At 45.3% G+C, this 72,089-nt stretch overlaps 1 protein-coding gene and 1 long non-coding RNA gene across 3 annotated transcripts; one reads left to right on the top strand and one right to left on the bottom strand.

Moving 5' to 3' along the window:
* Nucleotides 1-11,720: 11,720 nt before the first annotated feature.
* On the bottom strand, nt 11,721-63,676 carry chaf1b (chromatin assembly factor 1, subunit B). 2 transcript variants are annotated; one of them, XM_086007141.1, is made up of 14 exons: nt 63,403-63,676; nt 60,185-60,320; nt 50,833-50,965; nt 49,983-50,103; nt 48,007-48,110; nt 46,601-46,697; nt 37,666-37,744; nt 32,307-32,400; nt 24,279-24,348; nt 24,093-24,184; nt 19,964-20,120; nt 17,158-17,595; nt 13,716-13,801; nt 11,721-12,158 (listed from the first exon to the last, which is right to left on the bottom strand). In XM_086007141.1, the coding sequence occupies exons 2-14, from the start codon at nt 60,308-60,310 to the stop codon at nt 12,004-12,006; spliced, it is 1,752 nt and encodes a 583-aa protein (XP_085863267.1). In that variant the 5' UTR covers nt 60,311-60,320; nt 63,403-63,676; the 3' UTR covers nt 11,721-12,003. The 2 variants fall into 2 exon arrangements, with proteins under 2 accessions (XP_085863267.1, XP_085863266.1); XM_086007140.1 differs by having other exon boundaries at nt 63,396-63,675.
* Nucleotides 28,564-30,809, top strand: LOC147107811 (uncharacterized). Its single transcript, XR_015080889.1, has 2 exons — nt 28,564-28,837; nt 29,691-30,809. It is a non-coding gene; the product is annotated as an uncharacterized LOC147107811 (long non-coding RNA).
* Nucleotides 63,677-72,089: the final 8,413 nt, after the last annotated feature.

Raw genomic sequence — 72,089 nt, 5'->3', positions numbered from 1 at the left:
GCGGCAGTGAGGTTTAGGGAGGGAATTCCAGAGCTTAGGGCCCTGGCAGCTGAAGGCACGGCCACCAACAGTTGAGCGATGAAAATCAGGGATGCTTAAGAGGGCAGAATTGGAGGAGCAAAGATATCTCGGGGGGTTGTGGGGCTGAAGGAGATTACAAAGATAGGGAGGGGCGAGGCCATGGAGGGATTTGAAAACAAGGATGAGAATTTTGAAATCGAGGCATTGCTTAACCGGGAGCCAATGTAGCTCTGCGTGCACAGGGGCAATGGGCAAACGGGACTTGGTGCGAGTTAGGAGACAGGCAGCAGAGTTTTGGATGACCTCAAGTTTACAGAGGGTAGAATGTGGAAGGCCGGCCAGAGGTGCGTTGAAATAGTCAAGTTAGCAGGTAACAAAGGGTTGAGGGTTTCAGCAGCAGATGAGCTGAGGCAGGGGTGGAGTCAGGCGATCTTCAGGAGGGGGAAGTAGGCAGTCTTAGTGATGGTGCAGATATGTGGTCGGAAGCTCATTTCGGGGTCAACTATGACACCAAGGTTGCGAACAGTCTGGTTCAGCATCAGACAGTTGGCGGGAGAGAGATGGAGTCGGTGGCTAGGGAATGGAGTTTGTGGCAGGAACCAAAGACAATGGGCTGGATTTTGTCAATGAGGAGCTTTTGGAGGCGGGACTTCCACTTTTTGGGTTGTAGTCCCGCCTCCATCGACTTGTGGCCAACCCACGCTATTTTCCCTTGATTGACCTTGTTAAGCCCACCCAGCGAGCTCAGCAGGCCAATTAAGAGACACCTGGTTACTGGTGACGTCAGCGATTGACATTTCATCTGTCAAGAGCTTTTGACAGATTAAAAATCAGCGTTTGACAGCTCTGTGAAGCTGTCAAACACGGACAATCTGTCATCTAACTTGAGTCCTTCTACTCAGATTCAGTTAGAGAGCTCTCCAGATCAGAAAGCATTGGCTGCAGCTTTTGACAGTTCAACGGCCATTCTGCTTTCTGTGCCGGTGAGCTGGGGGACTCCCGAGAACTGAAGGGAGGAAGCCTGCAGGAGAAAGTAAAGGTAAATAAAACTTATTAAAACACTTTACACTTACCTCACACACTTACCTCTGCACACATGCACCCATCACTCACCTGTACAACGGACATCTCAACCCCTCCAACCCCTTCAGACCGACGGTCCACCTCGCTAACTTGGCATGGTTTGGAGCCATCGGGAAGCCCACACTTCAGGGCTAAAAATAGGGATTAGGCAAAAAACTGCCTGTTAGCTACCTGTTAACAGGCAGTTAATTGGCACTAATCCCCTTCTCGCCTCAGGGAGGTGGCTCCCAGCTCAAGTCGGATACCCGCCTCCTGGGACATTGGCACAGAGGCGGGTTGGGGGCGGGATGGTTTCCTGCCCCCCGATTGTGCAATTTTCCCACCACTCCCGCCTCCAAACCCGCCTCCACGGGGCTTGGAAATTCGAGCCCAATGGCTTCGGTCTTCCCAATATTTAATTGGAGGAGATTTCTGCTCATCCAGTACTCTATGTCGGACAAGCAGTCTGACAATTTAGAGACCGTGGAGGGGTCGAGAAACACACACAAAGATCGACCAGTTGGGTGAAGTACCAGAGAATTACCTGTGGAAACTGTACCATAGCCTAAGGCACCACTTTTTTGACAGAAAAAACTGGTGGGCTAAAACAGTATATTGGATCATTTTTGTAAAGGAGTGCTTAGGAGATCAAAACTAAAAACTTTCATGTTATTCTTATTTAGATAGTTAACACAACTCATTAATCATTCATTGCCTCCTCTAGAATTGTCTTCTGATTTTGGGGTTATAGTTTTTATTCAATTCGGGTCAAACAAATCTGCTGAAATGAACAGGGAGCTTAAAAATAAAATGATGTGCATAGTCAGAAAACTTCAGATTTAATCAGGAAAACAAATTCGTAAGGAACATATATACTTTAAGCAAATAATAAATACTTTGGACTGTCTCCATAAACTGTAATGCTAAGAGGAGATGACAGGCACAATTAACTGTCTACTCTGTGCCTCGTCCTTAGAATTTCATTCAACTATCTGGGCTTAATTTTAACTTTCATTGGTGACATTAAATAGCGATATTTGGATTGGCCAGCCATTATTTCCTGATTTTCCTTTCCATTGACTTCAATAAGAATTGCATTTATATAGCGCCTTTCGTGACCTCAGGATGTCCCAAAGTGCTTTACAGCCAATGAAGTACTTTTTGAAGTGTAGTCACTGTTGTGATGTAGGAAATGCAGCAGCCACTCTGCACGAAGCAAGCTCCCACAAACAGCAATGTGATAACGACCAGATCATTTGTTTTTAGTGATGTTGAGGGATACATATTGTCCAGGACACCGGGGATAACTCCCCTGCTCTTCTTCGAAATAGAATGTAAAGGAAAATAAAGCAGGGTGTGTAACGGGCAGCCGATCAGATATCACCCGCTTGATGCCACCAGCAAAAGATAAAACATAGCCTTCAGTGTGTGATAAAGGCAACTGAAAGGATACTTCCTATCGTTACAGGGATAAGATGAAGTCCTCCTTGCACAGAACAGGGAACGCATCTGTACACTTCACGCCGGAACTGCAGTAAGTGTTTTAAAGAGTTTAAAGAGCTTTCAGAGGATGGTTTTTGGGTTTAATCAGATATAACTTTTTTCTATTGTAAGTGTTGGTTAGTTACAACATGGTGGCATATATCACAAGCAGGATATATTGTGCACATGGTATAATACGTTGATTGTGAAGCACTTTGTGACATCTGAAAAGGTGCTGTATAAATTGCATTTCTATCTTACTGGACACATAGTACACAATAAGTGAGCTTTGCTGTTATTGACAATACTATAAGCTGATTAGCAAGTGGTGGTAGTGACGCTACTATGTACTGCTGTGCTTGCCCAGTGTTAGAACCTAGCGAGTTTTGGTTATGCCAAAGCTTTGACAGTTAACCTATTCAGGTGGGTTGAAGTACACTCCAAGCGCCTGGTATGCACTGGTATGATTGTGTGGGGTTACTGCTGACGTACCAGCCAATCACTGGAAGTAGGCTATTAGCAAGGAGCAGATTTTGTGCATAGTGAAGCCTATAGGGATGTATTTTTGAGTAGATGTTTGTTTGGGCTGGGGACAGCAATTCGTAGAGTTAAGGCTGAGATCTGGATGAGACCGTTCAGGTCGTTCTGTTAGAGCACTGGCTCTAATGTGAACCTTTGGAGTATCTGGTTTCCCTCTCTTTACACTTTGCCAGAAAATTTGGTTCTGTCCTGCTAGGATGGGGAGCATTGGGCACAAGTCCTTTGGTTTGGAGCAAGTGGTCAGTGTCCTGATACGATGTGAAGGATTCAGTGGCACCTTCTATGAGGCTGCAGAGCCAGGTTGGGTAATGCATGGAATACCTAATGTCTTTCTGCAGTCCAATAAATTCCTTCAATTTCCTTAAGAACGGGGAGATAGCTCTTCATATATCGATATGTGGCTGCCCTGCCAGGTAAACTAGCCTTTGATGCTGGCCCTTTGCAGGACAGTTTTTTTTCCATATCTTGCATAAAGGAAGATGGTTGTGGTTGTTGGAGGCCAATCATCTCAGCCCCAGGACATCACTACAGGAGTTCCTCAGGGCAGTGTCCTAGGCCCAACCATCTTCAGCTGTTTCATCAATGACCTTCCCTCCGTCATAAAGTCAGACGTGGAGATGTTTGCTGATGATTGCACAGTGTTCAGTTCCATTCGCAACTTCTTAGATAATGAAGAAGTCCGTGCCCACATGCAGCAAGACCTGGACAACATTCAGGCTTCAGCTGATAAGTGGCAAGTAACATTCGTGCCCCACAAGTGCCAGGCAATGACCATCTTCAACAAGAGAGAGTCCAGCCACCTCCCCTTGACATTCAACAGAATTACCATTGCCAAATCCACCACCATCAACATCCTGGGGGTCACCGTTGACCAGAAACTTAACTGGACCAGCCACATAAATACTGTGGCTACAAGAGCAGGTCAGAGGCTGGGTATTCTGCGGTGAGCAACTCACCTTCCGACTCCACAAAGCTTTTTCACCATCTACATGCCACACGTCAGGAGTGTGTTGGAATACTCTCCACTTGCCTGGATGAGTGCAGCTCCAACAACACTCAAGAAGCTCGACACCATCCAGGACAAAGCAGCCCGCTTTATTGGCACCCCATCCATCACCTTAAAAATTAATTCCCTCCACCAACAGCGCACTGTGGCTGCTGTGTGTATCATCTACAAGATACACTGCAGCAACTCGCCAAGGCTTCTTTGACAGCACCTCCCAAACCCGCGACCTCTATCACCTAGAAGGACAAGGGCAGCAGGCACTTAGGAACACCATTACCTACAAGTTCCCCTCCAAGTCACACACCATCCTGACTTGCAAATATATCGCCGTTCCTTCATCATCACTGGGTCAAAATCCTGGAACATTCTCCCTAGGAGCACTGTGGGAGTACCTGCACCTCATGGACTGCAGCGGTTCAAAGCGGCGGCTGACCACCAGCTTCTCAAGGTCAATTAGGGATGGACAATAAATGTTGGCTTTGCCAGCAACGCCCATGAACGAATAAAAAAAAATTCTCGGGATGTGGGCATCACTGGCAAGGCCAGTTTTATTGCCCATCCCTAGTTGCCGAGAAGGTGTTGATGGGCCTTCTTCTTGGACCACGTGTAGCCATTTGATACAACCGAGTGGTTTCCCAGGTCACTTCAGAGAGCAGTTAAGAATCAACCACATTGCTGTGGGACTGAAGTCACACTATTGGCAGACTGGGTAAGGATGGCAGGTTTCTTAACCATTCAAGTATTTTGCCATGGTTGGTTTCGGATGGGGGTGGGAGGTTAAATGTCCGGCACCCTCACATGACTGCTAGGTCTACTAGGTTAGTCTAGTAGTGTACTGAGAATTCTTTGAGTAAAGTTGACTGTCTCAACCCCTGCAGGTTTCCTGACCTGGTTTTTTCTTTCATAGCGGTCATGGTTATCCAGTTTGTGTGTGATGACTTAGTTATTGCAGCCCATGTACAGTTCCAGTGAGGAAACAGTCCTCAATTGCACTGATTCACACCTGCTAACTACATTTTCCCACAGGGAGCTGCCACTTCCATATATATAGCAATCAAGCTGTTATTTATCTCGATCACAAATTCTCTGAACACAGCATTGTTGCATGGGGTCCAGTGGGTTGGGGGTCTAGATGTAGTGTGCCAGCAGCTGGGGTTAACCTGTAGCTGTGGTGTTGTCTGCGAGGCTTTGTAACCCTTCACACACATTTACAGGCCTTCCACAGCTTTGCATGGTAACATCTTGGGCGTACTTTTGACTTTGGGCGATTGCGTAAAACAGGCGATATTGATTCCATCGCCCATTCCAAATTTCTCCTGATTTTCATTCCATTTGGAAATGTAAATTGGGAGAATGTATAGTGGGCGATATCGATCACCCAATGTCAAAATTACCCCGGTGGTGTGTGTAAAGTCTGTAAGTTGTGCAGTAAATAACTTCAGAGACTTTAGAAGTACAAACAAAACAGGTCTTTACTATTCAGAGGTCTGGGCGATTTCTGCCCTAGTTAACGTATCACAACCCTTATATACTGGTGTGGTCACTATCGGTATTACAGTATACATGAGCCAATAAATAGTGCCACCCTGAAGTAGTGCTCTTAAAGGCGAACGGTCACATTCTATAGTTCCCTTAAAGGTAAACGGTTACATACACAACACTCCTCCCTTCCTAGCTTATTACTTACAGAATCCCGTTAAACATACAATCTTCAATTTTATATAAACAGGTTGCAGATATACTCTCGATGGAGTCAACGTCATATAACAATTTACAGATATACTCTCGATGGAGTCAACGTCATATAACTTCATGTTTAACATAACATAATAACATATATATCTTCATGTCAAAACAGATCACAGATTCAGTCTCTGTGGAAAACAGTTCATAGATTCAGTCTGTGGTGTAGTCGGTTCACATTGCTGGAGTGACTCATTCAATAGTCCTTCCATGGGTTTAACAGTTTGAACTTCCGAACTGAATTGGCTCCGTTCGGAGGGACCACGTGTGTGATCTGGTAGAGGTAATCATGGTTCAGATGGGTCATCTTCTGTTTCGACTTTTCCTTTTCTGCTTCTTGGAGACTCTCTGGGCTCCACTGTCAGCTGCCAGCTGCATGCGCAGTTCCTCCTTCTCTTCCTCCTTTTCCCGTAGTAGAGCCACCTTCTCCCGATGTTCCGTAGACTTTCGGTGCTCCTCCATGATTTCTGTATGGTGGGAGTCGAAGTTACAAGTTGGGCAGGACAGGACATAGTAATATTCGGAGTCGTCCTGAGCTAGGCCAGCGAGAGGGTCTTCTATGTCCTCCCTACCCAGCTGGACGTCAGCCAGCTTTTGTTCCAAATCCAGACATCTTTCCTGAAGAGACTTCTTCACGTGTTCCGCTTCCTCTAACTCTTTCTGGGCTTTCAGCAAGTTGTTTACTAATGACCTCATTTGTGATTTTAATACTTCAACTTCCTTTGGAAATTGATTGATCGGACTATGCAATCCCTCTACCGGAGCAGTTGTTTCAGCGTTCTGTTGTTCAACCTTGACATGAGTCAGCGTACTTTTGGTATCTAAGGGTTGCTCTGCTGCCATCTTCTCAGTCTGTGTTGCAACCTCGGCTATTTCAATAACTTTTGAGAGCTCCAAACCCTTCTCCTCTGACGATTTAAGCTCATGTTCATGGCCCATTCTTATGGTCTCTGTGTTTCTTACAGTTCCCTTTTCTTCCACTGAAAAGATTTCCAGTTGCATCTGTTCTTCAAGTCGTTGGACCTCGGCCATTGCCGCTTCATATTTATTTTGTGTTTCCTTTAATAATTTAACGAGTTCTTGGACATCCTGTATTCCCTGTTCTGGTATGTCTTCCACCACTAATTTTTTTCCCATGGATTGAATCCCTAACGATGAGTCAGCCTTGGCCTGAAGCTCATCAAACATTTCCTGCAGACTTTGTAATTCTTGCTTATGGTCAACCTTTAGTCGTTCATGTTCTTTCACTAACACGAGCTTTTCGGAAGTTGCCAAGTTAACCCCTTCCAGGATTGTAGTCCGAGCCTGTTCATACTGTTCTTTCAACTCGTTACACTCTGCTTGCAACAAGTCGTAGAGGTGAACTGGAATACCATCCTTACTTCCTGAAGATTCCTCTTCCTTTGGATCGTTCTGTGTATATTCTAGTTCCTGAACAGCCTCAGGGAGATGTGATTGGTACTTGGCCACGATGGCTCTATGGTCGCTCTCTGCTTGAGCGAGCTGTCTCTGTTGTCTTTCCAGGGACTCCCATTCGGTGTCCCAGAACTTTTTCACCTTTCCCATCTCTTGTAGGAGACGGGCACTCAACTGTTCTAATTGTCGTTGTACTTTGACATAACGTTGAGTTCTAGCCCAGTGTTCCTCCGTAATGCATCTGTCTGTAGCTTGAACAGACTCAGAATTCTCTGTCTTTATGCACGCCATCGATTTCCCAACCTTAGTCCGTGAGTTCATGTTAATCTTGTTTTTCATACATAAGCTGGACTTATCGTCTTCCGGCTCGGAGTCTGAGCTGCTTGTCTGCACCGAGTCCTCACTCATCATTGCTTGTCGGTAGTGCCATTCCATGTCTATTTTCTTGATCCACTCCCGTCCCAGAAGTGGTGGTCCTCCCTCAGGTAGTACGTACAGATACATTCGTGGGTGTTCTTTACCCCTATCTCTCACCTTGACTCGTATTTTTCCCAGGGGGTATACATGATGCCCCGTGTATGTCTGTAATACGAATTTGGTATTTCTTAAGGGTATGTGAGAGAATAGCCGGTGATAGTCCTTTTGGTTGATGACGGATACAGCTGATCCCGTGTCCAGCTCCATTCGTACTTGGACTCCCGCTATTTTTAGTGTGACCCAGATCAACTGTAGATCAGTTACTTTACCCACATGGTGGATTCTCAGACTATCCAGCTCCTGGCTGTTTGGGTCTGAGTCTGAATTTTGTTCGTCTGAACTCTTTTCAGCCACCTGATGCACCTTGTTGTACTTTCCTTGTGGTGGTGGCTTCCTTTGCTTGTTGGTCTTCTTTCCGGACCTGCATACCTTCGCGATGTGACCCAGTTTGCCACATTTCCTGCACTCTTGGTTCTTAAACCAGCACTGATTCTGGTCGTGCGTTGTCTTTCCACAACGGTAGCATTTGGGAGTGCTTGTTGTAATTTGGTCCACCCCGAGTGCCGCCGCCTTTAGCTGCATTTCCGCCGTCCCTTTCGCTGCGGCTTCGTGCGATGAAGCTATGAGGACAGCCCTGTCCAGTGTGAGGTCGTTTTCTTCCAGAAGTCGCTTCTGCGTTCCTTCTTTGGCCAAGCCGCATACGAACTTGTCCCGCAGCGCCTCTGTCAAATTCCCTCCAAACTGGCAGTATTTCGCTAGCTTACGCAGTTCGACTAAGTATTCCGCATTGCTTTCATCTTGCCTCTGGGTTCTGGCGTAAAATTTAAATCGTTCAGCCAGCATCAACGGTGTGGGGTTCAAGTGATCCTTCAACACTGTTACGATCTCTTCGAAGGTCTGGTCCACTGGTTTAACTGGTGCTATTAGATGTTTCAAAAGCCCGTATGTTTTTGCTCCCATCGAATTTAACAAAGTTATTGCCTTGTTGTCATCCTCAATTTCGTTGGCTACGCAATATATTTCTATGCGTTCCACATACGTGGCCCAGTCTTCTATTTCTGCATTAAAGTCATTAATATTTCCTCGCTTAGGCATCTTCTCTTTTTGAGAACAGTACAAGTATTACTTTACTTATTATTAATTTTCTTCTCTCTTCTTGAGAACACACCAGCCTTTCTGAAAAATCTTATTACTTTTCTGAAATTCTTAATAATTTCCAAGATGGCGGTTTCCCGCTTCTTCCTTCTTCTTCGGCGGTTTTCCCGCGAAAAATGGCGGCTTTCCCGCGCTTCTCGGCTCTCCCCGCCCACGGCAATGGCGGTTTCCCGCTTCTTCCCCTGGCGGGAGGGGTACACTTTCCCCCGCGGGCGACGGCCGCTGGCTACCGGTCCCCAGCCTGTGCGTCGGCTTCAGCGCTCTCCGCTGGCTTTCAGACCCCCAGCCCGCGCGTCGGCTTCAGCGCTCTCCGCTGGTTTTCAGATCCCCAGCCCGCGCGTCGGCTTCAGCGCTCTCCGCTGGCTTTCAGATCCCCAGCCCGCACGTCGGCTTCAGCGCTCTCCTTCCCGCGGCAGGCAACCGGCTCCGGGTACCCCCGATGACGGCGGACAGTTACAGCCTCTGAACTGGCTCTCGGCCAATTCCCGATTTCTCGGCTCTGTCTCACCCGGCCTGCTCCCGGTCTCAGCGCCTCTGGACCCGACTTTGTCTGGCTCCTTTCCCCCTTGACCGTGGTCGAGTGTACCGCCCTTATCCTCTGGTTTTACTCCTTCCTTATTTTCATTTACTGTTCCCTTACTCACAGTCCGTGGCAGCCTTGCCTCTCTTGTCGATCGGCTCGCTCCTCACTGTGGCAGAAGGGACCGTCAGTGCCTGTTGCAGATGGAAGTTTTCAATGCCAAAATCTTCCTCTTTGCTATCGCTGCAGCCTCGAGTTTTCACCCAGCAGAACGACGAGGGCGGGTGCCTCACTTCGACGCTCCTTAGTTGCTTAGGAACTACTGTTGCCGCAGGGTACGATCGGCCTCGTCGCCATTGTAAAGTCTGTAAGTTGTGCAGTAAATAACTTCAGAGACTTTAGAAGTACAAACAAAACAGGTCTTTACTATTCAGAGGTCTGGGCGATTTCTGCCCTAGTTAACGTATCACAACCCTTATATACTGGTGTGGTCACTATCGGTATTACAGTATACATGAGCCAATAAATAGTGCCACCCTGAAGTAGTGCTCTTAAAGGCAAACGGTCACATTCTATAGTTCCCTTAAAGGTAAACGGTTACATACACAACAGTGTGGATGCTTGCAGGACGAGGGAAAGGAAAGTGAACCTAACACACCTAGCCGCTCTCGGTATACGTGAATCTAGCTTGCATTGTGGACGCCGACATCCTGAAAACATGATTTTTTTTAAAACTTTTTGTTTGCGACATTTATAGTGAGCAGCTGCTCTGCCGCACCTTTAATTTGCAGCTTTCTTGGCTACAGACGTTCCTGCCTGCCTCTGGCCTCCTCGAGACCAGGCGCCCAACTTCCTGCAGTTCAGGGTTCAGTGGTCCTGCGTGGCTGTTGCTGGCCCCCAACCCCTCCCCCTCCCCCTCAGGCTTCACAGCACTGGAGTCCAATTACTGAGAAGGGGATGCACATCTTCTTTGATGTGGTGAGGTGTAGTGGTCTTCGGAGAGGGTTGGGATGCAGCAGCAAAGAGTATCCGGGTCAGCCTGGGATCACCATTGCTTGCACTGCACCAGAAGTTCCCAGTCAGATTTAACCCCATCAGGCAGCTCATCGATAATAAACAATTGTAATACCCCAATAAATTAAATAACCCCATATTGTTGCCCTTAAATTTGTATCTTGTCTCTCAGTTACTTTTTTAACCCATTCTTGTTCCCCAATTGTCTCATCCTTCTGGCTCTTGTTGGAATTGGCATATTGTGCAGCACCTTTAGCTTGCTGCTGATTCATTTTCTCTTTCACAAGTTATTACTGTAGCCCTCAAAAGGTTACCCAGCATTATTGCAGCTTTATTTATACCTCAATGATTTTTATCCCCTTGTCCAAACCCACACCCCAAAAAAAGGGGGAACAATACATGCAAATCTGCTCCTCCACTTACATGTCAGCTACTGCTAGTTCTGAAAGTGGCCTGGAACAATTTGCTGGTGGGAGATGGGGGTGAAGAACAGTCACTGGCCTCCACTTTGCACCACCCTCAGTTGCAGCTCACCCCGCTGGGAATTGCAGATATAAACTCACGCTCAAAAAATGTACAGCAAAGCACACAGGAATATCAAAACTAGTACCACTCAGTTTCATTTTAAAACATTTTTGAAGTGTAGCTACTGTTGTAATGTAGGAAACACAGCAGCCAATTTGCGCACAGCAAGATCCCACAAACAGCAATGCGATAATGACTAGATAATCTATTTTAGCGACGTTGAGGGGTAAATATTGGGCAGGACACCGGGGATAACTCGCCTGCTCTTCAAAATAGTGCCATGGGATCTTTTACATCCACCTGAGAGCAGACGGGGCCTCGGTTTAACGTCTCATCCGAAAGACGGCACCTCCAACAGTGCAGCACTCCCTCAGTACTGCTCTGGAGCGTCAGCCTAGATTTTTGTGCTCGAGTCTCTGGAGTGGGACTTGAACCCACAACCTTCTGACTCAGAGGCAAGGGTGCTACGAACGGAGCCACAGCTGACACTATTGCTTTGGAATGGGAATGGGGTTCAGCTTTGAGTTCATTCATTAATTGACATTACTGGGCAGGCTAACTGGTCATACATCTTATTGCTATTTGTGGGATCTTACTGTGCACAAAATGGCTGCCGCATTTTCCGAAGTCACTGCCCTTCAAAGTATATGTGAACCATGGAAGATATTTCTGAGATGTGATTAAGGCACTACATCAAGTCAAATCTTTTTTTTTATATAAAAGAGAATTGGAATATCAAATGCACATTTCTACCAGCACTTAAACAGATAAAGTTTTTTATTTTTTAATGGCATAATTGCTACTTTGTACAGAGATTAACAACTAAAACAGGACTATTCACATTCAGAAACAGCCTAATACCAACAATACTGAGAGGACGTTATGACATATTTAATCCTGCAACAAAAAAAACCCAGAAAATTAAAGGTCCTTTACATGACCTGCACTGTAATTTCCAGCTCGCATATGCATCCAAGCAACGCAGCAAAACAGGACAGAATTTTATACAAAGTACATGTTTTAAAAAGGTTCCGAGCAATGTTCATTTGTTATCAGATTGCACACTGTTCTTCTCGTGATCATCATCCGTTTTCACATTAGCCAAAGCAGTGGGACTGAGGCTCTGTTCATCATCAGTTCTGGAGCGTTTAGCATCTGGTGACTTGCATGAAGGATCATTTGCCGGAGAAGGTCTCTCTAAAACATTTTAAAAAACATTCTTTTTTGTTGTAATTGTGAAGCGTAGCTTTGGCCAACAAAGAAATGCACACGTGCGGATGTCTGATAAAGGACAGAACTCTGCTTGGCTACAATGCCTCCCTGGTCCAACAGCCTGGCGACACACCATCAAGGTCGAAATGCGAATTGCAGCCATTTTGGCAAACAACTGGAGAGTATTCGGCACCAATGGAACCATATCCCCCATATCCCAGCAAAGAGACAATGCCCTCGGGGGGTTGTGGAGGAACCTCAATGACAGCGCTGCCCAAGGAGCTTTGCCCAAGGATAACGTTTATTCACACAGGATTTCTTTATTCACATGTCTTGTTTGGAGAGGCCTTTTGTTGAAACATCCAGCTCGTTCTAGCAGCTGCACAAAGTGTTTCAGCAGAAGGGCTCCCAACAGCAACTAGCATTTACAGAACGCCTTTAACATTGTGAAACGGGGCGAGCGCGGGAATATGGTATTGAGATAGAGGATCGGCCATGATCATATTGAATGGCGGAGCAGGCTCGAAGAGCTGAATGGCTTACTCCTGCTCTTATTTTTCTATGTTTCCTATGAAACGTCCCAGGGCGGCCCCCCCAAAACAAGGTATGTGATTAAAGGATGCCTGGATGGGTTCAGGTAGCGCTATTGCAGCCACATCTAATTATTCAAATAACTAACTTCCAACAACTCCCTCGCCCCACTACCACAGTTTCTCCCTACTGACTTTCTCTGCCCCCTCCCACCACTACCAGCGACTCACAGTAGCATACGTCACCAACTGCGCTCCTGTATCTCATCGTCGCCGCCACTTTTCACACATGAACCTCGACAGTGAACGTCGACGGCCATCACAGCCTGAGCCCAATCCTGTCCTCAATTGAAATACACACAAGCCTGTTCCAGTATGCTCAGGAGGAGCAATCCCTTTCATAGCTCAGGGCAATGTGGCCAGTCATACTGGCCCCAGCACTACCTTGCTGAGAGCAGCTAACACAGTAAATACACCAGGGATTGAACCTGGAAATAGTTGATGTGTTTTTCATTCCAAGTATTATTTGATTATTCATGATTCCTACTCTTTGACATCACCCTTAATTTCATTAACTATACCCTAGTGATCATATACCAGCAAGCCAAGTCATGATTGGTGCCCATCATTGTGATTAACAGAATTAGCATCTGATTAGACTGGCTATATTTTTTTAAATATAGAAAATAGCAATTGATGGAATAAAGAGAAGAACAGTCACATAACTTGGGATGTGAGCGATATCAGAAACTGCACACAGTCCACTATCTGTCCTCGGACGCCAACGGCAATGGAGATTAGAGTGAGCTCCATACCCAGCAGCCGTTGTGTCCAACAGAAACCAGCCCCTATTGGTATTCACTCGCACACCTTTACCTACTGGTGTCTTATGGTCACCTCTGGCTTTCTTATTTTGTGTTAATGTTTTTTAGGAATGCAAATGAGAGTTTAATTGCTAAAGACCATGCTTCAAGTTCAGTTGGTTGATGGCCAACGGGAATCACATACTCACCGTGTACTACTTTTTCTGCTTGGGTTACTGGTGGTGTAGATGTCACCTGGGAGGAACTTGGGTTCACAGGAATCAGTGAGATTCGCCTAGAAAAGAGCCGTAAAGCTTTTTACTGAAAGTACCCAGGATTACAAAGCACAGGAGACCCAGCTGACCATCACAAAATACACACAATAACTTCAAGACCGAATAACTAGGGTGGTAGATAGGGCTTTAAACTAATGGGGGGAGTGCGAGAGAATTCAGGAAAGGGTAAATTTAAAAAATACGAGAAATGTCAAGACTGTAGAACAGAGTAGCGATTTGGGTAAAAATAAGCAGAGTAGGTCAGGACAAAGGTAATAGGGCATCAGTGACTAAGGTGACATCAGGTAAAAATAGAAAAAAAAGTTAGAGCTAAAAGCACTATATCTGAATGCGCGAAGCATTCGAAAAAAAATAGATTAATAGCACAGATAGAAATAAACGTGTTTGTCGCGGAACCAACTAGAGAACAGGCTAGTTTAGATCTAGTATTGTGCAAGGAGACAGGGTTAATTAATAACCTTGTAGTAAAGGAGCCTATGGGGGAAGAGTGATTATAATATGATTGAATCACTCTCAAATTCCATATAAAATTCTGTTAAGTATGAAACTAGGGCCTTAAATCTGAAAAAAGCAAACTACGTAGGTATGAGGGGCAAGTTGCCAAAGGCAGATTGGGAAACTAGATTAAGAGATGACGGTAGAGAAGCAATAGAAACAATTCATAATTCGCAATGAATATACATTCCCTTGAGGAATAAAAACCCCACAGGAAAAATGGTCCAACTGTGGCTAACAAGAGAAGTTAAAGATAGTATTAGTTTGAAGGAAGAGGCTTATAATGTTGTCAAAAATAGTAAGCCTGAGGATTTTAGAATTCAGCAAAGGATGACCAAGAAACTGATAGATAAAATAGAATGAGTAAACTAGCAAGAGATATATAAAAAAATAAAGCTTCTATAGCTATGTAAAAAGGAAGAGATTAGCGAAAGTAAACGTGGGTCCCTTACAGGCAGAGACACAAGAAATTATAATGGGGAATAAGGAAATGGCAGAGACATTAAACAAATACTTTGTATCTTTGTCTTCACAAAAGGCACAAAAACATTCTGGAAATAGCAGGGAACCAAGGGTCTAGTGAGAATGAGGAGCTTAAAGAAATTAGTATTAGTAAAGAAATAGTATTGGAGAAATTAGTGGGACTAAAAGCCACAAATCCCCTGGACTTGATGGCCTACATCTGAGGGTTTTAAAAGAGGTGGCTACATAGATAGTGGATGCATTGGTTTTGATCTTCAAGACTTCCCTAGATTCTAGAATGGTCCCCGGGATTGGAAGGTAGCAAACATAACACCGCTATTCAAGAAAGGAGGGAGAGAGAAAACAGAACTACAGACCAGTTAGCCCGACATCAGTAGTCGGGAAAATGCTAGAATCTATTAATAGGGATGTGGTAACAGGGCACTTAGAAAATCATAATATGATTGGGCAGAGTCAACACGGTTTATGAATGGGAAATTGTGTTTAACAAAACTGTTAAGAGTTTTTTTGAGGTTGTAACTAGCAGGGTAGATAAAGGGGAACCAGTAGATGTAGTGTATTTGGATTTTCAAAAAGAATTTAATAAGGTGCCACACAAGAGGTTATTATGCAAAATTAGGGCTCATGGGATATGGGATAATATATTAGCATGGATTGAAGATTGGTTAACAGACAGAACACAGAGTAGGAATAAACAGGTCATTTTCGGATTGGCAGACTGTAACTAGTGGGGTATCGCAAGGGTCAGTGCTTGGGCCTCAGCTATTTACAATCTCTATTAATGACTTAGATGAGAGGACCAAGTGTAATGTATCCAAGTTTGTTGATGATACAAAGCTAGGTGGGAATGCAAGTTGTGAGGAGGACACAAAGACACTGCAAAGGATATAGACAGGTTAAGTGTGTGGGCAAAAACATGGCAGGTTGACTATAATATGGAGAAATGTGAAGTTAGCCACTTTGGTAGGAAAAATAGAAAAGCAGAGTATTTTTTAAATGGTGAGAGATTGGAAAATGTTGGCATTCAGAGAGACCTGGGTGTCCTTGTACACAAATCACAGAAAGTTAACATGCAGGTACAGCAAGCAACTTAGAAAGCAAATAGTATGTTAGTCTTTATTACAAAAAGATTGGAGTATAAGAGTAAAGAAGTCTTACTGCAATTATATAGGGCCTTGGTGAGTGCGTATCTGGTGTAGTGTACAGTTTTGATCTTACCTAAAGAAGGATATTCTTGCCTTAGAGAGAGTGCAACAAAGGTTCACTACACTGATTCCTGGGATATGGAGGGGGGGTGGGGGGTTGTCCTCTGAGGAGAGGTTGAGTAGGCTAGGCCTATATTCCCTAGAGTTTAGAAGAATGAGAGGTGATCTCATTGAAACGTATACAATTCTTAAGGAGTTTGACAAGGTAGAAGCTGGGAGGAGGTTTCTCTTAGCTGGAGAGTCAAGAACTAGGGGTCACAGTCTCAGAATAAGGTGTTGGCCATTTAGGACTGAGATGAGGAGAAATTTCTTCACTCCAAGGGTTGAGTATATTCAAGGCTGAGATCAATAGATTTTGAGACTCATGGGGCAATCAAGGGAAAAGGCGGGAAAGTGGAGTAGAGGTAGAAGATCAGCCATGATCTTATTGAATGGCGGAGCAGGCTCGAGGGGCCGTATGGCCTAGTCCTGCTTCCATTTCTTATTTCTGCACTGGGCGCGGGGCCCGGCGCTCCGTCTGCACTGGGCGCGGGGCTCCGTCTGCACTGGGCGCGGGGTCCAGCGCTCCGTCTGCACTGGGCGCGGGGCTGATGAAAAAGTGTCAGTGAGCATAACAATCCATTTCAAAGCTCGATGGTGGTGGGTGGAGTGCGCTCTTGGTCTCTGGTGGATCGTACACGCCCAGGCCGTCTTCTCCCATCAGCAGAAACACCAAGTTCGGAGAACAGGAGTGTGTAGCGGGTATAGTACCAGCCAATTGTGAAACTAAATTCAAGAGCGATCTGGTAATATTTTTTTTTCTCCTATTCACTCACATTTTCAATAGTTTCCCCTCCCTAGGCTATAGGAAGCAGGCAAGAAACCTCGATTCCTCACATGCTATTCTACCAGCAGCTGTCCTGCATCGTATCATGAGCAGCAGGGCTGGACTGCACCCTCTCTCGATCTGCATCTTGCCTTCACCCCCTCCAGCCAAGATCAGGGTTGGACATAAATGGCAGTCTAACACTTCGATTTATATTTCGCCTTTCACATAACAGAAATTTCCCGAGGCTCTTTTGAGCAGTTGACCCCCAACGGGGAGTAAAGAAGAAGCTGAGGGAAGTAATCATTAAGAACAGTGAAGTGTTACGATTAATGGTTTTGTCAATTGAGTCGAGGTTCAACTTTACCTGGGCACCGGGGCGTTGCTGGGTTTGCTCCAGGCCTCCAGCGTGTTCAAAGTGATCCTCCTGAACGGGGGGGCTTTGTAGCCCTGAGCGGCAGCCTGGAGGGGTTTCGTGTCCGACGAGGTTGGCGATACTTTGGTGGTGAGAGGCGTACTGGGGGACTCTTTAGCCGCTGCACTGGGTGCTTTCAGCCGAGATGGGGTAGCAGAGTCATTCTGATCCACATTCCTGTTGGGAGTGCTGCACTCTGTCTGTTTTGGGGTTACAGGAGTCATCCGGTTTGCTTGGCCCTTCTTCGTTTTTTTCTCGGAGATGCTGGGGATCTGCATGGAGAGCACCGGCTTTTCTTTCAGAGGTACACCCAATTCAGCTATCTCGAACGTGATAAAGGAGCAGTATCCGTCTGTGGACGATATAGTGAGGAAGGTCCCATCTTTAGACCTAGTCAAAAGGATTTGAATGGCACACGTCAGCAAGAATTTCAGCAACTTTCCTCAGAAACTGTCCGTTTGAAATGTATATAATTCAACAAAGGGGAGAGGGGAGGGAACAGGAAATTTCTCAGTTAAAAGCCACTGTAACTGCTTAGAGGCTCAAATGAAAATTCCACAGGAACTTCCCGAAAAAGTACATATTCAACTGTCAGTTAAGTAAAACATTCTCACAAATAACCCTGGACAAGTTAATTATTTAAGAGTTCATTTTAAGAACAATTCCCCTTTGATCCGAAAATTCATCATTCAATTTCACTCCAAACTCTCAGCCTCAATAGCCAAGGATGCATACTCCCATGGGAAGCTCAGGCGGATGGTGGGTCAGGCTGACGTGCTAACACAGCGGTAGGGCACAGGGTTTGCGCTCACCACACCCCACATGGCAAGTTCCCAACCTTGGCTGCAACTTCAGGGGGCACCACATCCCTTAAGGAACGGAAACATGGTAACTAAAAACCTACAGACAGACGAATCATCCGAGACCAACGATTACTTCGAAAGTGACAAATGAGAGAGAGAGTCCTTTTTTTATTCTTTTATGGGATCTGGGTGTCGCTGGCAAGGCCAGCATTTATTGCCCATCCCTAGTTGGCCTCGAGAAGGTGGTGGTGAGCCGCCTTCTTGAACCGCTGCAGTCCGTGTGGTGATGGTACTCCCACAGTGTTGTTAGGGAGGGAGTTCCAGGATTTTGACCCAGTGACGATGAAGGATCGGCAATATACTTCTAAGTCAGGATGGTGTGTGACTTGGAGGTGGTGGTGTTCCCATGCGCCTGCTGCCCTTGTCCTTCTAGGTGGAAAAGGTCATGGGTTTGGGAGGTGCTGCCAAAGAAGTCTTGACGAGTTGCTGCAGTGCATCTTGTAGATGGTACACACTGCAGCCACGGTGCGCCGGTGGTGGAGGGAGTGAATGTTTAAGGTGGGGGATGGGGTTCCAATCAAGCGGGCTCCTTTGTCCTGGATGGTGTCGAGCTTGAGTGTTGTTGGAGCTGCACTCATCCAGGTAGGTGGAGAGCATTCCATCACACTCCTTACTTGCGCCTTGTAGATGGTGGAAAGGCTTTGGGGAGTCAGGAGGTGAGACACTCGCCGCAGAATACCCAGCCTCTGACCTGCTCTTGTTGCCACAGTATTTATGTGGCTGGTCCAATTAAGTTTCTGGTTAATGGTGACCCCCCCCCCCCCCAGGATGTTGATGGTGGGGGATTCGGTGATGGTAATGCCGTTGAATGTCAAGGGGAGGTGGTTAGACTCTCGCTTGTTGGAGATAGTCTGGAAGTAGGTTACCTGCACCTTCACAGTGGAGATTGGATGGCTTGCCTGATGTAGATTGGAAAATGAAAGGCTCGCAAAACAAGTTGGGGGAGGTGGGGGGGGGGGGCGGAATATTCGAACTTGAATGAAAGTAATTTGGACTACTTCCAGGCAACATACAATTTTAAACTAGGATTCTGAAAAAAAAATCTCAAACGTTTCCAGTGGGTAGGATGTGCATTCCAAATTGTAGCCATTTGTTTGCCCAAGTGGCATTTTTTTTAAAAACAGTAGTTTCCTTTATTATTTAATGACATTAGACATGCATGATTGGCAAAATAATCAGCACGAGAGTGATAGGATCCACAAAAACAATTCACCTCAATATCAGGAAATACACAACCAGCTCATTCTTTAACCATTTTCCATTATCAGACCACTTCCTTTCATCTCTTCTCACAACACAAAGCAACATCGAAGAGGAGATCTTAAAGACAGATGACATTTATCGAGATAAAAGCCTAAACAATATTTTCAGATTTTCAAGGCGAGGGGTCACAAGTTCACAGTTGTGAAAGGTAAGTCTAGGACAGGTTTTACCACTGAGCTACAAAGAGAGAGTTAGACACAGGTTTACGCCCAAGTAAGCGACAGGTCATTAAGCTTCAAAAGGAGACACTGCAGAGGGGCCTCATAGGAGGTATATAATGCTTAAAGTGATCCCATAATAATAAAGATGATACAGCGGAACAAAAGGGCACAAGTTCAGAGTTGTGAAGGGCACAGTTGAACAGACAACAGGAAATAGATCTTTACAACGGGCGAACTACTGCTGGCTGAGAAGGCTGGTTGAGGCCCTCATTTAAGAAAGCTGTAATGGGAAGATGGAAGGTTTGGTGTTGCAAAAGGGTAAGATTAAATGGTCTGAAAATCCTTATTAATGCAAATCACATCTTGTGACCTCGTGAAGCGCAGTCGGCTGGGATTCAAGAGCAATATAAACGAAATGGAAAATTCTATGCAGTTGCACACAGAGAGCCTCCGTTGTAAGCCTTTCCTTACCATGTTATATCACTCAGGGTGTGATAATGGATGTTTGAGATGTAACCAAAGGGTACCATTTGTTGTGTGTCATACAAGAGTATGGAATCTTCAGAAGCTACAGCAAACACCAGTCGATATGGCAAATTCAACATGTTTATTTTCTTAGGTGACTCACCTAAACACAAAAACTTGTTATAATTTTGTCAGAGGGAGAAGAATATTAATTGTTCTAGTAGATAAAAGTAAAAAGGTAGGATTGAAAAAATACTTTGCATAAATAAAACAAGCACTAGCTATCTCAAATACAAGAGATACTGAAAATGCACAAGTCAGTCAAACATCAGTTCTGACGAAGGTACGAACCAGAAATATTAACAAATCTCTCTTTCTGACCAATGTCCAGCTTCTACTATAGCAAAATACCGTGGATGCTGGAAATCTGAAATAACAGAAAATGCTGGAAGCACTCAGCAGGCCAGGCAGCATCCGTGGAGAGAGAAACAGAGTCAATGTTTCAGGTCTGGGATCCTTCATCAGTTCTGGTGAAGGCGGTTAAGAAGGCAAATGGTATGTTGGCCTTCGTAGCGAGAGGGTTTGAGTACAGGAACAAGGATGTCTTGCTGCAGTTGTACAGGGCCTTGGTGAGACCACATCTTGAGTACTGTGTGCAGCTTTGGTCACCTTATCTGAGGAAGGACGTTCTTGCCATGGAAGGAATTCAGCGAAGATTCACCAGGCTGATACCTGGGATGGCAGGAATGACGTATGAGGAGAGATTGGGACGATTGGGCTTGTACTCGCTGGAGTTTAGAAGAATGAGAGGGGATCTCATTGAAACTTATAAAATTCTAACTGGACTGGACAGACTGGATGCAGGAAGGATGTTCCCGATGGTCGGGGAGTCCAGAACCAGGGGTCACAGTCTAAGGATAAGGGGTAGGCCATTTAGGACAGAAATGAGGAGGAATTTCTTCACCCAGAGAGTGGTGAACCTGTGGAATTCTCTACCACAGAGGGCGGTGGAGGCCAATTCATTAAATATATTCAAGAAGGAGTTGGATATATTTCTTACGGCTAAAGGGATCAAGGGGTATGGGGAGAAAGCAGGGGCCGGGTACTGAAATTGGATGATCAGCCATGATCGCATTGAATGGCGGAACAGGCTCGAAGGGCCGAATGGCCTACTCCTATCTTCTATGTTTCTCTCTCCACGGATGCTGCCTGGCCTGCTGAGTGCTTCCAGCAGTTTCAGTTGTTATTCCAGCTTCTACTATTTTACTTCATACTTTCCAGGAATGTTGCTTGCTGATTAGTGCCTATACACTTTCTGTACACATTATTGTAACAATAATAATTACATGAAAAGGCTTCCATGATTTTAAACGAATAATTTTTTTTATTTCAGTATGCCCTAGTTCTTTCTAATTTTCTCCCCTCAAAGCGTTAACTCCTTGCTGGGGTGCACAGGCCCAAGGCATCCCCTGGCATATCAGCCAAATGATCATTGCTCACGTGAGCACTTTGGCAGTGTCAACTAGCTCTTTAACCACAGGGGTGCCAATTCTGGTCCTGTCCTCTCCCTGGGTCCACGCATGCAAGCTTCCAGCAGAGAGTCATTAAATAGCCATGAAGACTGGGTGCACTGGCTCATTTTGTAGTGGTTTGATTTTTTTTTTTTTAAATAAAGCGAGCATGCAACTCCAAATCATGTGACTGGAATATTTCCCTCAAACTCTGCATTATCAACCAGTATTGAACTTTTGAAATCGCTTTGGAGCTTCACATCTGGCCTATCAATTATTTTCTAACGAGGGCCACTTGTTGAAGGGTCCACCACATTAATCCATAAAGTGTCTCTCTGTTCCAGATGCAAGACCCATGACAGGAGGTCTCCTGTAGGCTGTCAGCACTAAAAAATAATGTGCAATTTCTGCTCACATTTATGAGAATAAATCAAGATCTTTCCAGTTCTCTTTCTCCTTGTGACTCATGAGCTCCTCACAGCCACATATTCGACATCAGAAACTTGGCATGAGGCTACCAGTCATCTCTGCCTCGTCAGCAGTGACAGATAATTAGCCACAACTTCATCTTAGCTGTGAAGCGCTTTGGGACATCCTGAGCTCATGAAAAGTGTTATAAAAAAGCAAGTTCTTTCTTTACAACATCCTTGAGATTTTTTTTTTTTTTTTAGGGGCAGGGGGCAAAGAGGAAGAAAATTGGTCAGGGTTCCTGCCCCAATCACTAGCCAATGACCCCCCTCCCTCTGTTGCAAAGTACACATGTGGACATCAGCTGTGGGCGGGATATGGCTCCGCTGTCACATTCTGCTTCCCACCTGGCGGAGAAGTGGCCCAAGAATTGCCTTCAATGTGTCCTCAAAATGGAATTGGTTAGACTGAATGCCAGGAATGTAAAGGGTTAATGCTAATTGAAACCATAACGGCTTATACATTCCTCAACGGTGATGGACGACAAGCCATCAAGACCACAGGCCCGGAGTCAGCTCGTTAAGGGGACATAAAGATGTCCTGACTTATCTGGACATGTGCGAGACCCTTTGGTAGCAAAGACCAAAGAAACTAGGGAGTGAACAAGTGACCTGGCACATCTAGGAGCCGATGCTTCATTGATTTGGAGGTCCTCAGGGGTACAAGCATGGCTGTGTGAGGTGATTTACAACAAAAGAGCTGAACTGTTCTAACATGTGTCACTCAGATTGGTCAATAGAATTGAGGAGGTTTCTTTGGAAGTTATGGATTTATAAGAAGACGTTTTTGAAAATAAAGACTTCAGCCTTGAGTCCTTAGTTTAGGTTTAGTTAGTTTAGTAGTCTTTGTAATAGAAAGCGTAAGTATTCTGTATCCCTAGTATATGTAGAAGGAATCTCTGTAAAATTAGAAAGTGCATCTGGAGGGAGGGAGAGAGAGAGAGAGAGAGTGTACAGAAGTTAAGATTTGCAGCTATATCAATCATATAGAGGCAGGTGTAAGTATTCACTTATATGTGCAAATTTCTCCGAGACGAGATTTAAGCCAGCTAGTACAGATGGTGAATTTACTCTGGAGTAGAGGATTCCTGAAGAACAGACAGCACCTCTACAGACCATCAATTGGACCTCTCAGAAGACTAACACCATTCTCCCAGAGGAAGGCAAGGCAACCAGTTCATAAGGATGAGTATATACAAGTTCGGGAAACATTGCTACACAAGCACATGGGGTGAAATTCGTCTTGGGTAGTTGCACAAAACGGACAAGTGCACCGGCAGTCATTTTACACTCCGCCCAATTTTCCTTTTCATTGACTTCAAGTGAAAAGAAAATTTGCAGAGTGCAAGACAAGCTGCCAATGCGCAACTGACTGTTTTGCACTACCCGAGATGAATTTCACTCCCATAGACTTTAACCTATTCAGTAGACTGGCTAGCTAATGCTGTCAACTTGTCAGCTATCTGAAGAGGCTAATCCTAAATTAATCTCACCAATTTATATCAATCTCAGACACCAATCTCAACTGTAACTTTAAAATCAGCAAGCAGTTAATGCTGAATTACGGTGTCATAACTGAACTGCCTTTGTAACCTCTTATTTTGTTAATTAACCATATCAGCTAATTTTTTTGCATATTCAGTGTGTAAATGCTGCTGATTATGATTCTGAAGTTAATAAACAATTGCTAGTTCATGATTTTGTTGTCAGACTTCTTTGATAATTGGCACATTCACTCAGTAGCTTGTGCGGATCCTGATGGGAAATCGGTAGTGTAAATGCTTATATAATCCAAACTGGTATTGATGCAAGACAGTTCAAGCGAGCCAAACTTTGGCATCATTAACTCCTGGGCAGAAACCCCCCCCCCCCCCCCAAAGACGGTTCCTTGACGAGAAGTTATGGTGAAGGGCTTAAGGATTTGCCTGGCGCCCTTGATGATTAGTCTCAATCCCAGTGTTCTTATAAAAATGAATAGCCTGGCAATGCCCCTTGTCTAGGCTTACACCTGAGTAACAGACAGCCGATGAAAAGTATCTGGGACTGCATGACAGGAGGGAGAAAATTGTCGAGGGAGGCAATAAAGGAAAAGAAATTAAACACATTACAATCATACCTGACCAATTAGTGCTCAGGCTGCTTTAAAATCGGACTCACCTTCTATTTTATGTTGCCTTAGCTCAAAAAATATCGGGCAGCAACGAACAGCCAGAGTGGCCTTAGCGGGACAAGGCAGGTGGGCGACCGGCCTTCAAGTAAAAGAGATGCGTTTATGAAGTTACCTCACAAATTTCAAGCAAACGCTCAACATTGTAATAATAAAGCAAGCAAGCTCCTTCCTACCTTTTCAAATTTTTTCTGGAAAATACGTATGTTGTGTTAGTAACATTTTCTCCTGCCTCCACGCAGCCAGCTGAAAGAGGTACAAAACCAGTGAGAAGGTTCCGCGGGGCAAGTTAAAAATAAAATGCAAAAAAAGCTGAACAGAGAATGTTGGAAATGCACAGATCACGGGCATCTTTTCAGGTAGGTCTATTCCTCAGGACCAGGTCCCACCAGAAGAGTTAACCCATCTTTTCTCTGTATTTCCAGCACTTTCTGTTTCTACTTCTGCTGTTAATTTAACTCCCAACAGTAAATACAAATGTGAAATTGCCTCCAGAAATGATCGGTTCCGGAATCATTCTAAATGAATGGACAAATTTGCGCAAAATTGCCAGCGTGTTTAGAAATGCTGGATAATGTTAAAGTGGAGGCAGAAAGCTAACAAGTACAACTACACAGAACAAATCCATTAAGGTAGATTTATGAATAGGTACTTAACGTTGAAAGAAACAAACTGCAGCATAGTTTTAATTTTGCATTCCCCTCTCTTCTACCCGCTCCCAATCTTTAATATTGTCCTTCAAAAAAGCAACAGGTAGCGATATCAAAAGGTACCAAATTCTTTGTAATTTTAATTACAACGGCATTACTCAGTTACACTCCTGATTAGACCAGCTGCTGCCTAAATATTTATTCTGTAACAGAGATTTCACCGTTCTGGGGCACCAGCAAGTTAAGCAAAGCAGAAAATAAAGAGTTTTTGTTCCTTGACTGATGCAAAATGACTGTTATACAAGTGGCCATACCATAACTATTACCAAAGTATATCATGGGGACATTGGGGGAAGGGGGTGGGAAAATCAGGGGAAGGAGGGGATTACGGTCCCATATGCACAAACTATTTTTATGGCTTAAAATTAAAGCTTAAGAATTACTAGGCAGCAGGAACAGCAGCAGACATTAGTTCCCCTATAAGCAGGACAAAGAAGCCCGCGTGATTGGCACTTCATCCACCACCTTAAGCATTCACTCCCTCCACCACCGGTGCACTGTGGCTGCAGTGTGTACCATCTGCAAGATGCACTCCAGCAACTTGCCACGGTTTTTTCGACAGCACCTCCCAAACCCGTGACCTCTACCACCTAGAAGGACAAGGGCAGCAGGTGCATGGGAACACCATCACCTGCAAGTTCCCCTCCAAGTTACACACCATCCTGACTTGGAAATATATCGCCGATCCTTCATCGTCGCTGGGTCAAAATCCTGGAACTCCCTCCCTAATAGCACTGTGGGAGTACCCTCACCACACAGACTGCAGCGGTACACCACCACCTTCTCGAGGGCAATTAGGGATGGACAATAAATGCTGGCCTTGCCAGAGGCGCCCACATCCCAGGAACAAATGTTTTTAAAAAGCTAAGTGTTGCCAACAAGATCTAAACATACAGAATTAAATGTACTGGTGTTGGGGTCTGGTTGGAGCAGTAGGTTGTGGTAGAACAGGGTTCTTTCAGCTCAATTCTCACTCCAGACGTACATGAAGAATTCAACATCTCTACCCAGGAAATCGCCCAGTAAGTGGTGCATTTCTGCACTACAGGCTGAATTAAGATACATTTTACTGGCAGAGTGGAAGCAGTTTTGCACTCTGCATCTAACCTGCACTTTACCCAAATGTTCCTAGAATTTGAGCATCTCAAAGCCAATTTCCACGATAAGCCAAACCAAATTCTGTGGCACGAGAGTGTAAATTTCTGTGGTACACTGCCGGGTATTCGAAACATATTTACACAAAGTGTAACAGCAATTTTTATTAAAAATAATTTCAACTATCAACACCATCAAGCATTAACTCAACCATTACTGTAATCAAATTTTTTAAAAAGTGCAAGTTGTAATGATTTCAATTGAAACGCGCAGCCACAGCTTTCTGGGCTCCGTCCAAGAGCACATTCCTATTCCCACAAAAGGCCAGCTTATTTCTGTTCGACGTTGAAACAAAGGAACACGAACATTCCAGCGCTGTCCTTGGAGAGGGTGCTTCTCCTGAGTGCAGTGCTTTTTTTTTTGCGCGCTGAAGCTCTACTCTGCATCAGCCGAATTGGTAATACTTGGCAGCGCAAACAACTTACAAACATTTTCAGGTTACCTGGACAGATTTCTCAAGAGCAGCAACAAGGTCCATGACATGTGCATGACTAATTACATAGGATTACAGAGGATATACGGCACACAAACAGGCCATTCGGCCCAACCTGTCCATGCCGGCGTTTATGCTCCACTCGAGCCTCCTCCCGTCTTTCCTCATCTAAATCTATCAGCATAACCCTCTAATCCCTTCTCCCTCATGTGCTTGTCTAGCCTCCCCTTAAATGAATCTATACTATTCGCTTCAACCACTCCTTGTGGTAGCGAGTTCCACATTCTCACCACTCTCTGGGTAAAGAAGTTTCTTCTGAATTCCCTATTAGATTTCTTGGTGACTATCTTACATTGATGGCCTCTAGTTATGCTGTTCCCCACAAGTGGAAACATTCTCTCTGTATCCACTCTATCAAAACCTTTCATAATTTTAAAAGACCTCCATTAGGTCACCCCTCAGCCTTCCTTTTTCAAGAGAAAAGAGACCCAGCCTGTTCATCCTTTCCTGATATGTATACCCTCGCATTTCTGGTATCATCCTTGTAAATCTTCTCTGCACCCTCTCCAGCGCCTCTATATCCTTTTTATAATAGTGACCAGAACTGTACACAAGTGTGGTCTAACCAAGGTTCGATACAGGTTTAGCATAACTTCCCCACTTTTCAATTCTATCCCTCTAGAAATAAACCCTAGTGCTTGGTTTGCTTTTTTTTTTTAAATGGCCTTGCTAACCTGCGTCGCAACTTTGAGTGATTTGTGTATTTGTACTCCTAGATCCCTTTGTTCCTCTACCCCACCCAGACTCGCACCCTCCACGTGCTAAGTGACCTCCCTATTCTTCCTACCAAAATGTAATACCTCACATTTATCTGTGTTGAACTTCATTTGCCAATTATATGCCCATTCTGCAAGTTTATTATTGTCCTCCTGTAACTTGTTGCAGTCCTCCGCAGTATTGACTATCCTCCCAATTTGGTGTCAGCCGCAAATTTAGAAATTGTGTTTTTGATTCCCAAGTCTAAATAGTTAATGTAAATTGTGATGATATAGATACAACTTAGGCTGTAAACCCTACACAGATTCGCGATTTGTTTTCTCATGTATGAAGCATTATAGGTATAATAAATCATTCCATATTTTATACTGCATTAAAACATGAATGATCTGTGCAACAGCATTGTACAGAATAGTCAATAAAAGCTCCTTTCCTAGCAGGGATGGACCTACCCATCCAGTGTTGTCCATCTCTGCAGCTGCAGTGATGGACAATAATATTTCTATGACCCATTGTCACTTGTTTCATTAATAATGACATGGCCTTTTTGGACTGCAAGCTTCCCTTGCACCTCCTCTTCCTCTGCCAAATGCACATCAGGAGTTTCTCAATGGCTGCGCAGGAGGTACAGCCCCAACATTTTTGATACGGGTTTGTAGAAATGTTTGCCCGGGAGTCTCTGCCATTTCTGGCGGGAGGCTCGCCTCCTCCAGCAACATTCTCGCAGAATCGCGTGCAAGGTTTCACCGCTCCACTTGTGGCATGGTGGCTGCCTGAAGAGATGGCACCGTGGCACGTCGCTTCCTCCTACTGCCGTACTCCAGACTCCCAGCTGCCTTCCTCTGGTGTGTTGGAGGATGAATGGTCTGTGAATGATTTGCGAACGTGACCCACTTGGATGATGCGCAGCAGAGTTTTGCTGTAGTTTGACGCTAAACTCTTGCAAACGGTGGGTGGGCGCAGTAATGTACAGCGCAGTCTTGGATCAACGGTGATTAGAATGCCGCAGACTTTTGAACAAGCCTAACCATAAATCGCAAGCTTCTAAAACTAAATTCTGTTCGTAACACAAAAATAAGCTAAACTTTGTTTTGAACAACAGGACCCAAGAAAATTTGCATATATTCAAAATAGTTCCCACCTCTGAGCAAAAAATGGAACACCAAAAGCTTTCCAATTTAAACGTGCACAGAGAAAAAAAAACATGCTAATTTAATTAGCAATAAAACAGTAAATCCTCTTACAACATTGTAAGAAACGTTATTCAAACACATACAAGAGCTGATTTTGCAAGGCTTCAATCCCTGCACTGAGCCTCACGCTATGACCAAACGGCTCAGAGAATCAGACACGGAGATCAGACCAACCCGATTTGTGAAACTCATTTTCCCAGGAATCATGAGGGCCGCCGGGCGCGCCAGATTCTCCAATGCCTGCTCAGGAGAAGCAAGCCTCGCAGGCCCCTCCCCCAGGCAGCTCAACAGCAGCTCGATGTTGGGATGCTGCGACTCAGAGGCCCTCGGGGAAATCCCGCAAGAGGAGGGGGTTTGGGAAACGGCAACAGGGGGAGGCCGACTGCAACGCCTGTGGAGTCGGGGGGTGTCCAATGCCTGCCCCGCTCATTGCTGACTAATTTTGAAAAGTGATTCTTTAACAGGCGGTAAGTCCCTAATTTACATATTTAAGGGATTGAACGCTGGTATTAGGCGTCTGCCTAGGACACCTAAAAAGATGGGCCTCGTGAATTTGTCAGTGGAACCAACGCCCGCGCAGATTAGGCGTAGGCCATTCCACTGCCTAACTGCTGTTTTGCTCCCATTTTACGCCCGAAAGTCGGCAACAATACATACCACTTTCTACCCCTTAGTGTTCTATTCCCCAGCTGAGACTAAGGTTTTTGTCTCCATTACCCTCCTCTGATCAATAAGAACCTATCCCTGGCATCATTCCTTTCAATAGCTTTAACTCATGACCCTTTGTCCTAGTATCCTGGCATACCTTGAAGTATTGCTCCAGATTCAGTTATCTGTACCAGTTAATATCTTCTATAAGGTCTTTTCTCAGTCAATGTTTTTCAAGGCTGAAGAGGCCCCAGTTTCCCCACTCTTTGCTCATAGTGATTCAATTGTTTTGACACCAGCATCAGCTTTATGGCTCTGCTCTGTTCTGCCTCCATGGCTTGAATGTTTCCGACATGTTGAGTGTTGGCCAAAACTAAAGGTAGTACTCAAGGTGACCGTGATGGCTTCTAACTTATCCTCTAGTGACCAAACAACAAGATTCAACAATCTATTAAGTTTGCTTAATGTTGCTCCACTGTGATTTAACATGTTAAGTGCCAAAGCTAACACACTCAGATCCCTTTCTGTTTCAACTATGGCTATTTCTACACCATCCCTAGTGTACACGCAGTATCTAGTTTTCCTGTCAATGTGTTGTACTTCACACTGATCTGCACTGACTTTCATCTGTCACTGATTTACCCAATTGCTATTATCTTATTTCTTTTGTAGGTTCCTGGTTGCTTCATCCTTCAACGACACCTGGTCATCTGTGAACTTGACCAGTTTACATTGGGTTCCTAAGTCTAAATCAGTATTATAGATTAGGAACAGTAGGGGCCTCAGCACCAGACCATGGGCACTCCACTCAGTACTTCTCCCTACTCAGACACCGCTTCCTTATCAAGTATCCACTTCTTTCTTTCCTTCAGCTAATTCCATCTCCACGCCCAGTGTTTTACCTCGAATTCTCACTGCTTTCACTTTCAGTAAGAACTTTATCAATTACTTTTTGTTTCCCCCCCTCGAAATCTGAAAATGCCACGCCGTATAGCTTCCAATGCCCACTTAGGATATCACGTCCACAAAAATAAATTCAAGGTCAGTTAAGGAAGATCTTCCCTTCTAAAGCCATGTCGGCTTGCATTTATCAGATTATTCTCAGGAGGTACTCCTTACATTTGTTCCCGATAATCGATTCCATCGTTTTACCATATGCAGATTTTAAAATGATGAGTCTGCAGTTGCCAGGATTAGATTTATCTGCCTTCTTGAATTTGGGGACTCTAGCTGGTTTCTAATCTGGTGGTACCTTCACCAACATTCATCAACTCTCTCAAGATGCTTACTAGCACTTCATCCCTAGTCTCCTGAAAGGAAATGTATCCTCCATCACCGAAGCATTGTGATTCCAGTGATGAGCAGCATACAATGCTCTGCTGGCACCTTTTTAAGCCATGCCTGTTATCTCAGAACTTTGAATTACAAATCTTATTTGGTTGTGTATAACATTGTCATCAGCCCTCATTGCCATGACAAGCCAAGAGAAGAATGCTACCATCTGCTGGTTGCTAAAAGTTCTGCAACATATGCTGCAGACCTTCTATAAAAGGAACTTAGTTTGCATCATGGCAGTCATGTGACTGAGACATCAGGCTGTAGAAATGGTGTCGGGAAGGCTGGGCGTGTAAGGCAGTACTGGGTGAGGCAGCAGCTTTAGGGGAGCCCGAGTCACTGTACCTGCCTTTTGAGAGTTCGATAGTTGCTGAATGCTGCTTATGGTTTAGAAAATGATTTGTGTACACTTTTCTAGGGCACCTGTAAATAAAACTGCATTATAATTCAAAAGAAGTCTTTTAATGTTCCAATCTGGCATTTGAAGTTTTGTGAACCGGTGCTTATTGGTGATTAAGCACGCTACAAGACCCTCAACACCATTCGGTTGTTGTTTAGGAATAACTTTGTTCAAAGTTGTTTCCCCTTTAAATAACTGCAGGATGACGCTCCAGCAGCTTGCAATTCCTACTATGCAGATTTTTTTTTTTTTTTAAATTTGTTCCTGGGAAGGCCAGCATTTATTGCCCATCCCTAATTGCCCTCGAGACGGTGGTGCTGAGCCACCTTCTTGAACAGCTGCAGTCTGTGTGGTGAAGGTACTCCCACAGTGTTGTTAGGGAGGGACCAGGATTTTGAACCAGCGACAATGAAGGATCGGCGATATATTTCCAAGTCAGGATGGTGTGTGACTTGGAGGGGAACTTGCAGGTGGTGGTCTTCCCATGCACCTGCTGCCCTTGTCCTTCTGGTGGCAGAGGTCGCGGGTTTGGGAGGTGCTGCTGAAGAAGCCTTGGCAAGTTGCTGCAGTGCATCTTGTAGATGGTACACACTGCAGCCACGGTACGCCAGTGGTAGGAGTGAATGTTTAAGGTGCCAATCAAGCGGGCTGCTTTGTCCTGGTTGGTGTCGAGCTTCTTGAGTGTTGTTGGAGCTGCACTCATCCAGGCAAATGGAGAGTATTCCATCACACTCCTGACTTGTGCCTTGTAAATGGTGGAAAGGCTTTAGGGAGTCAGGAGGTGAGACACTCACCGCAGAATACCTAGCGTCTGACCTGCTCTTGTTGCCACAGTATTTATGTGGCTGGTCCAGTTACGTTTCTGGCACTGGCAAGTCAGCCAAACGCCGTTTTGAGCAAGATAGCTCTCCAAAGCAGGATCAGCTGCGACACCCACTACAGATTCCCTTTAACCTCCCGAAGTGTTTTTCTTCCCCCGCCCCCAAATTTCTTCCCTCCTCTCTGGAAGGCATTGATTTACACTGGGGTACAGTTCCACAGCTGCAAGCAGCCCTCCCATACCATGCCCAAGTGCACAATCTTCATGTGTGACTCTAAGTAGTGAATGTCTCCAGGCTAGTTGACTGCGTGGGGGGTGGGGGGGGGAACTGCACCTGACATCACATCCGCAAACGTGCAGTCTACAACACACGTCATTATAGAGCTGTTAGGAACAGAAGTCCTGGCTTATTTTTCTCCTCTCGTCCTCAAATGCAATTGTACCCTCACTACTGCCGCCTTGGCGATCAGGTACTTCCGCACTGGCCAGGGAGGGACTGAAACCAGGACTTTCCTAGTCTGTATGGTTCAATATCACACCAACTGTTGCATCTGATCACTGACCCATCAAGGAAAGTTCTTCAACTCCATGATGTAACAAGGAACATAAGGACACTGGATATAAAAGACCTACAAGTACTGAAACAGTTGCGTGGACATTTCTCGTGCATTCTAGAAGTAACCGCTCTTCCATCACTCTACAAAGCATGAACAAGCGTCGCAGAACTGCTTACCTGGAGTGAGAAGCAAAGAGCCATCTGGTGTGAAGGTGAGTCGGCGGAAGAACGATTTCATGCCATCATCATGAAACATTCGATAGCTCTTGGTCTGCGATTAGTTCAAAACAACAAAATATGAATGAACGAACTCCAATTCTAGCAATTGAACAATCCTGAAGTAACTGCTTTCTAACAACCAACATCTTACATTTGTATAGCACTCCTCATTTGTAAAGATTCACGTAAAACATAGTGGATAACGAGTGGACACCAAGCAGGACAGAGCGAGAGGGATAAGGAGGGGGCAAGGACATAGGAACAGGAGTAGGCCATTCAGCCCCTCGAGCCTGTTCCACCATTCAATGAGATCATGGTTGATCTGTGACCTAACTCCATATACCCGCCTTTGGCCCACGTCCCTTAAGTTAACAAGAAGCTATCAATCTCAGACACGGTCAAAAGGGAGGTTTTTTTAGGATTCTTTTGAAGCCAGGGAGGAAGGTGGCAAGTCAGAGATAATGGTTCGGCAATTACTGGAAAAATAATGGCGAGTTCAAGGCGCCCGCCATTATTAATGGGTAAAGAACCAAGCAATTTGTGGCGAGTTGCACCATGAGTTGCGGATCACCACAAATTGCGGGACAGGTTGCACCGCTCCGCCGTGAGCCTCGCACAAACTGTAGCTCACCGTCAACCTCCCCACGAGTGTCAAATAATTGCTGCGTTTGCACTGTAAACACGAATGAATCGCGTTGCAGCCACTTAGGGCTGGGGTTTCACGTCGCAGGGACCCAGTTAGTGACATGACTTGAAAATCAGCCTTGGAGGCCCTGAAAGGGAACAACTGAAACCGTGAAGTCTCACTCCTGCAGGTAGTAAATTGTTTCTAGGAAGTTTTAAAAAAAAGATTTCGTACTTTTCCTGTCTCTATTTTCTCTTTCTCTCTTAATCCAACCTTTCGTTCCCTCTTTATTTCTCTTATTGCATCTAACTTGACTCTATTTCACTCGATCATCGTTCCTGTTTCTTTCTCCATCCTTAAATGTCATTCTTTAACAAGATAAACCCTGTGTCAGGAGGTCCCAGATACCCCTGTTGCAGTTCCAGCAATTTGCGGTGCAAAAATACGACCTGAAAGGCGAGGCAAAAAAATCCAATTCAGGGCGCTCGCCACAAGATGCGCCGTTCCAGCTAGTTCTGGACCATTGAGAGAGGGCTTCGAGAGGGTGGGGACGCAGTAGCTGAAGAAGCAGCTATCAATGGTGGAGCCAAAGGAGCAGGAAACAAGAAATGAACAAGTATAGGAGAAGATCACAAAGATAGGGAGGGACGCAGAGGGAGTTGAAAATGAGCACAAGGCTCTTGAAGTCAGTTCTCTGGGGCATGAGGAGTTAGTGGAGCCTACCTCGGGCTGGAGTGATGGGTGTTTTGGTGTAACAACTGCACAAAACAAAAATCTCCAACACGGCCTTTAATCCCTAACCATCTTGATTTGAGGGGTCAGCCGTGGCTCAGTGGGTAGCACTCTCGCCTCTGAGTCAGAAGGTTGTGGGTTCAAGTCCTGCTCCAGGGACTCGAGCACAAAAATCTAGTTTGATACTCCAGTGCAGTATTGAGGGAGTGTCGTCTTTCGGATGAGACGTTAAACTGAGGCCCCGTCTGTTCTCTCAGGTGGACATAAAAGATCCCCGGTGTCCTGGCCAATATTTATCCCTCAATCAGCAGAACAACAGATTATCTGATCATCACATTGCTGTTTGTGGGAGCTTGCTGTGCACAAATTCACTGCTGCATTTCCTACATTACAACAGTGACTACAATTCAAAAGTACTTAATTGGCTATAAAGCACTTTGAGATGTCCTGTGATAAAGGCGCTATAGAAATGCAAGTCTTTTTCTTTTTGATTTCAATAAATGGTAAAAACAAGAATACAACAGAAACGTGCATTTACATAGCATCTTCAATGTAGAAAGATGCCCAAGATGCTTCACAAGAGGTTTGCAACATATCCAGAGCCACTGGTATTTCTAGTTTACCGGGTGATCCTATTCGCAGAGAACAGCATTGCAGTGGTGCACATTTATGTAATCTCAAACAGAAGGAAAGATACGTAGTTAATACAAACGTAGGTCCATGGTTATGTAAGTAAATACACATAACATGCCGTGACAACTGAACAAAACGGACGGGAAAGGCCCCGGTTCAACCTCTGGACTGTACCGAGTAAGTCAATTTCGCCTGAGGTGGCTGTGGAGGAAATAAGGCAGCGAAGAAGAATTTTTTTTTTTTTTTTTTTTAATTAAAAACAACACCTTGAGTTCGTGGTCCCTATCGAATGATCTCTGCTGGAGAAGCTGCGAGACAATAAGCCGTGCGGTTTGAGTCACCTGCTGACACTCAGTGCTCATGTCCTCGCGCAAGTAATGGCCACTGAGGCACTGTACCAGAGGGGCTGCCACTAGCCTAGACACAAAGCTCTGCTATGGTCTTCCCTTCAAGGGAGCAGGCCAAAGGCAAGCACATCAAAACAAAAAAAATCCCATTTAAAAAAAAGTGCCTCGGCACTTAAAATTGTTAAAACGATATCGCAACACAGTCACAGCACAAAGTAGTCGTGTACTTTAGACAGATGGCAACACATGATTTGTACCGTTGATGGGAAAGAGAAACATGCTCCACAATGACTGGCCAGAACCTGAAATCATTATTTTTAAGCCCTCATTTATTTACAATATGCATAATAAGGGAAGGATTTAAGCAATTTAAGTAATCTCCTTCAGTCACACAACCCTCAGAGAGATCGATGCTCCTCTAATTCTGGCCTCTTGAGCATCGCCGATTTTAATCACTTCCACCATTGGCGGCCGTGCCTCCAGCTGCCTAGGCCCCAAGCTCTGGAACTCCCTCCCTAAACCTCTTCACCTCCTTTCAGGTGCTCCTTAAAACCTACCTCTTTGACCAAGCTTTTGGTCATCTGCCCTAATATCTACTTATGTGGCTCGGTGTCAAATTTTGTTTGGATAACGCTTCTGTGAAACGCCATGGGACATTTTAAAGCCGCTATATAAACAAAAAAGAAACATAGAAGATAGGAGCAGGAGTAGGCCATTCGGCCCCTCGAGCCTGCTCCGCCATTCAATGCGATCATGGCTGATCATCCAAATTCAGTACCCTGTCCCTGCCTTCTCCAATAAATACAAGTTGTTGTTGTTGTTGAGCGAATGATCAAAGACTGAAGAATGCAAATTTAGTATCCCAGTGTGGAGGTGGCAGGACAACAAGCCATGTTAAGAAAGACTTGCATTTATACAGCGCCTTTCACAACCTCAGGACGTCCCAAAGCGCTTTACAGCCAATGAAGTACTTTTAAAGTGTAGTCACTGTTGAAATGCAGGAAACACGGCAGCCAATTTGCACACAGCAAGCTCCCACAAACAGCAATGTGATAAAGACCAGATAATCTGATTCAATTTTTTTTTTTTTTTTTTTTTTTTTTTGAGGGATATATATTGGCCAGGACACCGGGGAGAGCTCCCCTGCTGTTCTTCGAAATGGCGTCATGGGATCTTTTACGTCCACCCGAGGGGGCAGACGTCTCATCCGAATGACGGCACTTCCGACAGTGCGGCACTCCCTCAGTACAACAAAGGGAGTCCCAGGACCAGATTATATCAATTTGTTCAGGCCCTGAAACTCACCAGAAGGCTCCATTCGATATTATAGTGCTCCAGTGCTAGTTTACTGCCACAAGAGACACACACACACACACACACACACACACACGTCAGCAGTGACTCTAGTGGTAAAAAGCAGGTCGTGCAGCATTCAAATAGCCCCAGAATTACAAAAGCAAAGTACTGCAGATGCTGGGAATCTGAAATAAGAGCAGAAAATGCTGGAAATGCTCAACAGGTCAGGCAGCATCCGTGGAGAGAGAAATCGAGTTAACGTTTCAGGTCGATGACCTTTTGTCAGAACCGGAAAAAGTTGGAGATGTTAACAGGTTTTAAGCAAGTGCGGGGGCAGGGAAAGGGAGGGGGGTGAAGAGGCAAAGGGAAGGTCTGTGATTAGGATGGAGGGCAGGAGAGATTAAATGACAAAAGGTATGATGGTGCGAGGCGCAACGAGATGATAATGGGACAAGTAAAGAAGCAAAAGATGGGTCTAGAGGAGGTAGGCGTAAAAAGGAATATCAGAATCATCAGCAACAGCAGCTGTCCGAACAAAATGGGGGCAGAGGTTATGATGTGAAATTGTTGAGCTTTAGTGTCGAGTCTGGAAGGCTGTACAGTGCCTAATCGAAAGACGAAACCCCAGAATTAACAGGCTTTTCAGTCAGCTTCATTAGTTACGGGTAACATAATCGCAGACTCGTTCACTTTCGCACCTCCCAGCTCCTCAGCCCCTACTGCTGAGAAACACCTAGGAGGTAGAATTTCCACAGGGGTTCCCCGATTTCCCGGCACAACCTCCGGAGAAATGGCCGTCAACACCAAATCCTCTGGGATTTCTGCCGAAGTTACGGTGGGAGATTGGAAAAAACCACCCACGGAAACTCCAGGCACTAAACTCCCAACACTAAGGACAGAATGTAGGACTTTACAATATGACTGAATTATATCTGCACAACCTGCTCCAATTCTCCACCCCGCCCCCCCCCCCCCCGACCACCCTCTAATCCTGCTTCACCTGAAGACCACACTTACTCTCGACTCCCCGTGTGCAGTGCCACAGGACATTAACTAGTTCTATTATTAAAAAGACACAGGAAGGGGCAGGAAAACAGATGCAGTATACAGTAGGTAGACACAGTTGAAGAATTAGCATGGCACAGGCACAATGAACCAAATGCTGTAATGTCTATGAAATGCAGCATCTTGGGTTGGGGGTGCGGGGGGGGGATGTTAGTGTGGAGGAAAAAGAAAGCCCCTTGAAACTGTCAGCTTGTCAGCCTTCTCCCCGCTGGATCAGAGGATCGAGAGTTTGAGGCCTGTACCAGCAGCTGCACCTTGCTTTCACCAAGCAGAATGCAGCAACACGATGAGAGAGATGGTTGGAGGGCAGTAGGCAAAGGACAGAAATAAAAGGCAATGTCTCAGGTTTGGCAAGATGAGTGGGGCTCAAATCCTTGCTGTCTAGCGCCGCGAGAGCAGGAAATAAAACAGGTGGCTCACTCGCCCTGCCACAACGCACCGCCAGTCAGCTGACTGCCAGCCACCTCACCTGGAGCCACAGAGGAGAGAGAAAGAGTAACACTGGCCTATGTGCCACGCGTGTGGTTAAAGAATTAGCCATCATGAACAGGACTCTACATGACGAATTTATGGAAAGAGAACCTCCCTGATCAAATACCTCTCTTACAATATGACTTACATCCCCTTCACAAGCAGATGACATCTTGCTGACATTAAAGGCTACCCGCCTGGTCTGTGTGCTGTACACGCGCATAACCCTGTTAAACAAAAGAAACCAAGGTTATGCTTTAAATACCTTGCATTTATTCAGAAATTTGAACTGTAATACTGTTGCATATAAAATCATTAATATAATTGATGCCCAAACACCAACAAATAAAAATGAATATATTCAAACTGCTGCTATTTCCCACAGCAAAAATAAAAGGCACTCACGAGCTGTTTCTGAAAAAAATCACAAAGATTATGCTGACGTTAACATGGCTTTGAAATTGATTTTGCGTGGATATCAGGGTGTTAATTATGGAACTACTCGGGCATTGAAAGTGAAAGAAAATTAATCTTATATACACTAAGCCAAAGCTGACCAGGTAATGGGAATCTTGGAAAAACTGTGATAAATTATCGACATTACTGATTAAGACGCCAGTTGGATATAATACACTAGCGTTAACAAATTAGAAAAGTACAAGTTCACATTATGGACCATTAGAACACAATCAAAGCAGGGTCTTTTCTTGGTATACAAGACACATTTTCAAACCTTTGTGGTTCAGAAACCCTAGGCTTGCAATAGTGCAAGACTCGGGGCCAAACTACAAGGTGGATTTGAGGCAAAAGGGGGAAACAGATACAGGAAGGGAGAACTCCAGCACACACCGACCCGTCAGAGTACCCTGGAGGGGGGACATCAGCCGCACAGCGAGCGCGTCTCTTTGTCAAACCGCCTTACTAGATTAAGCAGCCTGGGAGTGGAACAGCGAGCGCAGCAAATTTAAAAGGAGCAGCGAGGCGAGGCCCGACCAGAGCGGACCTGGGAGTGGAACAGCGAGCGCGGCGAATTTAAAAGGAGCAGCGAGGCGAGGCTTACCAATTCAGCAGCGGGGGAAGAGAGGTAAAAAGTAATCAAAGTGTGACGTCACCAGGAAGCGGGTAAGTGATTGGTTGGTGAGTATTTCTCTCTTTTTTTAAACTTTAACTCCGTGGTTTATAGGTACTAAGGTCTCTCTGGTGTAGCGGGGACTGTTGGTAAACCATTTAACTGTAGTGTAATTTAAATTCAATTAATTAAAGGGTAAATCATGGCAGGACAGCCTGGCCACGTGGTATGCTCCTCCTGCGATATGTGGGAACTCAGGGACACTTCCTGTGTCCCTGACAACTACATGTGCAGGAAGTGCATCCAGCTGCAGCTACTGACAGACCGCATTGTGGTACTGGAGCTGCGATTGGATGCCTAGTGGAGCGTTCACAATGCTCAGGACATCGTGAATAGCACGTTTACGGAGTTGGACACACCGCAGGTAGAGGTTGGACAGGAAGAAAGGGAATGGGTGACCAACAGGCGGAGTACTAGGCGCAGGCAGGTAGTGCAGGGGTCCCCTGTGGACATCCCCCTCTCAAACAGATATACCACTGAGTACTGTTGGGGGGGATGGCTTATCAGAGGAAAGCAGCAGCAGCCAACTTCCTGGCACCAGTGGTGGCTCTGCTGCACAGCACAGGAGGAAAAAGAGGGGTAGAGCTATAGTAATAGGGGATTCTATTGTAAGGGGAATAGATAGGCGTTTCTACGGCCGCAAACGAGACTCCAGGATGGTGTGTTGCCTCCCTGGTGCAAGGGTCAAGGATGTCTCAGAGCGGCTGCAGAACATCTTGGAAGGGGAGGGTGAACAGCCAGTTGTCGTGGTGCATATAGGCACCAACGATACAGGTAAAAAGCGGGATGAGGTCCTAAAAGCGGAATATAGGGAGTTAGGAGGTAAATTAAAAAATAGGACCTCAAAAGGTAGTAATCTCAGGATTGCTACCAGTGCCACGTGCTAGTCAGAGTAGAAATAGAAGGATATTTCAGATGAATACGTGGCTAGAGGGATGGTGCAAGGGGGAGGGATTCAAGTTCCTGGGGCATTAGAACCGGTTCTGGGGGAGGTGGGACCCGTTCAAACCGGACGGTTTGCACCTGGGCAGGGCTGGAACCGATGTCCTAGGAGGAGTGTTTGCTAGTGCTCTGGGGGAGGGTTTAAACTAAAATGGAAGGGGGTTGGGAACCTGAGCAGGGAGACAGAGGAAAGGGAAACAAGGATAAAAGCAAAAGATAGGAAGGAGAAAAACCAAAAGTGGCAGTCAGAGAAATCAACGGTTTAAATCAAACGTGGCACAAGTAAATAATAATTCTAAATGGTCTAAGAGCGTTAAAAAAACAAACCTGAAGGCTTTATGTCTTAATGCGAGGAGCATTCGTAATAAGGTGGATGAATTGGCTGCGCAAATAGAGGTAAATGAATATGATTTGGTTGGGATTACGGAAACGTGGCTCAAGGATGGTCAAGGCTGGGAACTCAACATCCAGGGGTATTCGATATTCAGGAAAGATAGGCAAAAAGGAAAGGGAGGTGGGGTAGCATTACTGGTTAAAGAAGGGATTAACACAATTGTAATGAAGGATATTAGCTCTGATGATGTGGAATCTGTATGGGTAGAATTGAGAAATACTACGGGGAAGAAAACGTTAGTGGGAGTGGTATATAGACCTCCAAACAGTAAGGCGGAGGTTGGGGATGGCATTAAAAGGGAAATTAAAGAAGCGTGCAATAAGGGCACAGCAGTCATCATGGGTGACTTTAATCTACATATAGATTGGGCCAACCAAATTAGTAACAACACTGTGGAGGAGGAATTCCTGGAGTGTTTACGGGATGGTTTCCTGGACCAATATGTCGAGGAACCAACCAGAGATCAGGCCATCTTAGACTGGGTATTATGTAACGAGAAAGGATTAATTAGCAATCTTGCTGTACGAGGCCCCTTGGGTCTGAGCGATCACAATATGATCGAATTCTTCATTAAGATGGAGAATGAAGTAGTTGACTCAGAGACTAGGGTCCTCAATTTAAATAAAGGAAACTACGATGGTCTGAGGAGCGAGTTGGGTAGGATTGATTGGGGAATGTCACTCAAAGGGTTGACGGTGGATAGGCAATGGCAAACATTCAAAGACCGAATGGATGAACTACAGAATTTGTTCATCCCAGTTTGGCATAAAAATAAAACAAAAAAGGTGACTCAACCATGGCTAACAAGGGAAATTAGGGATAAGATCATAAGAAGTAGGAGCAGGAGTAGGCCATACGGCTCCTCGGGCCTGCTCCGCCATTCAATAGAATCATGGCTGATCCGAACCTAGACTCACGTCCACTTCCCTGCCCTCTCCCTGTAACCCCTAATTCCCTTATCTGCTAGGAAACTGTCTATCTCCGTTTTAAAGCAATTTAATGTTGCAGTTTCCCAGCTCTCTGGGGTAGCAAATTCCATAGATTTACCACCCTCTGAGTAAAGAAGTTTCTCATCTCAGTTTTGAAAGGGCAGCCCCTTATTCTAAGATTGTGCCCCCTAGTTCTAGTCTCACCCATCAGTGGAAACATCCTCACCGCATCCACCCGATCAATCCCCCTCACAATCTTATATGTTTTGATAAGATCGCCTCTCATTCTTCTGAACTCCAATGAGTAGAGGCCCAACCTACTCAACCTTTCCTCATATGTCAACCCCCTCATCTCCGGAATCAACCGAGTGAACCTTCTGAACCGCCTCGAGAGCAAGTATATCTTTTCTTAAATATGGAAACCAAAACTGCACGCAGTATTCCAGGTGTGGCCTCGCCAATACCCTGTATAACTGCAGCAAGACTTCCCTGTTTTTATACTCCATCCCCCTTGCAATAAAAGCCAAGATTCCATTGGCCTTCCTGATCACCTGCTGTACCTGCATACTAACCTTCTGTTTTCATGCACCAGGACCCCCAGATCCCTTTGTACTGTAGCACTTTGCAGTTTCTCTCCATTTAGATAATAATAACTTGCTCTTTGATTTTTTCTGCCAAAGTGCATAACCTCACACATTCCAAAATTATATTCCATCTGCCAAATCTCTGCCCACTCACTTAGCCTGTCTATGTCCTTTTGCAGGCTTTTTATGTCCTCCTCACTCACTGCTTTCCCTCCCATCTTTGTATCGTCGGCAAACTTGGATATGTTGCACTCGGCCCCTTCCTCCAAATCATTAATATAGATTGTAAAGAGTTGGGGTCCCAGCATTGACCCCTGCGGAACACCACTAGTTACTGATTGCCAGCCTGAGAACGAACCATTTATCCCAACTCTTTGTTTTCTGTTAGATAGCCAATCTTCCACCCATGCCAGTATATTACCCCCAATCCCGTGAGTTTTTATCTTGATCAGTAATCTTTTGTGTGGCACCTTGTCAAATGCCTTTTGGAAGTCCAAATACACTACATCCACTGGTTCCCCTTTATCCACCCTGTATGTTACATCCTCAAAGAATTCGAGCAAATTTCTCAAACATGACTTCCCCTTCATAAAACCATGCTGACTCTGTCCTATTAAATTATGTTTATCCAAATGCTCTGTTACTGTTTCCTTAATAATGGACTCCAACATTTTACCAACCACAGAGGTTAGGCAAACTGGTCTATAGTTTCCAGCTTTTTGTCTACTTCCCTTCTTAAATAAGGGTGTTACATTAGCAGTTTTCCAATCTGCCGGGGCCTTTCCCGAGTCCAGGGAGTTTTGGAAAATAATCACCAATGCATCCACAATCCCTACCGCTACTTCTCTCAAGACCCGAGGATGTAGGCCATCAGGTCCGGGGGATTTATCCGCCTTAAGTCCCATTATTTTACCGAGTACCACCTCCTTAGTGATTTTAATTGTGTTTAGCTCCTCCCCCCCACCCCCCATTGCCCCGTTTGTCCAGTGTTGGGATATTTTTAGTGTCCTCTACTGTAAAGACTGATACAAAATATTTGTTCAGCGTCTTTGCCATCTCCATGTTCCCCACCACTAGTTTCCCGGTCTCATCCTCTAAGGGACCAACGTTCACTTTAGCCACCCTTTTTCTTTTTATACAGCTGTAGAAACTCTTGCTATCTGTTTTTATATTTTTTGCTAGTTTATCTTCCCTTTCTTAATTAATCTTTTAGTTATTCTTTGCTGGCTTTTAAATGCTTCCCAATCCTCTATCCTCCCACTAGATTTGGCTACTTTATATGCCCTTGTTTTCAGTCGGATACTATCCTTTATTGCTTTATGCGAAGCCACGGATGGCTGTCTTTTCTTTTACTCCCCTTTTTCCTCAGTGGAATATATTTTTCTTGAAAGATGTGAAATATCTCCTTGAATGTAGACCACTGCTCTTGTACCGTCTTAACACTTTAATCTGTTTTCCCAGTCCACTTTAGTCAATTCTACTCTCATACCTTCATAGTCTCTTTTATTTAAGCTCAGTAAGCTGGTTTGAGATCCAACTCTCTCACCCTCAAACTGAATTTGGAATTCAACCATATTATGGTCACTCATTCCAAGGGGATCCTTTACTAGGACATTTTTTATTAATCCTGTCTCATTACACAGGACCAGATCTAAGATTGCCTGCCCCCTGGTTAGTTCATAGCATAAGATCCAAGGAGAGGACATATAAATTGGCCAGAAAAAGCAATAATCCTGAGGATTGGGAGCAGTTTAGGATTCAACAAAGGAGGACAAAGAGATTAATTAAGAAAGGGAAAATAGAATATGAGAGTAAGCTTGCAGGGAACATAAAAACTGACTGTAAAAGCTTTTATAGATATGTGAAGAGAAAAAGATTGGTGAAGTCAAGCGTAGGTCCCTTGCAGTCAGAATCAGGGGAATTTATAATGGGGAACAAAGAAATGGCAGACCAACTAAATACATATTTTGGTTCTGTCTTCACAAAGGAGGACACAAATAACCTCCCAGAGATGCCAGGGAACATAGGGTCTGATGAAAGGGTGGAACTGAAAGAAATCAGTATTTGTAGGGAAATGGCGTTAGGAAAATTGATGGGACTGAAGGCCGATAAATCCCCAGGGCCTGATAATCTACATCCTAGGGTACTTAAGGAAGTGGCCCTAGAAATAGTAGATGCATTGCTGGTCATCTTCCAGAACTTGATAGACTCTGGAACAGTACCCATGGATTGGAGGGTAGCTAATGTTACCCCACTATTCAAAAAAGGTGGTAGAGAAAAAGCGGGGAATTATAGACCGGTAAGTCTGACATCGGTAGTGGGGGAAATGCTAGAGTCCAATATAAAAGATGTAATAGCAGAGCACTTGGAAAGCAGTGACAGGATCAGACAAAGTCAACATGGATTTACAAAAGGTAAATCGTGTTTGACTAATCTACTGGAATTTTTTGTGGATGTAACTGGTAAAATAGATAAGGGAGAACCAGTGGATGTGGTGTATTTGGACTTTCAGAAGGCTTTCGATAAGGTCCCGCATAAGAGATTAGTGTGCAAAATTAAGGCACATGGGATTGGGGGCAAGGTATTGACTTGGATAGAGAACTGGTTGGCGGAGAGAAAGCAAAGAGTTGGAATAAACGGGTCGCTTTCCGAGTGGCAGGCAGTGACTAGTGGGGTACCGCAAGGATCGGTCCTAGGACCCCAGCTGTTCACAATATATATTAATGATCTGGACGAGGGAATTGGATGTAATATCTCCAAATTTGCAGACGACACAAAGCTGGGTGGGAGGGTATGCTGTGAGGAGGATGTCGTGAAACTCCAGTACAATTTGGACAGGTTGGGTGATTGGGCAGAAACATGGCAAATGCACTATAATGTGGATAAATGTGAGGTTATCCACTTTGGTGGCAAAAACAGGAAGGCAGATTATTATTTGAATGGCAATAGATTGGGAGAAGGGGAAGTGCAAAGAGACCTGGGTGTCCTTGTGCACCAGTCGCTGAAGGTAAGCATGCAGGTGCAGCAGGCGGTTAAGAAGGCAAATGGTATGTTGGCCTTCGTAGCAAGAGGGTTCGAGTACAGGAAAAAGGATGTCTTGCTGCAGTTGTACAGGGCCTTGGTGAGACCGCACCTCGAGTATAGTGTGCAGTTTTGTCGCCTTATCTGAGGAAGGACGTTCTGGCCATGGAAGGAGTGCAGCGAAGATTCACCAGGCTGATACCTGGGATGGCAGGAATGACGTATGAGGAGAGATTGTGTCGATTGGGCTTATACTCACTGGAGTTTAGAAGATTGAGAAGGGATCTCATCGAAACCTATAAAATTCTGTCAGGCCTGGACAGACTAGATGTAGGAAGGATGTTTCTGATGGCCAGGGAGTCCAGAACCAGGGGTCATAGTCTAAGGATGAGGGGTAAGCCATTTAGGACTGAAATGAGGAGGAATTACTTCACCCAGAGAGTGGTGAACCTGTGGAATTCTCCGCCACAGAGGGCGGTGGAGGCCAGTTCATTAAATATATTCAAGGAGTTGGATATATTTCTTCAGGCTAAAGGGATCAAGGGGTATGGGGAGAAGGCAGGGACCGGGTACTGAATTTGGATGATCAGCCATGATCTCATTGAATGGCGGAGCAGGCTCGAAAGGCCGAATGGCCTACTCCTGCTCCTATCTTCTATGTTTCTATGTGACAAACAAGCCCGATACACAGTTTAGACCTGGATTGTCTATCCGACGCGCTGCAAGTTGCCTGACATCAGCTATTCCTGGTGGAAGAACCTGAGAAAAGCTCAGAGGTGGGACGACAGCTGCTGGAAGGCATTACTTGGAACTAGGAACACGCACTCACATATCCGAGGCTTGGTGCATATCACAGCTATGTTGAGAGGCGCAAGCAGACGCTGATGACAACTCCATCAACGTTTCCCTATAAGCTGCGCGGCTCTCTGCCGGTCCCACGCAGCCCGGGACTGGCTTTTGCCAATGTTAAGTTTCGCGCATGCGCAAAACTGTAAATGGGCCGCGTAGCCCCTTAAAGGGCCCGCACACCCAAAAAGAATTAGGAGGAACATTGCACACTGTACCTCCAAATAGTGGAACCAAGATTCAAATGGGGTATGGCATGTGTTCAGGAGGATGGTGGCAATAAACCCACATTTTATGGTGAGTTGTGTTGATCACCATGCTGCTCCTGAGGTGCTCCAGGTACCTGCAGTCAATTCAGTGGAGGCTCAAACCCACACTTGTCAGTTATCAAACAAATCGGAAGAATAAAATTCAAAAGATGAAGATCAAAAACATACCAGCATTACCCAGGGATGAGGAGGGAGGGGGTGGGGCGGAAATCAGAAAATAAACCTTTTTTTTTTTAAATCTCTGAAAGAACCGAGATGGATGAAAATATATCCTCAAGATGCTGTTCACTTTTGCCTAGTCAGTTCAAGGAGGACTGCGATACCTTTAGCACACAAACATCCCCATACAGGCCAGGAAGATTCTATCTCTATTCTGTAGTGTTAGGTGATCTGAACCAAGGCGGCATTAGGGGAGTCGTAATTAGTCACAGTACCCTTAAGTTAGGGAGCATAAAAGTGAGCAGACGCCCTCAGTCCTGATAGCTGTCCAGTGCCTTCTTGCTGGAAGTGCACGTGACAACGCATGAGGAGAACAGTATCAGACTCAATGGCGTTGCTCCCTCCCTGCCCCCCCCAACTCAATCAAATAGCCTGCCTACGTTGTCAAACAGCCACAAAGTACCAAAGGGGAGCCAGCACGCGTCTGGAACCAGACTCCTTCAAGAGAGAGAAGGAGAGCAAAGAAAATTGGTAGAAGAATAAGAAAATGCTCTCTTTGAAACAAAGATAGAAGCAGCCACTGTTTCCTTCTACACTATGGGTTTCACTCTCATCCACGTCATCAACGGGAGGCGCTCACAGATTATCCTTGTGGGACTGAGGAGGGTACCATCACCCAGGGGCGTTAGAACTTTCACTTCTTTTTAAAAAAAAAAATTTTAAAGTGGGGGTAAACTCCAGAATCTACTGTAAGAATTATCAGGAATTTACCTAGAAGAGGAAGAATAGGGAAAATTTCAGCCACCTTACCGGTCACAACTAAGTGTAGCAATGTACTGTCCCAGAGGATCCCAAGTGACACCTTGCACATAACTCTTGTGTTCATTTAAGATTGACAGCTTTGCCCCTGAAAAAATTGGCACAAACATTTGGAATATAAGGTAACAATTTGGTGCAAGTGTAGCATAATAAAGACTACTAATCTCCAACAGTAAGCACTTCAAGCAGCTTTTTAGAATGAATACACAGTACTTATGCATTGATTATCAATCAGACTATGCTTACTTTTCATGCATTTTCAAACCAGAGATTCATTTTTGTGTACAAATGTTAGGGAAATTGGGAGCATAGCCTATCAGAACTGCAACATACCCAAGATGCCATGTACAATTTTCCACACAGCCAGCTTGTGATTAGAGCCATGTTGTCAGAAGGCATCACTGCCACAGGGAGGGAGATGGAAAAATATCCAGTGGGAAGTAAAAACAAAGAAATGGATTGATGAATGGCTGGCACAGAAAATTACACCATTGCCTTGTCACCCCCTTGGGCCTGGCATTGAATCATAGAATAGTACAGCGCAGGAGGAGGCCATTCGGCCCATCGAGTCTGCGCCGGCTCTTTCGAAGAGCAATCCAGTTAGTCTCACTCTCCCGCTCTTTCCCCATATCCCTGCAATTTACTCTCCTTCAAATATTTATCCAATTCCCTTTTGAAGGCTACTATTGAATCTGTATCCACCGCCCGATCAGGCAGTTCATTCCAAATCCTAACTATTCGTTACTTAAAGTTTTTCCTCACGTCGCCTCTGGTTCTTTTGCCAATCACCTTAAATCTGTGCCCTCCCATTATCGACCCTTCAGCCATTGGAAACAGTTTCTCTTTATTTACTCTAAATCCTTCATGATTTTAAACACCTCTCTCAAATCTCCTCTTAGCTTCTCTGCGCCAAGGAGAACAACCTCAGCTTCTCCAGTCTGTTCATGTAAATCCAGCAAAACTATTAAAAGTCCTACAAGAAATAAGGTAGCAGTCATCTTAATTTAGTTTCTAATGGCTGTGTTGGGTAAATTCAGAATACAAAACGGTCCACTTTTTGGCATTAAAATGGGAGTCTCAATCAGTGGTCGACAGGTGCTGGAAATGTCCCACTTGTGGAAGGGGATGAGAATAAGTACCAACAATATGCAGAGGGATAAATAAGCTGCAAGTCACCACGTCTCAGGGAATACTGGCTATGTTCATATATCTCTTAGTAGCTGAATCAACAGAAGCCTAAGCATATCAGATACTCTCCCTAAACTCCTAGACATGGGGCGTTGGTGCATGACAGGGAGAATAAGTGAGGAGGTGAAAAAAAACTCAAATTGCTTTTATTAATTTTTTTTTTTTAAAGAATATTTACAGTTGAACAAATGTCATTACTACATCCCCACCTTTATTAACATCCCACATAATGGCAGTGTTATCAACTGATCCAGACACCATATGATTCCCGTCAGTTGTCCAGCAGATATCATACACATCCTCTATGTGCCCTCTGCATGAAAAGCACACAAAACATTATATTTAGGTAAACAGCATAAATATAAACAAAACCCAGAAACTAAAAGGCTCTCCATAGAATCATAGAAATTTATGGCACAGAAGGAGGTCATTCGGCCTATCGTGTGTGCGCCAGCTGAAAAATGAGCTATCTAGCCTAATCCCACTTTCCAGCTCTTAGTCCATAGCCCGGTAGGTTACGGCACTTCCAAGTGCATATCCAAGTACTTTTTAAATGTGATGAGGGTTTCTGCCTCTACCACCCTTCCATACTTGAATGCAGGCCTAACTCATTTTTTAAGACTTAGAACATGCTTATGTTCAAGAAGTGGTGGTAGTTCCTAGTTTATTTAGGCCTTCAGAAAGCTTTTCGCAACACTTCACATGAAAGACTTCTAATTAAACTAAAAGCGCAGGAATCTAAAATAATGAGACTGGTTTAAGATAGAAAACACAGTGCTGCCAAAGAGGGGGTGGGGAAGATTTGGGTGGAGTCCCAGAAAGGTCAGTGCTTGAACACTATTGGTTCTAACCTACATAAATGACCCAGTTGTAAGGTATGACATACGTCAAAAATCATGGCAATATAAGCAATGAGTGGAACTGAATTGGCACAGAGAGGTTCGAAGGGAAGTAATAAATTGCCACTTTCAATGCCCAGACAATATGACAAAGCAATTTTTTATAAACGAAATGAATGCTGGAATATTAGATGGGAAGCACCATTGGTCCACACTTAGAATATCGTGTTCAGTTTTATTCCCCGTGCCATTAGAAAGATACATTCCATCAAAAAGGATGCTGAAAGCAGAAACAAGACTGATCCAAAGTATAGAGAGAACAAGGTCAGAAGAAAGATTAGCAAAGCAGTTCAGAAAGAAAATGGGTGGAGGATGGTCAGGAACCTCATTGAAGGATATAAAATATTAAATGGCATAGATTTCCTGTAAAAGTGCAAGTGTGCGGTTGCCAGGTGACGACAGGATCAGGTTCGGCTATGATGCCTTTCATGGGCAAATGGGCAACACCGATTCCTGAAGCTCAAATGACTACGTGGGTAAGGGGCTGGAAAAAGAAAAAAAGACTCATTTTCTATAGCGCCTTTCACAACCTCAGGACGTCCCAAAGCACTTTACAGCCAATGAAGTACTTTAGAAGTGTAGTCACTGTTGTAATGTAGGAAACGCGGCAGCCAATTTGCACACAGCAAGCTCCCGCAAACAACAATGTGATAATGACCAGATAATGTGTTTTAGTGATGTTGATTGAGGGATAAATATTGGCCAGGACACCGGGGATAACTCCCCTGCTCTTCTTCAAAATAGTGCCGCGGGATCTTTTAGGTGCACTCGAGAGAGAGCAGACGGGGCCTCAGAAGACTGTTGGCACTCGTGAAACCATAATCCATCAGAGAGTTAGCACCTTTTGGGAGGGGGGGTGGGGGGAAGAAAAGAAATCTGGTGGGGGTGTAGGGAAGGAATAAGCAGGAAGATGGGGTTAGACATGGAGGATACACTACTAAATGTTAATATAGTTTAAACTGTACAGAGAAAGCTCAGAACAATAAAAGTGCAGTGACTCCTCTCAAGTAGGATGGGGTTCTAACAGTGATGCACATCAAGTCACAAGTTGAGTAAGTACCTGTGTTTAACTGACATTATTCCATTTCTCAAAGGGATACCCACCAAATAATTCATTATTTTTAGGATGAGTTTTTTTTTAAATTCTTTAGTAAACTGACATAACAAAGGATGGGATTCCAGGTACTATCAATTTAACGCTCCAATACAAGGCCTTTTTTGAAATTATAAATGAGTGAAGGGCGAAAGCCTATAGTGCAGGACTATAATACAAGATCTCTCCCTACCGTAATGTTTTGAGTACTGTCCAATTCTCCTTATTTAACTGAGTATCCTCTTCAAACAGGTTTTGTTCCGATTCTTTGATGTCTTTGCTGTCATTCAGTTTCCACAACAGTATCAGAGCATCTGTGGCACAAGGACGGAGACTCGGGTTTTTAAACACACAAAAAAGCACTCTGGTCATTTCAATCACCTCAGGTGAGTACAAAGTTACACAAAACTAATGCGTAACCGGTCTACTTAAAGGATTAGAAATCATTTTCCAATCTCTCCTCCTCCCCCCCTGGTGAGTCTGTGGGTAAATGCACTACGTGGCACCGCACTGAGCGATACAAATCAGGAACGCCTCTGCGTCGATCCTTGATCTGTATCGAGGTCGCCAGTAACTCACTCAGGGTGGCGGTGGGAGTGTGCATAAATTTGGCCTCGGCATTCCCAAGCCCTTGTGGGCGAGGAATAATGGCCAGAGTTCCTTCGCAAAACAGACTGATTGGATCCCGATGTTGTGCAAGATTCTCCGAGTAAACGTTCCTGGTCGCTATCCATAGCCGAGGCGAAAAAGATTCCTCCAGGTGTCGGCCCTACTGCAACGCGCTCAAGCAACTAGAGCGTTCATGATGGACTGGAGGAGGCACTCTGGCTGCACACAGATATTGGAACCATATATCCCAGTCCCTAGGCAATCAGCAACCACCAAAACTTTGCTCATTGACCAAGACTCCCTCAACCACCTTCAATGGCCCAACAGCCACAATAAATGGCTTGCTTGGCATTATTGGTTTAGTCAGGCTTTCACATTGGATCAGTTTCAGATTCACATTTTTAATACACACTTGATCCGTAAGTTTCACTTACCGTCTCCTCCTGATGCAAGAATCTCACCATTGGGGGAGAAACGCACCACATTCACCGCCTTTGTATGACGTATCAGGTTGGATAAAAAATCTACGACTGCTTTCCCATCACTGCCTTTGTCGGCCCTCCATACCTGCAAGAAAATGATGGGGTTAGAAACAGCTCCCCGATTACTCAGCAGCTTCATCCAGCGAGCCCCAGACCAGGAGGGCCTTGAGTTCAACCTCCCAGCTGATGTCAACCAGGTCCCCAACAAGGGCGTTGCAAAGGGCTGCAGCATTCCTGGGGCAGAGCGGGGAACCTGCCAAGGCTCCCACTGCTAACCAGTCATCCTGCTATAACCTGCGTGCGAGCGGACATTGAGTGAAGAGAAACCTAGACTAAGACTGTGACGTCCCACCGTCAATATCTTGCCAACACTAACTATCAAGGCTGACAAATGAACAATGACCCCCCCCCCCCCCCCCCCCACCTTGGGCAAGGTACTGCATGGTGCCCAGGCAACAAGGAACTATATCTTAAGCTGGGAGGCACGGGACAAGAGGAGAGAAAACAGACGGGTAGAATTTGTTTTAAATTAATTTTTATAGTGCAGCTAGTCCTTGCTTTTAATCAAGTTTGTGATGTCCTCTGCCTGCCGGCATTCTCGGTGCGTACTTGTAGATGAGCTATGGCAACTCGAGCAAAGGTTGCAGAGGCTGCTAGTGTTCATGGGCCAGTAGCCCATCAATCAGCACCTTTAGAGCAGGAAAACAAAAGGCCTGCACCAAGGGGAAGCCTCAACACTAAGCTAGCTGGACAGTTAGATAACTGATTGAATTGGTCTTCTACACACTCTGGCTGACCCACCAACAGCTTCAGATAAAGCTGCATCATAATTTTAAAGTAATTCAAATGTAAAATAGTTAGTGCTGGTAACATACTGGACTAATAATCCGTAGATGCGAGTTCAAATCCCACCACGGCAGTTTGTCAATTTGAATTCAGTTTATTAAATAAATCTGGAATAAAAATCTAATACAGTATCAATAATGAACCATGTAACTATCAGATTATCGTAAAAGCCCAACTGGTTCACTAATTGTCCTTCAGAGAAGGAAATCTGCCGTCCTTACCTGGTCTGGCCTATATGTGACTCCAGACCCACAGTAATGTGGTTGACTTTTAACTGCCCTCTGAAATGGCCCAGCAAGCCACTCAGCTGTAAAAAAAACTACCAAAAAAGTACAGTAAGAATAAAACCGGACAGACCAACGGGCATCGACCTAGGCAGCAGCTTCGGACACGACAAAGGCACACCCAGCCCAGTCAACACTGCAAAATCCTCTTCATTAACATCTGAGGACTTGTGCCAAAATTGGGAGTTGTCCCACAGACTAGTCAAGCAACAGCCTGACATAGTTATGCTCACAGAATCATACCTTCCAGCCAACGTCTCACACTCCTCGATCACCATCCCTGGGTATGCCCTGTTCCACCACCAGGTCAGACCCACCAGGGATGGTGGCACAGTGGTATAGTTTTTTTTTTTGGGGGGGGGGGGGGGGGGCGGAGGAGGAGAAGAGAAAGTGAGTGGCCGTGGGAGTCCTCAACATAGACTCCAGACCCCATGAAGTCTCATGGCATCAGGTCAAACAGAGACAAGGAAACCTCCTGCTGATTACCACCTACCGCCCTCCCTCAGCTGATGAATCAGTACTCCTCCATGTTGAACACCACTTGGAAGAAGCACTGAGGGTAGCAAGGGCACAGAATGTACTCTGGGTGGGGGGCTTCAATGTCCATCACCAAGAGTGGCTCAGTAGCACCACTGCTGACCAAGCTGGCCAAGTCCTTAAGGACATAGCTGGCAGACTGGGCTTGTGGCAAGAGAACCAACACGAGAGAAAAACCGACTTGACTTCATCCTCACCGATCTACTTGTCCCACATGCATCTGTCCATGACAGTATTGGTAGGAGTGACCACCGCACAGGTCCTGTCTTCACACTGAGGACACCCTCCATTGTATTGTGTGGCACTATCACCGTGCTAAATGGGATAGATTCAGAACAGAGCTAGCAGCTCAAAATTGGGCATCTGTGAGGCGCTGTGGGCCAGCAGCAGCAGAATTGTATTCCACCACAATCTGTAACTTCATGGCCCGGCATATCCCTCACTCTACCATTACCATCAAGCCAGGGGACCAACCCTGGTTCAATGAGGAGTGCAGAAGAGCATGCCAGGAGCAGCACCAGATGTACTTAACAATGAGGTGCCAACTTGGGAAAGCTGAAACACAGGACTACATGCATGCTAAACAGAAGCTGCATGCTATAGACAGAGCTAAACAATCCCACAATCAACGGATCAGATCAAAGCTCTGCATTCCTGCCACATCCAGTCGTGAATAGTGGTGGACAATTAAACTACTAACGGGAGGAACATCCCCATCCTCAACATGGCAGAGCCCAGCATGCGAATGCAAAAGTCAAGTCTGAAGTGTTCGCAACCATCTTCAGCCAGAAGTGCCGAATGGATAATCCATCTCGGCCTCAACCGGAGATCCCCACAATCACAGGTGTCAGTCTTCAGCCAATTCGACTCACTCCATATAATAAAGAAATGGCTGCACCCACTGGATACAGCAAAGGCTATGGGACCCGACAACACCCCGGCTATCGTGCTGAGGACTTGTGCTCCAGAACTAGCCGCGCCTCTAGCCAAGCTGTTCCAGTACAGCTACAACACTGGCATTCTATCCGACAATGTAGAAAACTGCCCAAGTATATCCTGCCCACAAAAAGCAGGACAAATCCAATCCGGCCAATTACCGCCCATCAGTCTACTCTCAATCATCAGCAAAGTGATGGAAGGTGTCGTCGACAGTGCTATCAAGCGGCACTTACTCACCAATAACCTGCTCACTGATGCCCAGTTTGGGTTCCGCCAGGGCCACTCGGCTCCAGACCTCATTACAGCCTTGGACAAAAGAGCTGAATTCCAGAGGTGAGGCGAGAGTGACTGCCCTTGACATCAAGGCAGCATTTGACCGAGTGTGGCATCAAGGAGCCCTAGTAAAACTGAACTCAATGGGAATCGGGAGGGGGGGGGGGGGGGGGGGGGGGGAAGGGAGGCGGACACTCCACTGGCTGGAGTCATAACTAGCACTAAGGAAGGTGGTTGTGGTTGTTGGAGGCCAATCATCTCTGCCCCAGGACATCACTGCAGGAGTTCCTCAGGGCAGTGTCCTCGGCACAACCATCTTCATCTGCTTCATCAATGACCTTCCCTCTTTCAAAAAGGTCAGAAGTGGGAATGTTCGCTGATGGTTGCAGTGTTCAGTTCCACTCGCAACTCCTCAGATAATGAAGCAGTCCATGCCCGCATGCAGCAAGACATGGACAACATCCAGACTTGGGCTGATAAGTGGCAAATAACATTCGCGCCACACAAGTGCCAAGCAATGACCATCTCCCATGAGAGTCTAACCACCTTCCCTTGACATTCAATGGCATTACCATCGCCGAATCCCCCACCATCAACATCCTGGGGGCTACCACTGGCCAGAAACTTAACTGGACCAGCCACATAAATACTGTGGCTACAACAGGTCAGAGGCTGGGTATTCTGCGGCAAGTGACTCACCTCCCGACTCCCCAAAAACTTTCCACCACCTACTACTAGGCAGAAGTCAGGGATGTGATGGAATACTCTCCACTTGCCTGGATGAGTGCAGCTCCAATAACACTCAAGAAGCTCAACACCATCCAGGACAAAGCAGCCCGCTTGATCGGCACCCCATCCATCACCGGCACAAAGTAGCTGTAGTGTGCACCATCTACAAGATGCATTGCAGAAACTCGCCAAGACTTATCTGACAGTACCTCCCAAACCTGCGACCTCTTCCACCTAGAAGGACAAGGGCAGCAGGCTCATGGGAACACCACCACCTGCAAGTTCTGCTCTAAGTTACACACCATCCTGACTTGGAAATATATCGTCGCTGGGTCAAAATCCTGGAACTCCCTCCCCAATGGCACTGTGGGAGTACCTTCACTGTAGTGTATGTACCTTTAAGAGCCCCTGTGTACTGTAATACCGGTAGTGACCACTCAGGTATATAAGCCTGTATAGTGTCTTGTATCTTTTAGTTCACCTCCAGACTTTGTTCAGTAAACACCTGTTAAACCAACTCCTGCATTCCGTGTCTCCATTAATACACGGATACAACAGTGGCGACGAATTGGAAACGGACTTACCTGCAATTCGGTAACACCTCAAGGAGATCGATTCCTCAGATGAAGGTCGAAGAAGAAAAAAAAACACTGTGGTTTCACCAGCTAGCCGGGCTGGTGGCAGGTACTGCACTAATCCTTCCTGGGCGGCGGGCTGGGGCTCGATTGGGTGGCTCTGAAGCAGGGCCGAGCAGCGAGTCGGAAGGTGGAGGCAAACAGAGACGGAGGGTGGAGCACTCGGGAGACGGCCGGCGCTGCAAAGCAGGTCGGCGTTCGGACCAAGCAGAGGGAGGGAAAAATCCCAGAGAGTCCGGCGGGAACGAGTCTCCAACTATTAAAAATATCTGTGTAAATAAAAACCGCGGAGAACAGCGTTGTCAGCAGCGGCAGGAGGCGCCATTTTTTCTCGGCAAGGAAGAAAGGAAAGCGCAGGAGGCGCCATTTTTGATTTTCAGGATGCCCAAGACTGGCAATATTACTGCTTTCGATAGTAATATAGAGGATTGGACCACATATGTGGAAAGAGTGGAGGTATATTGCACAGCGAATGAAGTAGAGGATGATAAAAAGGCATCGGTACTTCTAAATCTGATGGGCGCAAGTACATACGGGCTGTTACGAAACTTAATCACTCCAGCCAAACCGATGGACAAGAATTTTAAGGAGATTGTTGATACCCTACAGGAGCACTTAAACCCAACATCGCTGCTGATAGCGTAACGATTCAAATTCTTCAGGAGGAATCAGCACAAGAATGAAAGTAACGCTGATTACCTCACCGAATTAAGAAAGCTGTCAAAGCACTGCCAATTCGGGGCAGGACCGGCAGATTCTCTATGAGACAAATTCGTCTGCGGTCTCCTAAGCGAAGGAACACAAAAGACTACTTTCTGAGAAAGATTTGACACTGGACAAGGCTTTCAGTATGGCTGTATCATACGAAGCAGCAGCAAGAGGAGCTGCAGAGATACAGCAAAAGCCACAGGACTTCGGCACCCATGAAATGACACGGGGTTTTGAGAGATGTTATCGCTGCGGCAGATCCACCCATGACCAGAGGGACTGCTGGTTCAAGGACAAAGCATGCAGGCAATGCGGAAAGATGGGACACATTGCACGTATATGCCGATCTGGAAACAAAAAATCCAGACAGAAAAAAAATCAATAAGGAAAAGTACAGAAAAGTACAAATGATGACGGACAGTAGCTCTGAAGACCAGAAGAGCGATAGCGACTCCGGAAACAAGAGACTAAGCTGTCTAAAATTACATAATGTAATTGCCAAAGAAGATTACCAGACCATTTGGGTTACCCTCACGATAGCGGGGTCCCCAGTTAAAATAGAGCTAGATACAGGATCAGCTCTGACCGTCATAAGTCGACGGGATTACGAGCGGCTATTTCCGCATATACCTTTGAAAGACACATCCATTATCTTGAAAACATATACGGGGCAGAAAGTATACCCCAGAGGGAAAATAAGGGTGCCTGTTGTATACAACGGCAAGGAAATACAGAAGTTGTATTTATACGTTCTGCAAGATGGTGGTCCACCGCTGTTGGGACGTGAATGGATCAGGAAGATACGTTTAGACTGGCACTCCATTCAGGCACTGACGGTGACCAGTAAGAAAAAAAATGATGATGACGTCATACCGGAACGATTAAAAGACATCTTGGCCAACGCCAAAGAAGTGTTCCAACAGGAACTAGGAACCTTGAAAGGCGTCACCGCCTCAATAAAAGTGGAAGATGCGGCAAGTCCCAAGTTTTTTAAGGCAAGGCCGGTGCCATACGCAATTCGTCCAGCAGTCGAGGCAGAGCTGGAGAATTTGGAAAAGGCAGGCGTATTATCCAAGGTAGATTGGAGCGAGTGGGCAACACCCATCGTCCCGGTCATGAAGAAAACGTTGAATAATGATAAATCTGAAGAACAGAGAAAAATTCGCATCTGTGGGGACTTCAAGGTGACTGTAAACCCGGTCCTTCACACAGTACAGTATCCTCTTCCGAGGATAGAAGATATTTTCGCCTCACTATCCGGAGGGAAACGTTTCACCAAAATTGACTTGGCACAGGCATATCTACAGATGGAGGTTAAGGAGGCCTCTAAAAAGTATCTCACGATAAACACACACAAAGGCCTGTACCAGTACAATCGACTGGTTTTCGGAGTAGCATCAGCTCCAGCTATCTGGCAAAGAGCTATGGAGCAAGTCCTCCAAGGGATTCCGGGGACTCAATGCTACCTAGACGACATCCTTGTAACAGGAGAAAACGACAACGAGCACCTTGCCAATTTGGAGCAGGTGCTCACTAGACTGAGAGAACGGGGCCTACGAGCAAATCGCCCCAAGTGCGAATTTTTCCAGAAACAAATATCATATTGTGGCCATATAATTAACGAAGAAGGGTTGCATAAGTCACCTGAAAAAAATTGAAGCGGTCATAAAAGCCCCAGCACCTGAAAATGTCTCACAATTAAGGTCGTTCCTGGGATTGATAAATTACTATCATAAATTTTTACCGAACTTGTCAACTGTTCTGCACCCTCTTAACGCACTGCTACAAACGGGAGTAATTTGGAAATGGAGCGAAGACTGTAAACGTGCCTTCCATAAATGCAAAGGCTTGATCACGTCCAAGGAAGTGTTGGCTCATTACAACCCATCACTGCCAATCAGACTGGCGTGCGATGCATCCCCTTACGGCATAGGAGCGGTATTATCGCATTGATTCCCTGATGGCTCGGAGTGGCCGATAGCTTTTGCGTCACGCTCATTGAACTCAGCTGAGCGTAACTACGCCCAGATCGACAGGGAAGCACTCAGCCTGGTGTGGGGAGTGAAGAAATTCAACCATTACCCACACGGACAAAAATTTGCCTTATTGACTGACCATCAACCCCTCGTCTCCATATTCAACCCTAAAAAGGGCGTTCCCATTATGACAGCGCAAAGGCTACAGAGGTGGTCCCTTTTCCTAGGGGCACACCAATATGACATAGAATACAAAGGATCAAAACAGCATGGGAATGCTGACGGTTTATCGCGCCTACCGTTGCCAACGGTAGAAGAGGCACCTACAGTGGACCCAGTGGAGATGTTCCACTCAACCATAGTGGAATGTCTACCAGTAACAAATTCTACCATTGAAAAGGAAACGAGAAATGACCCGACTCTCTCACGAGTCTACGATTTAACGGTGAAGGGATGGCCAGCACATGGCGAACCACTGTTGCCAGCATTCTCGCAAAGAGGAGAACAGCTGTCAGTGTGCCGAGGAACCTTGATGTGTGGATCCAGAGTGGTGATTCCACCCAAACTCCAGGATAAAGTGCTAAAGGAGCTTCACGAGGGGCATCTGGGTGGAGTGAAAATGAAGAACCTAGCCAGAGCGTTTGTGTGGTGGCCAGGTATCGATGGAGACATCGAAGAAATGACCAAGAGCTGTCTAGGATGCCAGAAGGTCCAAAACGCCCCACCACAAGCCCCTCTACATCCATGGGAGTGGCCCTCATCTCCATGGCAAAGGGTACATATCGACTTTGCTGGTCCGTTTATGGACTCAATGTTCTTAATCGCGGTTTATGCACACTCCAACTGGCCGGAGGTAATAAAGATGTCCTCCACCACCACGGAAAAAACCATCACAGTATTAAGGACCATATTTGCCAGGAATGGGCTGCCTGAACAGATCTGTTCGGATAATGGACCGCAATTTGCGTCCGAAGAATTCAGGAAGTTCTTAAAAAAACAATGGGGTTAAGCACTACACGTCCGCCCCATACCATCTCGCCACCAATGGATTAGCTGAAAGGTTTGTCCAGACCTTCAAGAAGGCCATAAAGGCCATGGGTAATGAAGACATAAATCTACAACATAAGGTAGATAACTTCTTGTTTGCATACAGGAATGCAACACATGTGGTTACAAACCAAACTCCCGCCATGATGTTTTTCAATAGAAGACTAAGATGCCGGCTGGATTTGATCAAGCCAAACATCAGAAGGGACGTAGAGAACCGGCAATTTCAAGGCATGAATGAAAGGCCAACTAGAACCTTCCAGATAGGTCAACAAGTTTTGGCCCGGGACTACCGTACCGAGAAATGGCAGCCTGGAACTATTTGCCACAACTAGGACCGCTGATGTATACCGTGGACATTGGAGAAAGCATAATAAGGCGCCATGCTGACCAGATCATAGAGTCATCCGAAAAGGGACAACCTACACCACAACTCTATACGCCTAATGATGAAGCAGAGATACCATAGTATCTACCTCCGATCCGGTGATACTGGAACCAGGTGAACCCGACACTGGCATTCAAGCCGAATCGACCTTGCCAAAAGAACCTACTACACCACCGAAAACTACTACACCACCGAGGCGTTATCCGGACCGAGTCAGGAAGCCTCCAGAGAGACTGACTTATAATTGATTAACTGCAGCAAATGTGTAGATTATTGTTCTTGTAAACATGTTAATTAATGATTACTTAAAATGTTATGTTCTAAATATCTAAAAGGGGAGGAATTGTAGTGTATGTACCTTTAAGAGCCCCTGTGTACTGTAATACCGGTAGTGACCACTCGGGTATATAAGCCTGTATAGTGTCTTGTATCTTTTAGTTCACCTCCAGACTTTGTTCAGTAAACACCTGTTAAACCAACTCCTGCATTCCGTGTCTCCATTAATACACGGATACAACATTCACCACACGGACTGCAGCGTTTCAAGGCGGCGGCTCACCACCACCTTCTCAAGGGCAATTAGGGTTGGGCAATAAATGCTGGCCTTGCCAGCGACGCCCACATCCTGCAAATGAACAAATTTAAAAAAAATTCAACTGTGATGCTGCAGGTTAAACTTTTATTAAAGGCTATATTACGAAGCAAGGAGAGAGCGGAAGAAGATCATTTGTAATTCTTTTTCTTTAAATGTGTTTATCTTGTCTTTATTTAAGGCGGGGCGGGCAAGCTGACTGTCCAACATCCAAAACCCATCCACTAACAGCCCAACGTTCCAAATGGATCCAACCACGACCACCTTGTTTACTTGCAAACATATAAATGTTTTTAAAGGCCGAGCTGCTTCCCCTACCTTCACAGAATCCAAGCCCTGAAAGTACTTACCCGAACTGCGGTGTCTACTCCTGCGGAGGCCAGTCGATCAATCCTTCCATCTGGTCCATGCTGAAAGTCGACACTGTACACAGGCTCTTTGTTATGCCATGCTATTTCACAGGTGACGAACTTCATACTGCTCAAGCTGAGGGAGTGGGGGTGGGGGGGGGGGGGGGGGGGGGAAAAGTTACAATTCAGTGGTCATTTTAACAGACAAAAAAAAGCAAGCTTCCTTTAGAGTCCAAATCAGCCTCGGTGAGGCTGACTAACGTTAGCTTTTGGATTCCTGCAGAGAGATTTCAGAAGTGGCAAAGCCACCCGTTAATTTTATTTTTAGTGGTTGTTGCGTCCTCACTATTGAGGGGCATCAGCACTCGGAAAGGGAGAGCATTCCCAATCTCAGCATCAAGTACTCCTGGGCCCATGGTTAACTGCAGAGTAAAGATCTTTCTACTCAGCCCGACCTCCTTTGCCAGGTTTTCAGAAAAGGTGCTGTATTTGCAAACAGTGAATAACAGCTTTACACAAATTTTGGATTTCTGGCAATTTCTTGAGTGTCGAGTCTCAGCATTGCCCCAAACCCTGCAGACAGCAGGGCGTTTATATGGTGAAATAAAAACCGAAAATACTGGGAACACTCAGAAAGGTCACTGGCCTGAAACGTTACCCCTACCTTCCTCTCGGCACGGATGCTGCCCGACCTGCTGAGGGTTTCCAGTATTTTCCTCTCTTCATTTCAGATTTGCAGCATCTGCAGTCATTTGCTGTTTGGCGTTTACACTCTGACAGCTATACTGTGGGTTTATCTTTTTGCTGTACTGCTGGGCTGACAAAAGATTCACTGATCATTTTTGTACTTATCTATTGTCTAAACTTTCAAAGTGTGTGTGTGTGTGTGTGTGTGTGTGTGTGTGTGTGTGTGTGTGTGTGTGTGTGTTTTCTGGAGATCGTCCTCCAGTCACTTCCTTCACCAATGCCAAACGTGAAGGTGAATTTCTTCACACTGGCACGGTAGAGTGTGTGTGTTCTGGAGATCGTCCTCCAGTCACTTCCTTCACCAATACCAAACGTGAAGGTGAATTTCTTCACGCTGGCACGGTAGACTTTTTACTCAGTTTGCTTAACCCGAATGAATTATTTCTTGCGATACACCCTCACTGGTCTACAGGTCAGAACCTTTAAATCGTGCAATGATTATGGGGATGTAGCTGGAACATGCCATCGGATCTTTGCATGGTTTTCGCAAGTATGAAACATCGCTCAATTCTTTCTCAAAAGGAAGACTTCAGACTTCGTGAGCTTCTTTATATATACTGACAACCCAATAGCTCAGTGGGTAAAAGTACCACCCAGTGTGATCCTGAGCCACATGTACCACAAAGTCCCAGGCATGATCCATGGTCTGTGCGGAGTTAACTGACCCCAGCAGAAGCAACAGTCAGGGTCCAATCGGCCTTGGTACCTCCAGGGTAAAAGGCGAGGGAGAAAGAGAGAGAAGTCATCCAGGGTTCCTGCCCCTGAATGCTATTCATAGAAATTTATGGCACAGGAGGCCATTCGGCCCATTGTGTCCGTGCTGGCTGAAAAAGAGCCATCCAGCCTAATCCCGCTTTCCAGCTCTTGGTCCATAGCCTTGCAGGTTATGGCATTTCAAGTGCACATCCAAGTACTTTTTAAATGCCTCTAACACCCTTTCAGGCAGTGAGTTCCAGACCCCCACCACCCTCTGGGTGAAACAAGTTCTCAACTCCCCTCTAATCCTTCCAGCAATTAATTTAAATCTATGCCCCCTGGTTATTGGCCTCTCTGCTAAGGAAAATAGCTCTTTCCTATCCACTCTATCTAGGCCCCTCATAATTTTAGACATGTGACACTCTGCTAGAAAGTGTGCTTGGAGGGATTTTAGATGAGAATGCCGAGCTTGGTTGTGATCCTCTCTAGTCGATAGCCCACCGACAGTCACTGTCTAGGCTCACACATGAAGAATGCATACCAGGACTAGACACTGGAGGGTTGCAAATGTTGGTGGAACCATACAGCAGCAGGTATCATCACCTGCAGAAGAGAAAATTGGTGGAGGGAGGACAGGGGGAGGGAAGAAGTTCTTAACCAGCCTGAGAAATACGAGATTGCAGTACCTGCTTTCTGAACGTGCACTTCCTCTCCCTGCATGAAGTCTCACCTGTCAGGAGATATATCAGGACATTGTGTCCAATATTTACCATTATGTACTCCTGACAGGTGCGCACATTTCTAAAATCAGTTCTATTACAGCACTATAGAACTCAGCAGTACATCAATTCCCATCACTTTATCTGCTGATACAATCGCAAAAATACTGCGGATGCTGGAAATCTGAAATAACAGAAAATGCTGGAAACACTCAGCAGGTCAGAAAGCATCCATGGAGAGAGAAACAGAGTTACGAAGGGTCACAGACCTGAAATGTTAACTTTATCTGCCGACATTGTTTAGTGCATCCTTAACCCATTCCTTCTAACAGCACTTCCAATCATTTGAGGCCCAGCTCTCTGAACATGGTCATTATCTCAAGAGATACAATTAAGGGTGCTACAGCCAGAACAGTAACCTGTAGTTTATCTTTATAGATGCTGACTGACCTGCTGTGTATTTGCAATACACAGGATTCCCAATTACATTTTGTTCAACCTTCACAGGGCTGTCAATATTCAGTGTACAGCCATTCAATTAGCATGTGTCATGTCACCCAATTGTCAAGCCACAATTAACATTTTCAAAAATCTGCCGACTGAGAAGGCAGAAACATCTGCTCTTACAAGCCAGAAGTTAACAGCACATTAGCAACAACGAGCTTCCCGTCGACTTATTCTAAACAACCAGAGAGAGAAAAAGTTAAATAAAACAAAACTTTCCAAAAATTCTAGAAAGCTGACTCGCAAAACAAAACCGGAATGCAATTTTATTTTAACACAAAGGGTTCAACTCCTGAACAAGTTGTCATCGTACCGATAATGTAAACTTTAAAAAAAAGTCAGGACAGACTTTGCTTAGTAAATAATTGAGATGGAAGGCATTTAATAATGGATAATAAAAACTCAGGTCCCGCTAAATTGTAGCACCGCCTCGATACAATGAATGAAAAGGGGAACGGGGGGGGGGGGGTCTAAAAGCCCTGCCGCTTGCTATGATCTGCATCCCATATGAGCAAGTTTTAAAATCACTCTAACTGAGAACTGACCGTCTACCTGCTGGGCTCCAGCCCGGGGATGTGTCACTGTTCGCGGCACCTCGAGGATCGCTACCTTCTCCCGGGCCAACCTTCCAATCCTCTGCAACTCGCCACTTTCCCGCGCGCGCTTCCCGGCCAACTTTTTTTTTTCACTCGCGCATTATTACCAACGAGCAGCAGCGGCCTCCTCCGGCGCCAAGATGGGCCGCTCCCGGCAGCCGCCACCCGACAGCGCCGCCTGACAGCAGGAGGGCAAAAGAAAAAGGCGCCCTTGCTCCGCTTTTGCGAACTGGCCGTTGGAGGCCTGGTTGGGAAGTCGGTTTAATCATCCTGCGGGGAGTTGTTTACCAATTTTCCGGCGGTGGGATTTCAATTTTTATTTATTAGCACAGCTCGGTTAATGCAAACTGCTCAGTCACGGGTGAAATAAAAGACGGCATCACCTCACTCTGTGTGTCTGAGGCTGACGCTCTTTTGGATCAAGAATGTTATCGTGCTGCTGAAGTAAGCTTCATGTAACTGGTGTCTTTAAAATGCCAGAAGGTGCCATTGTGTCTTAATTTTTTTTTAAATAGAACAAATTCTTAATTTTTAACTTGAAATAAGAGAAATCAAGATGGCCGACGGAGTTCCCCGTCAGGATCCACAAAGCGCTCAGCAGCGCCTCCTGGCGGCCAGAGCCTGCCACTACATGCAGACTCCAACCAGGCAGAGCCGAGAGTCACACTGACACTGCAAGATCCGTGTTAGCTACTGGTGTCACAGGCAAAAGGGTTACACAGAATTTCTCAATGGAAGCACGGACAGGACCTACTGATTTTAATCATACGCTGGACTGGAGGACTGCAAATGTGGTTTTATTGTCAGCTGTGGCTCAGTTGGGAGCACACTCACCTCTGAGTCAGAAGGTTGTGGGTTCAAGTCACACTCCAGGGACTTGAACACACAAAGCTAGGCTGACACTCCAGTGCAGTGCTGAGGGAGTGCTGCACTGTCAGAGGTGCCGTCTTTCGGATGAGATGTTAAACCAGGTGCCCTCTCAGGTGGACGTAAAAGATCCCCTGGCACTATTTCGAAGAAGAGCAGGGGAGTTCTCCCCGGTGTCTTGGCCAATATTTATCCCTCAACCAACATAACAAAAACAGATTATCTGGTCATTATCACATTGCTGTTTGTGAGACCTTGCTGTGTGCAAATTGGCTGCCGTGTTTCCCACATTACAACAGTGACTCCACTTAAAAAGTACTTGATTGGCTGTAAAACGTTTTGGGACGCCTGGTGGTCGTGAAAGGCGCTATACAAATGCAAGTCTTTCTTTCTTAAAAGAGATAGACCGAGTAATTACAGGCCAATCAGCCTAACCTCGGTGGTGGGAAAATTACTGGAAAAAATTCTGAGGGACAGGTTAAATCTTCATTTAGAAAAACACAGATTAATCAGGGACAGTCAGCATGGATTTGTTAAGGGAAGGTCGTGTCTGACTAACTTGATTGAATTTTTTGAGGAGGTAACCAGGAGGGTCAATGAGGGTAGTGCGTTTGATTTAGACTATATGGATTTTAGCAAGGCTTTTTGATAAGGTCCAGCATGGGTGACTGGTCATGAAAGTAAAAGCCCATGGGAGCCAAGGCAAAGTGGCAAGTTGGATCCGAAATTGGCTCAGAGGCAGGAAACAAAGGGTAATGGTTGAAGGGTGATTTTTTGACTGGAAGGCTGTTTCCAGTGGGGTTCCGCAGGGCTCAGTACTGGTTCCTTTGCTTTTTGTGGTATATATCAATGATTTGGACTTGAATATAGGAAGTATGATTAAGAAGTTTGCATATGACACAAAATTGGCCGTGTGGTTGATAGTGAGGAAGAAAGCTGCAGACTGCAGGAAGATATCAATGGACTGGTCAGGTGGGCAGAACAGGGTGGCAAATGTAATTCAATCTGGAGAACTGTGAGGTAATGCAATTGGGGAGGGCTCACAAGGCAAGAGGGAAGAACAATCTTCTCTAGATGCGGGGGAGGTGCCTGAGGATTGGAAAGTGGCAAATGTGACACCATTGTTCAAGAAAGGGTGTAAGGACAATCCTAGTAACTGCAGGCCGGTTAGTTTAACATCAGTGTTGGGTAAAGTTTTAGAAACAATAATCAAGGAAAAAATTAACAGGCACTTGGAGAGGTTTAAGCTAATCAAGGAGAGCCAACACGGGTTTGTAAAAGGCAGATCGTGTTTGACTAATCTAATTGAATTTTTTGATGAAGTAACAGGGAGGATTGATGAAAGAAATGCAATGGATGTTGTCTACATGGATTTTCAGAAGGCGTTTGACAAAGTACCACAGAGGGCTGGTTAACAAAATTGAGGCTCATGGAATAGGTGGGTCAGTGGCAGCTTGGATAAGGAATTGGCTTAAGGACAGAAAACAGCGAGTTGTGGCAAATGGCTGTTTTTCAGACTGGAGGATGGTAGACACTGGTGTTCCCCAAGGGTCAGTGCTGGGGCCACTGCTTTTTTTGATATATATAAATGACCTGGATATTGGAATACAGAGTAGAATTTCTAAATTTACCAATAACACCAAACTTGGGGGTGTGGCAAACAGTGAGGATGATACCAATCGACTGCAACAGGACATAGAAAGGCTAGCAGAATGGGCAGACAAATGGCAGATGGAATTTAATACAGAGAAGTGTGAGGTGATGCAGTTTGGCAGAAGGAACAAGGAGAGGCAATATACACTTAATGGCATAGTTTTAAAGAGTGTGCAGGGACAGAGGGACCTGGGAGTTAATGTGCATAGGTCCCTGAAGGTGGCAGGACATATTGAAAGAGTGGTTAACAAAGCATATGAGATCTTGGGCTTCATAAATAGAGGTATTGAGTACAAAAGTAGAGAAGTTATGCTGAACCTTTATAAAGCGCTGGTTAGGCCACAACTGGAGTATTGCGTCCAGTTCTGGTCACCACACTTTAGGAAGGATGTGAAGGCACTTGAGAGGGTGCAGAGGAGATTTACCAGAATGGTTCCGGGGATGGGGGATCTTAGCTACAAGGACAAGTTGGAGAAGATGGATTTGTTCTCATTAGAGCAAAGGAGGTTGAGGGGTGATTTGATAGAGGTGTACCAGATTATGACGGGTTTGGATAGGCTAGACGGGGAAAGGCTGTTCCCACTAGTTGATGGTACAAGGACTAGGGGACACAGATTTAAGGTTTCGGGCAAGAGATACAGGGGGGATGTGAGGAAAAACTTTTTTTACACAGCGAGTGGTGATGACCTGGAACTCGCTGCCGATGGAAGTGGTGGAAGCGGAGACACTCAATGTTTTCAAGGGGAGACTGGATAGGCACTTGAGGGAAATAAACTTGCAGGGCTCCGGGGATAGAGCAGGGGGAATGGGACTGACTGGATTGCTCTACAGAGAGCCAGCACGGACTCGATGGGCCGAATGGTCTCCTGTGCCGTTATGACTCTATGACCTTGGAGTGCATGTCCACAGATCCCTGAAGGTAGCAGGACAGGTAGATAAGGTGGGTAAGAAGGCATACCAGATACTTGCCTTTATTAGCCGAGGCACAGAATGGAAGAGCAGGGAGGTTATGCTTGAACTGTATAAAACACTAGTTAGGCCGCAGCTAGAATACTGCGTGCAGTTCTGGTCACCACATTACAGGAAGGATGTGATCGCACTAGAGAGGGTACAGAGGAGATTTACGAGGATGCTGCCTGGGCTGGGGAATTTTAGCTATGAGGAAAGATTGGATAGGCTGGGTCTGTTTTCTTTGGAACAGAGGAGGCTGAGGGGAGACCTTATTGAGATGTATAACATTATGAGGGGCCTAGAGAGAGTGGATAGGAAGGACCTATTTCCCTTAGCCGAAGGGTTAATAACCAGGGGGCACAGATTTAAAGTAATTGGTCGAAGGTTTAGAGAGGATTTGAGGAGAAACTTTTTCACCCAGAGGGTGGTGAGGGTCTGGAACTCACTGCCTGAAAGGGTGGTAGAGGCAGAGACCCTCATCACATTTAAAAAGTACTTGGATAGGCACTTGAAGTGCCGTAACCTACAGGGCTACGGACCAAGTGCTGGAAAGTGGGATTAGGGTGGATAGCTCCTTGTTGGCCGGCATGGACAAGATGGGCTGAATGGCCTGTTTCTGTGCTGTAAATTTCTATGATTCTAAGGCACAAGTCAGGAGTGTGATGGAATACTCTCCACTTGTCTGGATGAGTGCAGCTCCAACAACACTCAAGAAGCTCGACACCATCCAGGACAAAACAGCCCGCTTGATTGGCACCCCATCCACCACCTTAAACATTCACTCCCTCCACCACCGGCGCACCGTGGCTGCAGTCTGTACCATCTACAAGATGCACTGCAGCAACTCGCCAAGGCTTCTTCGGCCGCACTTCCCAAACCTGCGACCTCTTCCACCTAGAAGGACAAGGGCAGCAGGCGCACGTGAACACCATCACCTGCAAGTTCCACTCCAAGTCAGACACCATCCTGACTTGGAAGTATATCCAATCCTTCATCGTCGCTGGGTCAAAATCCTGGAACTCCCTAACAGCACTGTGTGAGTACCTTCACCACACAGACTGCAGCGGTTCAAGAAGGCGGCTCACCACCACCTTCTCAAGGGCAATTAGGGATGGGCAATAAATCCTGGCCTTGCCAGCGATGCCCACATCCCAGGAACAATTTTTTTTTAAATACATTTGCAGAACTCAGCATCTATCTGTTGCATTTACTGTCAAGACTGCTGTTGAGGTATTCCCTGTAGGGAAGTACTGTAGTCTAAATAGGCGCAGTCAAATTAGTGCTTAATTGCTGAGGTAAATTTCTGTAGATTGGCAACTAGCAGCAAATCCTGGTCTCCCTTGGTAATTCAATAAATTACTGACTCCGTATTGAATCATTTTGACACTTTGAAATGTGACATTCTGAATTGCGACATGCACGCTAGCTGCAAGACTTGTATAGGTCGATGTAGTTTTTCAGTAATCTTGCAGTGATTATATGACACAAAAATAACTTCTCCTGTTAGGATTATACTTGGAACAAACTCGTTACAGTATGTTTTTAAAATGTGTTCATGTTCACAAATGCGTACAGATCCATCTATGCGCACAACACAAACCCATATGCATATTGTTATAACTAATTTGAAATGTTACATACTTATTACCCACATCATTTTACTTTGTACATGCAAATTATGATCATTATAATGTATGACCCAGGACAGCTGATCATTTCTCAAGTTTTAACTTTAATTCTGTAAGCTTAATGCTTGGGTAAACCAACTACATATACTGATGACAAAGCACCTATTTATATGGAAACTGCAGTCCACTTGCTGACATTGGAAAAATGTCTGTTCATGTAAGCTGTGGATTAACTGTGTGCAGTTTGCCCACAGGCAGGAGAAGAAAATTAAATGTTGGCACTCTTAAGAGGCAGGCCCTACCTGCTTTACAAAGAAAACATTTTTGTAAGGGATGTACTGGCCCACTAGGATACCAGGAGAAATTCAATTGACACAAAATGTTCTTCTTGTTTGAGATTAATTGCCTGAGCCCTTGGTTAGAACACAGAACTAGAATATCAATTATTGTGATTTTACTAACCGCTTTAAAAGTGTAATTCATTTAAAAGGTGTTAGAAAGCATTCTGAAGTAATCCACATTAATAGAAAGAAAGACTTGCATTTATATAGCGCCTTTCACGACCACCGGACATCTCACAGAATCACAGAAACCCCACAGTGCAAATAGAGGCCATTTCGGCCCATCGAGCCTGCACCGACACATATCCCACCCGATCCCCGTAACCCCTACACCAACACATATCCCACCCTATCCCCATAACCCCACGTATTTAATCCCCCTAACACTAAGGGTCAATTTATCATAGCCAATCATCCTAACCCGCACATCTTTGGACTGTGGGAGGAAACCGGAGCACCCGGAGGAAACCCACGCAAACACGGGGAGAATGTGCAAACTCCACACAGACAGTCGCCCGAGGCCGGATTCGAACCCGGGTCCCTGGCGCTGTGAGGCAACAGTGCTAACCACTATGCCAAAAAGCGCTTCACAGCCAATGAAGTACTTTTAAAACTGAATAGGAAAAATTGAAATGGTGGAGAATTATTAATGTAAAAAGAAAATAGCTTACGTTATACAATTTATGCATATTATTTATATACGACATATATATAAATTCTATTTCTATTTTCAATAGAGCTCTAAAATATATTTAACTCTCAAATCCTAGTTAAAAGTGCTTTGGATTTCAGTGCCGTGTTGCACTGAACCCCATAGACCAAGTGGGTCGCAGGTTTGATTTCTGGTCTGATCTCAGTGGAACCAGCAGTGGAGTGCCAACAATTGGCCTCAGCATCTCTACTTGGGAAGGAAAATGTCAGCTAAGGTAGCACCCCTCCCCCCCACCCCACCCCCCCCGGCCTCCTGATCGCTAATCAGCAATCGAGGTTCAAAGTGTGGGTTTACAGACATAAAGTGAGAGCAGGGTCGAGTTCAGTTGTGTTAAAGTAAATCTATTAAACAAATAATAAACCAGCGAATAACAACAACCACAGTAACTCCCTGTGCCGCCCCACACTGTTAACTCTGGAGTTTCCCAAGGATCCATTGTTGGCCTCTTCCTCTTCCTCATCTGAGCCTTCTCTTTTCCAGAGTAAGCAATCTGAGGCTCTTCAGCTCAGCTAGAAATCTCACCTGCCCACCACCTTCTCAGGGCGGCCAGGAATGAGCAGTAAATGTGGTCTCGTCAGCATTGTCCACATCCCGAGAACAAACACATTTTAAAAAGCTGCCTTAAGCTGGGCATTAGTTTGGTTGCCCTTTTCTGCAATAGAAACATAGAAAAATAGGAGTAGGCCATTCGGCCCTTCGAGCCTGCTCCGCCATTCAATATGATCATGGCTGATCCTCTATCTCAATACCATATTCCCGCTCTCTCCCCATACCCCTTGATGCTTTTTGTGTCTAGAAATCTATCTATCTCCTTAAATATATTCAGTGACTTGGCCTCCACAGCCTTCTGTGGTAGAGAATTCCACAGGTTCACCACCCTCTGAGTGAAGAAATTTCTCCTCATCTCAGTCTTAAATGTCCTACCCCGTATCATGAGACTGCTGTGACCCCCTCGTTCTAGACCCCCCAGCCAGGGGAAACATCCTCCCTGCATCCAGTCTGTCTAGCCCTGTCAGAATTTTATACGTTTCAATAAGACCCCCTCTCATTCTTCTAAACTCTAGTGAATACAGGCCTAGTCGACCCAATCTCTCCTCATACGACAGTCCTGCCATCCCAGGAATCAGTCTGGTGAACCTTCTCTGCACTCCCTCTATGGCAAGTATATCCTTTCTTAGGTAAGGAGACCAAAACTGCACACAGTACTCCAGGTGTGGTCTCACCAAGGCCCTGTATAACTGCATTGTCGCTAATGCCTGACTATCCTTGCTGCAGTAGTGATCAGAATTGTACACAGTACTGTAGGTGTGGCCGTACCCGTGCTTTGTACAGACTCATTATAATCTGGGATTTGTGCCATATCCCAAGATCCAGTTAACTTTCCTTACTGCTGCTGCACACTGCTCTGTTGGCTTCATTAAGCTATTCTCCTGTGATGTGTCCTGTAACCTAGAGCCATTTCATTTATATAATACCCACTGCTTATGTATTTTCCCTAATCTCATTACCTTGCATGTGTCCACATTAATTGATTTTTGGAAGTCATCTTCCCACCTTCCCCACTTATCCAGATCCCTTAGTATTTGCTTTGCCTTTTTCCTGTTGCTTGAAACCTCTCTCCAATTTTCTGTAAAGTGCAAACTTAGCATTGTTTCTGTCCCCAGTTCCAAATTATTCATGGAGACTGTAAACAACAATGACCTGGCGCAGATCCCGGAGGCACCCTGCTAGTAACTCCTTGCCATGTCCATGCAGCTCCATTTGCAATCGCCCTTGGTTTAGCTAGTTTTTAGTCCACTTCAGAAGCTACCCTCCCATTCCATGCCCACCTAGCTTGTTACATTGAGTTACATCGGGTGTACAGCACAAAAACAGGCCATTCGGCCCAACTGGTCTATGCTAGCATTTATGCTCCCGACAAGACTCCTCCCACCCTTCTTTATCAAACCCTAAAAGCATATCCTTCTATTCCTTTCTACCTCGTGCTTATCTAGCTTCCCCTTAAATGCAACTATGCTAGTCGCCTCAACTACTCCTTGTGGTAGTGTGTTCTGCATTCTCACCACTCTCTGGGTAAAGAAGTTTCTCCTGAATTCCCTATTGGATTTATCCATGACTATCATATTTATGACCTCTAGTTTTGGACTCCTCCATAAGTGGAGTAAATTTCTCTATGTCTACCCCATCAAACGCTTTCATATCTTAAAGATCTCTATCAGGTCACCTCTCAGCCTTCTCCGCTTTTCAATTCTATGCCTCGAGAAATGAACCCCAGTGCTTGGTTTGCTTTTTTAATGACCTTATTAACCTGCGTCATGATTTTTAGTGATTTGTGTATCTGTACCACTCGATCCCTTTGCTTCTCTACCCCATACACACATTAATATCCAAGCATATGTGGCCTCCTTATTCTTCCTACCAAAATGCACCACCTCACACTGGTCTATATTGAAATTCATTTACCAATTGCACGCCCATTCTGCAAGTTTAT

The sequence above is a fragment of the Somniosus microcephalus genome, chromosome 14 (assembly GCF_052327205.1).
Source record: "Somniosus microcephalus isolate GS21.2 chromosome 14, FLI_Smic_1.0, whole genome shotgun sequence".
Taxonomy (NCBI): domain Eukaryota; kingdom Metazoa; phylum Chordata; class Chondrichthyes; order Squaliformes; family Somniosidae; genus Somniosus; species Somniosus microcephalus.
The sequence above is the reverse complement of the archived record's forward strand: the minus strand, read 5'-3'. Positions and strand labels throughout refer to the sequence as shown.

Bases quoted from the DNA above. Each gene is read 5' to 3' on its own strand.
- chaf1b (XM_086007141.1), bottom strand. From the start codon at position 60,310: ATGAAGTTCGTCACCTGTGAAATAGCATGGCATAACAAAGAGCCTGTG. The intron at 37,745-46,600 runs GTAAGGTGGCTG...TTTGTTTAACAG, and splicing joins GCTACACTTAGTTGTGACCG to GGTTATGCGCGTGTACAGCA. The intron at 32,401-37,665 runs GTAAGTCATATT...AACTAATCGCAG, and splicing joins CATCTGCTTGTGAAGGGGAT to ACCAAGAGCTATCGAATGTT.